Raw genomic sequence first — 72089 nt, forward strand, 5'->3', positions numbered from 1 at the left:
GAGAGAAAATAAGGGTTTAAAGCTTTGGAAAAATTCGGCACTTTCAAGCTTGGATTAAGGTATGAATTTTGTTCGGTTTTTGATGATTTTTATGTTTTTGAGATCGTTGCTTCGAGTACTATCCGACCCATGCTTGAATTTTTTTATTTTGATGAATATTTTGAGCTATGCCATTGATGAATAATTGTGTTTTGTGATGTTTGATAATGAATAATGAAAGATATGTTTTAGATTAATATGTTTTGTATTGGAATTTTTGGTGAATTTGAGTAATTAGGGTTAAATTGCAAAAATAATATTTTTTTAGAGACTAAAATGTGAAATAAATGAAATGTGTGGAATTGTATGAAGACAATGAACATTAGGCCCTAGATTAGTGTGGGCAAAATTTGTGTATTTTGTGTTTTGTGCAAAAAGGACTAAATTGCAAAAAGTGTAAAATGTTAGGGGCAAAATGGTAATTTTCCCATTTATGTATTTTTGGACTTAATTGAATGTTTTGATGAATTAAAAAGGTTAAATTTGATTATGTTAGATCAAGAAACGAAGAAAACGGATTTGGATCGGGGAAAAACGAAAGTAATCGAATAGTCGATCGTGTCCGCTGATATCCGAGGTAAGTCTATTAGCAATTAAAAGTTATTAAGTTAATATTTATACATGTATACTAATTGTATTTTGTGTTGAGCTATAATTAAAAGTATATTGATTAAATAAATTTTGAAGTATGGATGATAATTACATATATAGCATGTTCGAATATACAAGTATAATCTTGTATAAATTTATGGGTTGAAATACAGGTAAGAAATGTATAAGAGTATAGTTGATATTCGAATAAGCATGTATATATATATAATGCTAGAATATATATATAAGTTATTGAAATTAGTTAAAGTATGAATGTTGCATAGGTATAAATTCTTGATTTTAATCAAAGGAATGTATAATATATATATATGGTGCGAATATATATATGTAGGTATATATATGTATAAACTCTTGGATTTATTTAAAGTTATGTAACCCATGATTGTATGATAAATTTTGAATAGATATGTATATGTGAATTTTAATTTATATGTATATGCTATATTTGAATAAGCATGCTTACATATATGTATATGTTCTTGTAATGAATTTTAAGTATGAGTGTTATATATATATCTGCATAAATGAAGTTCGAATATGTACATATATATATAAATGTACATCTATTGTATATTTGATGAGCTAAAATTAAAAGTATATGTATTGAAAATTAGTTGAGTATGAATGATATATATATATGCATAAGTGTGAGATTCGACTATATAGTTATGTATATATATATGTACAGGTATAATTTCTTGTATTGAAATTAAGTATGGAATTACATATTGACATACATGGTTGAATGTATATGTATATATATGTTTAAGATTTGCATTGAATTAAAAGTATAAATTTTAAATACTTGTATGATTTGAACATGGACTACAAATTTTCTTGGGATAGAGTTGAGATTGTGAATTAGATATAAATGTTATGAACGTGTGTTGCTATTAAAAAAATATATGAGAAATCATTCTTGTATCTATGAAATTGGGATTTTCAGGCTAAGCGCCTAGCATGCTTAATGTCGGTGAATTTTTCAGACTTTAAGTCTAGCAGGCTACGTGCCGGTGATCTGAATCAGGTTATAAACCTAGCAGGCTACGTGCCGGTGATTTGAATCAGGTTATAAACCTAGCAGGCTACATGCCGGTGATCTGAATCATGCTATAAGTTTAGCAGGTTATGTGCCGTTGAATCTGTTTAAATTAAGTGATTGTATACATTGAATATATATGTATATGATTTGGTTATTTGTATTGGATTAATATATGAACATCTGTTGCTATGTTTTTGATGAGCATATAAAAGCTCGAATCTTTGTGTCTGGTGAGTATATATATCTATGCGTTCGGCATATGTGAATTAAGGTATATATATATGTGCATTCGGCACACGTGATTGATAAGTATAATTATTTGCTTTTGACATATGTATATGAAAGATCATAAGCATGCATTCAATGAAATGCAATGATAAGTACATTTGGAATTTATATTTGCGATTAATGATTATGTATATAACTTGATTTTTAGGTATATAATGATAATACAAATGATCGTTTATATGTATTTTGGATATGCTATAAACTTACTGAGCTATAGAAGCTTACTTTGATTGTTTTTGTTTATTTGTTTATAGATTTTGGAGACGCGTTACGAGCTCGGGGATCGTCAGCATAGTCTATCACACTATCGACTTCCTTTGGTATTTTGTTAACAGTTTGAACTTGATCTTATGGCATGTATAGGTTTGAGTATGATTTTGGTTAGATTTGGATTGTATAATATAATTAGCCATGTGAATATGGTTTAATTTCTATGTTTGTGATCAGTTTGGTTTTAAAAAAAAATGGTTACGTTTGTTCGGTAATGCCTCGTAACCCTAATTCGGCGACGGATATGGGTTAAGGGTGTTACATTATCCGACACTACCTAATTTCGATCGGGAATTATTACGACTCGTCACATCATCCGAAACAAGCTCGTATTAGAAACATTTGATTCTGAAACACCTGACATAATTATCTTAAGAAAAAAAACAAATTAAAATTAAGTTGAATATCATGAATCAAAAGGTGAACACTTTATAAAATTAAAATTAAGTTAAATATCATGAATCAAAAGCTCAACATTGTATAAAATTATAACACATGATGAATGAAAAGAAACTAAATTATAATTCAACAAGTTTAGTACAATACAAAAAACAATTCAAACACCACTAAAGTTTCACAAACTAGATACGTAAAATAACAAAAACAAATTAACTCAAACTCATTTTGTCCCTAAACCTAACTAATTTCTAGATGCTTGCCATTCATCGAACATTTGGTTGGCTAGTTCCATCCTCCAAGTAGCCCATGCATCCAATGGATGAATATTTACGATATTCGGTTCATCGTCATCTACCACATTACTAGGTAATCCTTCTCCCACCTCCGCTTCAATAGGATCAATACTCATATGGGTTCGAATAAAATTATGGAGCAAACAACATGCAATAATGACTCTATTGTGCACCCTTACAGGATAGAATTGTGGACTCCTAAGTATTCCCCATCTAGTTTTAATAACCCAAAGCATCTTTCAATAACATTACGTGCTGAGGCATGTTTCATATTAAAAAATTCTTGCGGAGTACTTGGCTGATAACCCTGACACCACTCATTCAAATGATAGCGTTGTCCTCTAAAAGGTGCAAGAAATCCCTCACAATTTGTGTATCCACCATCAAGTAGATAATAACAACCTATAAAAAATTTTAAAATGATTAATTCCCGAAAAAAAATTCATCTTAATGAATAATTCAAAGTCCTCTAACTATCCACTTTACCATAAGGAACTTTTAGCCCATGTCTTCTACTAATGGCATCTCGAAGAACCCGTCCATCAGCAACAGAACCTTTTCAACTAGGAAGAACATAAACAAATTGCATATCAGGTGTACAAACACCTAGCATATTTGTTGCTATGTCACCTTTTCGCGTTCGATATCTAGGTTTATCAACTGTTGGAACCCTAATCTTGATGTGGGTTCCATCAAGAGCACCTAAGCAATTCTATATCACATGATATAAAACCTTGAGTTAGAATACTAAATTTAAATCTAAATAAACTAAATTATGTACAAGCTATATATAAAGCTCAGTCCAATACCTTAAACCATTTCCACCTTGTGTCAGAAGAATTAGCTGTAATTGGCTCTGCCTTTTTAAATAACACATCTTGTAAGCGTATGACAGCATTTAAAACACTATGAAATGATCTGCTAACAATTTCCCCGGACCTATTAAAGTGATACTTGATAACTCGATTTTTTAATGATGGGAAATCATATGTAAAAACATTGTCACTTGCTCATCAACAAGCATGTTTCTTGACGACTTCAATCTCCCTAACGTTTGTAACATCTCACATAGTTTAAAAAAGGCAATTCTATTCATCCTAACTTGTTCAATACAGGTCTCGTCACTAGCATATACAAGCCTTTTCACATAATCCCGTTTTGCATAAAAATCTAAAATATATGACCTAATCCTTGGTCTATAAGTATGTAGGCTAAGGCTGGCACCCAATGTAAGTAAGAACCAAATCGCAATTCCACAAATTTGCAACCATATTTTCAATGCAATACCAATTCTTTTACGCCTCACACTTTGTGCAATTAAAGGCAGACGAGCCATTACTGCAAGATATTAAAATTAGAACACACTATCAAAGAATTGAAGTTGCAATAAAACACTATCAAATAAAAATAAACAATACAAATTTAGAATCTTTACGAAGCAAAAAATAGAACTTAAAATTATATTTAAATAAAGAAAGAAAATAGTCTATAGCAATTTGTGAGGTGAACACAATACAAATAGTCTATAGCAATTTGCATAAATTCTTCGTCTTCAGAATTAAAATTTGTAGGTATATGTATAATTGAGCTAAAATTAATTGTTGGTATATGTATAATTGAGCTAAAATTAAAATTTCATTTTAATAAATTGAATTAAAAATAAATTTATATTTATACAATTGCAAAAAAAAAAACTGTCATAATCACATTCTACATCAAATTAAAATTTAATGTAATTTTAGATTTATTTCAAATTTTGTTGTTTCCATATTTATTATTAATATTCATTACAGTTAATTAAAATATGTAGGTTTATGTATAATTCAGAACAAATTAATTGTTGGTATATGTAAAATTTGTAGGTATATGTAAAAATAAATTTATATTAATACAATTGCATAGCAAAAAATTAATTTTGAAATCATCAGATAAATCAAATTAAAGTTTAATGTAATTTTAGATTTATTTCAAATTTTGTTGTTTCCATATTTATTATTAATATTCATTACAGTTAATTAAAACAATATTTTGTTAATTAAAACGGAAGACTTTGTAATTATTAAAAGATGTTTAATAATTAAATATATAATTTAATTTTTTTCATTTTAATAAATTGGAATATTAAAAATAAAAAAATTAAAAATATATAATTTAATTATTTTAATTAAATATATAATTTAATTAGTTTTATGAATTTAAATATTTTTATTTTAACCAACGCTGCATTATTTAAAAAATTGGATAATTAAAAATAAAAATATCCAAACTGTACTTGAATTACAAAAGTAAACAAATGCATTATTTTAGTAAATTGAAAAACAAATGCATAAAACCGATCCATAACAATTAAATCAAATCTTGAATAATAATTGAAAAATAATAGTTAAAATAAAAAATAATAAAAATATACTGTTTTGCACTAACCATTACAATAGTCACTCAAAATTGATTTGCTAACTATTACAACTACCTAAACAAATAATCGAACAAGAAATGTAACAAACAAGCTGGTCACCACAGTTGTTGCGCATTTTCTCAGTAAAAATCAGCTCTTAAAATTGATCAATTCCAATTAAATAACAGCTAACAGTTTCACTTTCATGCTTATCAAACAGTTTACTATTGTTTACTAATGTAGATGTATAGCAATATCACATAATCTCGATTAAAACAGTATCCTAACTTGTTAAATATAATTCAATTATCCTTAAAAACCAGCACACTATCAAAAAATAGTATCACTTTCATGCTTATCAAACTAGCTCAAGGAACTCATTTAAAAGAAAATAGTGCTTCCATTGTAAACTCTTTGAAAAAACAGCACACTATAAAAAAATAGTATCACTTTGAAATGGCGATTCACAAGTTTAAACTCTTTGAAATTCTCCGGATCTAGACAGCCTAAAAGCACATACAACTAGGTGAGCAACTTAATAGTGCTTCCATTGTACAATGTTCTTTATAAGAGCCACATAATACCAGCCTCGATCAGTCATTAAGCTAACTTAGAAAGCAAAGATATAATTGCTCACTGCCTCAAGTCTGCAATTAAGCCTGGCATTCAATAGTTATGAAATCCGAAACAACTTGATTAGCAATCACATGATTCTAACAGCATGGTAAAACACTTCAGATGTTTTGACTTTTAGACATTTTCCTATGGTAATAATTCCATGTTTCTGTCAGTCATCCAACATCCAGCATTTGATTTCAAAATCTAAAGAAGAACAGAACTATATCCTACTATACTTTCAATTAATAATCCCCAAAACAAGCAGGAACTAGAACAAATCAAGAACAATGGCAAAACAATTGCAACAATTTCCAGTTTCATCTTCTAGTCACTAACAACAAGAAGCTAATATCTGAATCAGTACCACACGAACCAACGAAAACCCCATTAACCAACAGATATAAACACACAAAAATCCAGAATTTGGTACACCCAATAAGTCAAATTCCAAGAACAATCAATCAATACTGGTAAAAGATATGGAAAAAGGCAAAACCTTTAGATTTAGTGTATAATCCAGAACAATAGCAAAACAAATGTTTGGATTTTGGCAATTCAACCAAGATGCAAGTAGTGAGATTCATAAGATAACAGCCTCATTAATCCTTGGAGATTGTATAATTCTGTGTTTGACTAAATTATACGAAAAACCGATTTTGGACAGTGAAAATACCTCTGGAAATTAGTTTTTCGTTCTTGATAAAATGAAGAAAATAAAAGATACGATGAACAACAACCGATGGCAGAGTGAGTGGAAGGGAAAAGAATTACCTGTGCAAGGAAACGTGGGAGAATCGGAAGCTTGATGATGAGGGCAGAAAATGGAATACAAAAGATGAAAAGAGGCGGAATACCTAATCGGCGCTGAGGGGGCGTAATCCCTATTACGCGCAATGAGGGTAATAGGCCAGTAACCAATTCGGGGGGGGATACGTTTACAGCGAACCAAACAGCCGTTTCCTTATGGGCCTGCAGTATAGGGGGAATAGGCATGCATTCCGCCCAACTAAACGCGCTCTCAATGTTTACAAATTAGTTTGCATTTTCTCATAAAACAATTCCTTATAGGTCAGATTCAAGTTCTCTTAATAAGCTCTCATACATAAGATAAAGCCTCTAAGTATATATCAAAATCGGCTTGCCAATATAGAGCCTATATGAATATAAAGTAACTCCTTAGAAATAGCTATTACAACATAAACACTCAAAGCACAATCAATATAAGATATGTTCTCAAAATCAATAACACTATCTCGATCAAATCTCTACATTCCAATAGTTGAATTGATTCACTCAAATCCAATGCAATCTTCAAAATCCAAGAATTAGTTTTCGTAGATGGACTATAGTATCTTTAATAGAACAATACATTAATAAATTTAAAGATTTTCTTCATTAAATTGTCAACTTAAAATAAGACAAGTAATTTAACTACATTAATGACAGTTTATAGTGGGTACTATCAAATACCACTGAGCTTCCATCCACACATCTTACCTCAATAAGTATTATATTTTAATAAATCTAAAATATATATACATGATAGAAACTATAATATTTGAACGCAAGACACTAACCTTTACTATTTTAACTTTATTATAAAAGTCACATTTGGTTTTTACATAATTTTTTTCACCCACATCGCGGGGTTATTTTATCCAAATGACTCAAAAAAATATTTACATAAATGACCCTAGTTCAAAAACAATCACCTAAATAATCTAAAATGAACAATAAAATTGGGTTATAAGGACTAGATGGCCAACACCATTATTTTTTTGTGAAAAAAATAATTTTTAGGGTTTTGGACACTAAATGACCGACACTCATGTATTTTTTTCAGATCGTATCATACTAGTATATATTTATATCAGTATTTTAAAAAATTTTGGAATACTGGCACACTGATGGTCAACACCCCTTTATCTTATTAAAAAAACTATTTTGGGCATGTTAGGTGCCGGTCGACAAAGCCCACGCTAACCCAACAAAAGGGATGGGAATATTGCAACATTAACTCCTCTTCGTTTTCCCATCTTTTTTATTTTCCAAATTTGATTACAAATTTTATATTTTAAGATAATATTAGACTATTTATCATGTTGTTAATTATTATTGCATCATTCATATTATTATTAAATTTAAAAATTAATTTAAATTTAATATGCACAATTAAATTAGATTTTTTTTCATAAAATTATAACATGCTTGAATAATTTTCATCTTTTATAATAATTCAAATAAACATTGTTAAATTATTGTTTCTTTTATTTTAAAAAATAAGTGTAATATGTTTATAAATTTAGAAACAATTAAATAGGATTTAAAAAATTTAATTTTAAACAGACTTAAAATTTTTAAATTTAGAACAAACGTGTAATATATTTTTAAATTTGTAATCAAACTTGGAAAATAAAAAAGATGGAAAACGAGGAAGGGTAAATGTTGCAATATTCCCATCCCCTTTTGTTGGGTCAGCGTGGGCCTTTGTTGGCCAGCACCTGACATGCCCAAAATATCTTTTTTTAATCAGATAAAGGGGTGTCGACCATCAGTGTGCTAGCACCCCAATTTTTTTTAAATACTAATATAAATATATACCAGTATGATACGGTTTGAAAAAAATACATGGGTGTCGATCATCTAGTGTCTAAAACCCTAAAAATTATTTTTTTAACAGAAAAAATAGTGGTGTCGGCCATCTAGTCCCCATAACCAAATTTTACTGTTCATTTTAGGTCATTTAGATAATTTCTTTTGAACCAAGATCATTTACGTAAATAATTATATTTTTGGGTCATTTGGATAAAATAATCACATCGTGATATTGCATAATCTAGTTTTATGTAAAGTATATATGGACTATCACATTAGCTATTATGTCGTTGTTATTAAAATTTGAATGGTTCAATCAACTTTTCCATTAAAAAAATTGATTAAATTTTTAAAGTTGAGGACATGAAAAAAATTAACGCTAAAATATTTGAAGGATATTATCCTTCTAGTTAGTAGTACAATCATGATACTCAATCCATTTATTCAAATATCAAATTTTAGTATCGACATAAAATGTTTATAATGTAAAATTTTTTATAAAATATGCTTATATTTTTTTTCTTTTTATAAGAGAAAAGGAATGTAAAGTAGAGGGGACAAACGCTATCAAAAAGGTCAATACCATCCCATAATTGTAAATTATAAGAATGTAACGCCCCAAAATTCTGGATTTTTAAGTGAGTAAATTTGCTAGATAATTTAGTTTGGTTTAGTTGTGAGGTGTTGTGGTTATGTATGTGAGGTTTTAGGTTTGAGTCTCCGTGTATGCATTGTAAGATTCTTTTTATTTTGTCCCATGTGATAAAAGTTGGGTTTTATTCAACTTCTAAGAAAGTTGATAGTATTTTGAGATAATATCTTAATTTAGCTAATTTATCTTATTTCTTTTCTATTGAAATTAAAAAAAAAACAAAAGAAAAAACAAGTTAAATTAACCCACCCCTAAATCTGCTCCCACTTGCAACCGTCTCTTTTGTTTCTTCTTTTGGTGTTTAGTTTCTTTTTCTTTCCCTTGTGACATTCTGCTTCTTTTCTCTTCTTGTTTCCCTTGGATTTTATTTTCTTTCTTTGTTTTTTTATTCCATTGTTTACCTTTAAGTGATTGTGGGTTGTGTTGATTGATTCGTCGGTGGTGTTAGTAAATCAAATCAGGTGTAATTGTTCTCATTTATCGTTTTTCCTGCTATTGAAATTAATTTTGTTTTCAAGACAAGATTGGTTTTGATTGGGTGTTATTGTGATTCTTGTTGTAATTAAACATTTTCATGGTTCGTGGTTAGGCGAAGGAGAAGATAATCGTGCTCCACCAGCAGAGTAAATATCGTGTTAGGCGCTATTTTTGAGTGGTATATGCTCGAATTTTGATTTAGGAATTGAATTGTTACTTTAAGGAAAGTGGTTCTTTGTGTGGTAATTGGATGATTAATCGGTTTGATTGAATGAATGTTTTTAGAATTCTAGAGTTTCCGATTGAGAGGCTAGTCAGAATTAGCAATAGTGTGTGAAAACGACCCTAAAACTTGATAGAAGCTCATTAAATTATGAAATAGAGCCTGTTTTCGAAATTACCTAGTGCCACACAATCGTGTGTCATGCCGTGTGGTAGATCATGTGTGCCATACAGTCGTATGAAACTCAGCAAACCGTGTGGCCAAGCCATGTGGGACACACGAACGTGTGAAACTTTGCAGACCATGTGGACCATACGGGCTAGGTTTTGGGTTTGGCCAATTTTTGGGCTAGATTATGGGCCATTTGAAGGACTCAAAATTTTGGGTCCGTAAGTATCGTATGGGACCAGAAAAACGTAAGTTTTAGCACGTAACAATATATGGTTAAGCTTAGGAGGTATGTTAAGTAAGATATGTTACACTTAAATCATATGTTATGATCTATAAAAAAATATGTGCGTAGGCATGCCATGTGTTATATGATATATGTGTGTATGTTTTATGATCATGATAAGCATATGTTTGGGGGTGGGTTATGATATGATGGAGGAAATGTTATATGGCAGTTTATATTGCAATTATAGCAACAAGACCGCAAATTTATGTATGGCAACTCAGCTACAAATATATGAATGGCACATCGCCACATATTAGTGTGATTGGATGTATAGACTCTTGTAGTCCTATATGGTGTGATTGGTCAAACGAAGATGGTGTGTAGCGGATGGGGGTAGGACATGATATGATTATGATAAATTATGTTATGTTATGATTCAATATGAAATGATTCATTAAGATATGTTAAGATATGATCTGTATAAAATCTTATGTGATAAATGTTTATACTAAGATTATGGGCTAAATCACACACTAGGCTTAAAGCTCACTATTTTTTTACTTTGTTTCAAGTAATCATTCGAATTAGAATTGACGGCGACTCTGGAGCTTGGGTTTCATAATTTTGGTTTAAGCACTAAGGACTTATTATTGGTTTGTTATTATGGACATTATGGACATTCTTGGGTTTTTATTTGTTTTTAGGCATTTTAATTTTTGTTTAGTTTGTTAGGACCATTTGATATTTATAACGCAAAAGCTTTTATCTTTAAAGAACATTTAACATATGATAATTAAAAATGAAATGCGATTTAATAAACAAAACGCCATAAGGTTTTCCGTTGCAAGACTAATTGAAATTTCCTGAAGTGTTTTGGCTCTCAAATGTTTATGTAAATTGGTTTTGATTTTAGTAAAACCATAGAAGCTGTGGTTTCGAAAAAATCGCTATGTTTTCAAAGATTACCCAAATTGATTTTTTCCGTTACTTGAAATTGATTTTCATCAAAATTAATCACTTGTTTCTTTTGCTTGTACAATGTAACCTCCATAATCTGATCGTAACATCTAAGTCGAGTATGGGGTATTACATTTGGTGGCATCAGAGCCAGGTTGTAAAACTCGGCTGTGTATTTTTGGGTCCAAAATATTTTGAGAAATAAATATTTATTTTAAACTGGAATACTGTTGAAATAATTTTTAAAAATTTGGATGAGTGAAACTGAGACTCCGACGCTAATCCATGTAAGAACTCTACGCTTTAGTTATGCTTTAGAGATACTTTCCATGTGATACTTTAGTATAAGAAATGACTTTTGGAATTGTAGAGTAGTGAAACATTCTCTATATACACTGATAAATATTTCGATAAAAATTTAAAATTAAGGCTTAAAACATAAAATGATTTCATAAAATTTTGAAAATTATAGATAAGACAATGAGCACTCGTGGTTCTCATGGTTGTGGTACTCGTGGGCACGGCGGTCGCCGTCGGAGGGCTTGAGTTGAGCCTTCTTCAATGGGCAATATATCCCAATTAGATATGAGTGAGATCGTAAGAATTCCGAATACTGAGACTGAATTTGTAGCTCAGGCTACTGGGGACGACGCACTGTCCTAAGCAATGTTGAGAGTTTTAAAGAGGGTTGTTGGGGCCCATATTGGATCTGGATCTAGGAGCCGAGGGTTAGTAACCGAACGACTCCAGTCCAATAGAACTGAATTATTAGGGGCGTCACTGAAGTCGCCCCAACTATGGCTGAATATTGGTTAGATGCCATAGAAAGGATAATGAATGATCTAGACTGCACCCTTGAGTAGAAATTGAAGGGTGCAGTATCCTTGCTTCGCGACAAAGCATATCAGTGGTGGTTGACTGTGTAGAAGGGCACTCAGCCTGAGCAGCTAACATGGGATTACTTTCGGAGTGCCTTCTAAAATAAGTATGTGGAAGCAAGTTATGTTGAGGCCCATAGACGTAAGTTTGTGAGGCTAACTTAAGGGGATAGAACGATGGCCGAGTATGAGGCCGAGTTCTTGAGATTGAGTAGGTATGCTCGTGGGTTGGTGGCTACTAATTACGACAAGAGTGTTCGTTTTGAGAAGAGTCTGAAGTATGACCTTAGGGTTTTGATTGCTTCCTAGAGGGAGCGAATTTTGCAGCCTTAGTTAACAAGGAAAAGATTGTGGAAGAAGTTAAGCACTCTGAGTGCGAGAAAAGGGAGAGGGAGAATAATCAGAATAATAACAAGAGGGATGCGGGTTCTTCTAGTTTTTCTCAGCGGCCAGTGAAATGGGCCAGGTATGAGAGACCTTCGCAAGTAAAGCCAACTACTAGAGTTGAGCCTGTTCTCAAAGTTGAGTAGGAATAGGCGCCATCCGGACAAATGTTGGAAGAGGATTAGGGCTTGTTTTAGATGTGGGTCCACTGGGCACAAGATTAGTGAGTGTCCACTTATGGTTGAGCCGGGGCGAGTTCTGGTTAAGGGTTAGATTCACCTTAGAGGGTTGGTCAGCAGCCTGCTAGGGGTCGTGGTTAGATGAAAGAGTGTAATGGTGGTGGATGTGGTTAAAGAGCATTAGGCAAATGTGTGGGTCAGGCTGAAGCCAAGCAACTAGCCTTGGTTTACGCGGTGAGGTACCATGAGGGCAAAGATGTTACTGATGTGATTGTCGATATATTCGCTATACATTCTTTATCTTATGTTGCACTGATTGATTTTGGATCTACGCACACTTATGTATCTAGTAGTATAGTGTGTAATTTAGAGATTTTGGTTGAGGACACTAGTTGTGAACTCTCTATGATAAGTCCTTTGTGTCAATCTGTTCGAGTTAGTAAAGTATATAGGAGGTGTTCACTTGAGGTTCAAGGGTATCTGTTCCCTGCTAATTTGATGGAGTTGTCGTTTGAAGAATTCGATATAATTTTAGGTATGAATTGGTTGGTGGAGCATCGGGTTGGATTGGATTGTAAGTCTAAGAGAGTGACCTTTAAGGTTGGAGTTGATATCGAGGTTGTGATGGTTGGCGAGTGTTGAGGTTATCTTTTACATGTAATCTCTGCTCTAGTGGCTATAAAGTTAATTCGTAAGGGTTGTTATGCATATTTGGTTTATGTGCATGACTCGACTAGTGTGGGTTCGATTGTGTAAGAGATTCATACTATTAAGAATTTTTCAGATGTCTTTTCTGATAAGTTGTCGAGATTACCTTCAGATAGGGAGGTTGAGTTCAAAATTGAGTTATTACCGGGTATGGCTCCGGTGTCCATTGCTCCATACCGAATGGCACCTAAGGAGTTGAAGGAACTTAAGTTACAACTTTAGGAACTTTTAGATAGATGGTTTATTCGGCCTAGTGTGTCACTGTGGGGAGCACCGGTCCTCTTTGTTAAGAAAAAGGACCGTTCTATGAGAATGTGTATGGATTATTGTGAGTTGAACAAATTATGATAAAGAATAAGTACCTACGCCCAAGAATTGATAATCTATTTGATCAAATCCTTAGGGCATCTGTGATTTCAAAAATTGATCTTCACTCTGAGTATCATCAGTTGAAGGTAAAGGAAGCCAACATGCATAAGACTGCTTTTAGGACTCGTTACAATTATTACAAGTTCCTTATCATGCCCTTTGGTTTGACTAATGCTCAAGTGGCGTTCATGGATCTCATGAATCGAGTTTTTCAGCCATATCTGGATCAATTCATCATAGTGTTTATTGATGACATTTTGGTGTATTCTAAGGCTGAGGATGAGCATTATAAGCATCTTCGAACAGTTTTTTAGATTCTTCGTAAAAAGAAATTGTATGTTAAGTAAATGTGAGTTCTGGTTGGGTGAGTTTATGTTTTTGGGGCATGTAATTTCTATTGAGGGTATTTGGGTGGATCCTAAGAAGATAGAGGTTATTCTGGATTGGAAACAACCTAAAAATGTGACTGTGCTTCGGAGTTTACTAGGTTTGGCGGGATACTGTTGAAGATTTGTTGAGGGGTTCTCTTTGATAATAGGTCATTTAACCAAGTTGTTATGCAAGAATGTTCCATTTGTTTGGGCTATTAACCAGCAATCGATCTTTGAGAAGCTCAAATCGGTTTTGACTCAGACACCTATTTTGATTCAATCTGAACCTGGAAATGAGTTCATTGTTTATAGTGATGCGTTGCATATTGGATTGGGTTGTGTGTTGATGCAAGAAGGTAAAGTGGTTGCTTATGCATCTAGACAACTTAAGTAGCACGAGGGTAATTATCCAAGCCATGACCTCGAGCTTGCTGCTGTTGTTTTTGCACTTAAGATTTGGAGGCATTATTTGTATGGTGAGAGAGGCGTCATCTACATTGATCATCAGAATCTTAAGTACCTCCTCACTTAGAAGGATTTGGATCTTAAGCAGTGTCGTTGGATCAAGTTGCTTAAGGATTATGATTGTTTGATTGAGTATCATCCTGGTAAAGCCAATGTGGTGGCCGATGCTCTTAGTTGAAGATTTATGACTGATTTAAGGGCGATGTTTGCTCGCCTAAGCTTGTTCGATGATGGTAAGATTCTAGCCGAGTTACAGGTTAAGCCGTCTTGGTTGGATGAGATTAATAGTAAGCAGCTTTTGGGTGACTCTTTGGTTAGTTAGGTTCAGCAATTGAATAAGGGTAAGACTACATATTTCGGGATGATTCTTTTGGTCACTCTTAATTCTTACATTTTCCAATTAAGTCCTAAATAAATTAAAATCCATTTTTTTTTCAAATTAGACCTTAAAATCAAATTTCGTTTTAAGCTAGTTAATAAAATAAAAACATGATTAAAACACTCACATACTTAAATTACTCACTTACAACCCTATTTTTCGATATCTGACTCAACCCTTCGATTTAACGATCCAGTTCTATTAACCCGATTTTCGAGGTATGACAAAATTCATCAATTGTACTTTAATGACAACTTCCTATCCGAAATTAAGAATTGAAAGCAAAGTTTTTCTCTTCTTTCACTAGTTTGGACGAAACAAATAAGGAAAAATATGATAATTTTTTTATTCTCCACTAACTTATATTATATATATTTGATTAATATATTAATTAACTTAATTAATCTTATATATTTGATTAATATATTAATTAACTTAATTAATCTTACTTAATTTTACTAATTTTAAACATTAATTTACATTGCAATTATAACATATAAGCTAAGCGGAGATTATCATAATCATCCACTATCATATGAAAATAATGGTTTAATAACCATTTAAGTCCTTTGGTTAATTTTTATTTGAGTCATCAAGAAATTTCTAATTTAACTTTTATAATTTAGTCTTTGAACTTTAATTCACGTTTATCGGTTTAGTTTCTTAACCGTTCTTTATTATATTTTCATACTAACTTCGCAAATTCTCCTATTATAATCTTACGATCTCAATTTATGAAAATAAAATTTCGAAACCGTATTTTCTAATATTGACTAAAAATTGAGTTGTTATAATAATGATTTATCTTTCTTAACAGAAAATTCATGAATCAAGATTTCAACTTCCTACAAAGAATAGGGTGTTCATTTTTCAAATTTAGGAAATTGAAAGCATGATTTTTTTTTTGTAATCTACATATTTTTTGTGACTTTTACAAAAAAATTAAATCATAAAGAAAATAGAAAAAAAACTGAGAAAGAGTGTTGGCGAAATTTTGAGGTTTTCTGATTTGAGGCTTGTAGCGAATGGTGGAGCATGGCGGGATTTGTGGTGGTTGACGGTGGAGAACTGGATTTGCATAAGTTTTACAGCGTGTTTGGTTCGCCGTATTATATAAATTATTTTAAATTATATAAATTCATATAAGAAAATTTATTATCAATAATTTTATGAAATTATATCTTATTAAATTATATGTAATAATAATTATTTTAAATTATACAAATTCATATAAGATAATTTATTAGTTATAATTATTTTAAATTTTATTAAATAATATATTTTAATTAAAATATATTTAATATTAATCATTTCAAATTATCTTTTATATTATCATATATTATGATTTGTGTAAATTCATATAAGAATATTAATTATTAAGAATTTTATTAAATTATATATTTTAATTATAATATATTTAATATATTTAATAATAATTATGTTTAAATATGATTAAATTATTTATTTTTGATAATAAATAATCTTATTAAAATTTAAATAACAATAACAATAATTATTTACCAAAACAAATTTATGCTAAGGGTATTCTGGTCATTTTAGTTTTCTCCATTATGCTATTACACCTCTATTACATTCAACCAAACACAGTTTTACTATTACGCCTCTATTCCATTACATTCAACCAAACAGTTGATTTGCTATTACACCTCTAATCCAATACACCTCTAATCCAATACAGCGAACCAAACGTGATGTTAGATTTGTTTTTAATTCTATGAAACAACATAAAGAAGCAAAGAAATGTGAGATAAGTAGAGAAAGCAATTGATGAGAGTTCATAAGTAGAGTAAAAATTATATAATTTTTATTATTAATCATTTTATTATAATATAATAATAGAATATTTTATTTACAAAATATATCATGTCTTGTATAATTATTAAATAATTTGTATTTTTAATATTACATTATGATTATTGACATTTTATAATTAAAAATTATTATTTTTATAATTAAACTATTATTATTTAATTTAAAGGTAAAATTCATATTTTTATTATTTGATTTATTATTAAATATAATCCATTCAAATTTATATAAAAAATTCAATAAAATATCAGTTTTCATTTAAGGGTGATAAAGTCATTTTACACTTATTCCTTATGTATTCCTTTAAAGGATTCTATCCAACTGAACAAGGTCACGCTATTACTCATCTATTTGATTCAACCAACCAAATAGTGTAATACTTAATACATCTCTATTCCATTCCTAACGAATAACTATTACGTGCTGTTTGGTTGGACGTAATGCCATTATGTCCCGAATCAGTTCCGTCCCTAATACACCCAGGTCCGTAATAGGTATTCCCCCATTCCGCGCCGATTAGGGACTCCTTACCCGTTTCTTATTTTCGTTCCCTTTTTCTGCCCTCATCAATTTCTGCTTCTTCTTCCATCGGTATTGCAGAGTTAATTTTTGTCCTCATTTCTTCTGCTTTCATAACAAATCCACAAATATATCTCTTCAATCGAAATCTCCTCCCATTTCTTTACCGATTCTCTCTCTCGGTCTCTTTTGAATTTTTTTCCTGTCATTTTTTTAGCTTTGGGTAACCAAAGGCCAAAACACACACACACTAGAATCTCTTTTTTTTTTGTGGTTTTTGAAATCCACTACTTCATTGGAGACTGATTTTGAGGTATGAATCTTGAACTTATTCTTTGTCTGTCTTTGCCTTTTCATTTCTATTTTGGTTTCAGATCAATGTTTTTTTTTCTTATATTTCAGTGGATTTATTTCTCTACCATTTCTTTGTTGCGATTTTTGTAACCCCTGCTTCATCGGAGGCTGATTTCAGGTATGAATCTTTGCTTCAACATTGTCTTCGACTTCCTCTGATTTATGGTTGTGGTCTGAGTCCTTTATTCCATTGGGGAATTCTATTTGATTGCAGGGTGGCTTTGATTTCAAAGTTTTGTGGGAATATTATGGTTTTGATTTCAATGTTTTCTTTTTTGTGTTAGATTTTTACTGTTGTATGAAAATTGAAGAATATTGGTTTCTGGCTTTTTGTAGCCAGAACCATTGTTGTTACTGGAAGGCATTAATCACCATTGCTTGACCATAACCAAGATGATAGGTGACAATTTCATGTATTATGGTCTATGTTATGTTGATTAGGATTAGGTGGTGAGTGCCGGATATGGGTATACTCAGTTGTTTTGAAAATTTTTCATATATTTAGAGGATCCTATTTCTAATATCAATGTCCAAATATGTGCTGGATATGGTTACATTTTTTTTTTGGGGGAGGGGATGCAGAGTTGTGTGCTAATGTGAGTCTCAAGTATGATATCAATCTGGGTATTGAATGTGGTGGCAGCTGGTTAATATTAATTAGCCATGAATGTTATATATTGGTTCTTCTACCTCTAAAAAGCTTCTCCAGCTTTAGAATGACATTCAGGCGACTCCTCTGTTGCATAGGAAAAGAGTTGCAATTTAACTATGGTTTCTTGAGAGATATTAAGAAGTGTTGGCAGTTTGCATGCTCGAATTTGTTGCTTTATTTCTAGACAGTTGATGAACCTTGACACGATAAAAGGGAAAGTCAATGTACATTTTAATGGAAAAAATGCTGGCATTTTTTTTCTTTGAAATTAGGCAAGTATTTCTCAATTTTATGGCTGAGACCTGGAAGACTCCAAGAGTTTAATTATCTAGACTAGAGCTTTTTACTTTTGGTGCAGTGCAGTTGTACTGCCTAGGGTCTTGCAGTTGTACTGCCTAAGGTCTTTTTTCTCTGGCAGGTTTCTTTAGTTTCTAAAAAGAAAAAATTATCGAGGTAATATGCTTTGTACCCTTTTACTTCTACTTCTTGTTTTAAACACTTTCCTGCATGTGATCTTTGCTGAGACAGTTTATGCATGTCTATGGTCTTGCATTTTCTTTCTCCATCTTGCCGAAGTAGAGAGTTCCTTGTGTTGTTGCATGTAAATCTGGCTTTAGTGGTAATATATATTTCCATATTTCCTTTTATCTGACTTTGCAATTGCATGTAAATCTGTTGTTGAAGTTTTCAATTGAAAATGGTTTTTGTATTTTTCTTGAATGATCTGCTTATATTGTGCTCTGGATTTAAAAAAAAAGAAGCAAATTTACGTGTATTGAAGTTAGCTTTGAAAATTGTCCATGAAGCATGAAGTTTAGATTGTGATCTGTTTATATTGTGCTCTAGGTTATTCCCCTTATCATTATACTTATTGGATGTCATTACAACTTAGTGCACTGTCCCTTGCATCTTGTGACAAAATTTGCAAATTTTATGCTCTTGGGTTGTTTTTACATTTAAATCATATGGCATATTATATTTATGGTTTAGGGATACTGCCTTTGAGTCTTCTTTTTTTGGTTTGATATGGCCAGTTCTAGTTGCTGGAGTGCAAATCTGCGCCAGGCTCCATGCCTGATTGTTCTTGCTTATTCTTCATTGTAATGAAATTATAACTGAAACTTTAATTGAGGTACAAAGCTATTGGACTAGTTTGAATTATATCTAGTTTGTAAATGAAAAACTCGGATGTAAATCTGGCTTTAGTGGTAATATATATTTCCATATTTCCTTTTATCTAGCTTTGCAATTGCATGTAAATCTGTTGTTGAAGTTTTCAATTGAAAATGGTTTCTGTATTTTTCTTGAAAATGGTTTCTGTAGTTTTCAATTTGTGAGTGCTCACTCTTTAGCAAAGAAAGATGACATTCTAAACCACTTTCTTAAAAACAAATCTTTCTTACTTTAATATTCATAATAATTAAACAGCACCAAATGATGATTTTTACAATTTGGGTTTTTGCAGAATCCCGTGCAATCATAAGGTACTATGCAGAAAAATACAAATCACAAGGGACTGATCTACTGGGAAAGACAGTAGAGGAAAGCGGTCAAGTGGAAAATTGGCTAGAGGTTGAGGCACACAATTTCAACCCACCAATTTATGCGTGGACCCTACATCTGATGTTTGCTTCCAAGATGGGGTTCCCTCATGATGAAAATTTGATCAAGGAAAGCGAGGAAAAGCTAGGCAAAGTTCTGGATATTTATGAGGAGAGGCTGTCAAAGAACAAGTACTTGGCCGGTAATTTCTTCAGCCTTGCTGACCTGAGCCACCTGCCATTTACTTAGTACTTGGTGGGTCAAATGAGAAAGGAATACATGATAACCAGCAGGAAGTATGTGAGTGCTTGGTGGGATGATATTAGCAGCAGACCGTCCTGACAGAAGGTTCTCCAGCTCTATGCTCCTCATTTCTAAGAATTGAAAATGATGCAATCTGGGGATGGGATCTTTTCAATGATGTCTGCTTTGTTGTTTAGCAGTTTGGTTTGGTTTGGGGTCTAGTCTTTGTTTGTTTTAAGAGGCCAACTAGTTATCCTATATTAGTTATAGTTCAATAAAATGTTGGTAGGGGTAGGGGGTTACAGTTATCGTTGTGTTTGCCTATGTTTGATATTATGAATAAAGATGAAGAAATCATGGAGATATCAAAGAGAATCAAGTGCTCAATTGAATGTGCTTCAAAGGCAATTTTTTTCTTTTATTTTCTATGGTTTTATTACTTATTGATTTTCTTTTTGTTGGTTTAAATCTTCGAAATAATTGTCCAAAAGGTTTTCGTAGTGTTGGCATTGGCATTAATAAAAGTTTGAGCTTACTATGAGTATAATTTGAACCCAAATCACATTTGAGGTGATAAATACTTTATCCATCAAGTTAATACAGGGTTCAAGTTAATTATGATGTTTATTTATTGTTAATAATTTATAGAAACTTATGATTATAAGTAGTGTAAAAAAGGTAAATTATTTACTATGATATCAAACAAGTGAAGTGGCTTAAAAAAAATTAGAAATCTAATTTTCGTAAGTCAGGATCCTACCATTTATTTCCTCTTTAGAGAATTTGTTGCTCATTGAGCTTAGCTTTATCTAGTTTTATATTAAGAATTTTATTAAATTATATATTTTTATTAAATTATATTTAATAATAATTATTTTAAATTATATTTTATAGTATTATATATTATGATTTTAGTAAATTCATATAAGAATATTTAATATTAAGAATTTTATTAAATTATATATTTTTATTAAATTATATTTAATAATAATTATGTTAAAATTTGATTAAATTATTTATTATTTATATTAATAATCTTATTAAAATTTGATAACAATAACAATAATCACCTAACTAAAAAAATTCTGCTAAGGGGTATTCTAATAATTTTAGTTTTTTTCCTTATGCTATTACAATATCATTCCATTCAACCAAACACAAGAATACTATTATGCCTCTATTCCATCACATTCAACCAAACAATTAAATTACTATTACGCAACTATTCCATTACAGCTCTATTCCGTTACAGTGAACCAAACGTGCCCTTACATTCCTACTTTATTCAATTCCAGTGAATTAAATGTGTCGTTAGCAAGCCAATAATAATAACTTGTTTTGTATTTTTTTTCACAATAATTAGTTAAAAAATCCAATTCAAGAGGTAATAAAATATTTTTAATAATATATAGATAATAATAAAAAGTTTAAAATATACTATAATCCATTGTACTTTTCATATACTTGGAGTTTAGTCCTACTTTTATTTTAAAGAATTTAATTCTTTCCTTTTTAGATTTAAAATTGCAAATCCAATTGCTAATACTATTAAAATTCTTTTGTTAATTCAGATTTATTACAATGTCGACTCTTTGTCATATGTAAACTAAGTGAGTTTTTAATTTTAAAATGTCAAACTAACACATTTAACAAAAAAAATTTTAATGATGCTAACAATTGGAAATGAATTTTGAAAACTAAAAATTTATGGAATTGAATTCTTAAAAATAAAAGTAGAGGGACTAAATTCTAAATATACAAAGAGTATAGGGGCTTAAAGCATATTTTACCCCGATGAAAAATTCATCTAGTATTCTTTTGAATCATTTCTTAGTTTTTTTGTTTTGTCTTCTTTTAGATGCATGGTGAGATTAAAAACAATGGTGCGATTTGTATTTAGATTCAATCACAGTTGTAGTGGTGAGGTGAGGTAAGAAAATAAATATTAAGGATTTCAATTTAAATAATATATGTAAAATAAATAATTCTATTTCTTATTAAACAATAAAATATATATTAGATTTATATTTATGTTTATGTTAAATAATAAATTTATTAATAAATAGTTAAATTTTGATTAATTATAGTTGTATCTTTATATTATTCATATATCTACTTATAATTAATCCATATAAATTTCATAATAATCAAATTTATATATCTACTAAATTAATATAAAACTCAAAAAATATATTTTATATAATAAAGGCTTAATCCATAAATTGGTACCTAAACTATACCCTTTTCCTCATTTTGATACTTGAACTTTGTTTTAGTTACAAGTATTTCCTAAACTACTTTTTTCCTAAGTTGGTAACTTTATTAGTCAAACCATTAAGTCTATTTTTTTTTAAAAAAATTTAACCCAAAAATTAATACCTAAACCATGCTCTCTTTTTTTTTCTCATTTAGATACCTAAATATTTTTTGGTCACTAGTGGTACCTAAATTACCTTTTTTCCCCAAGTTGATACTTCTATTAGTTTAATAGTTGGTTAAACAATTAAGTCTATATAAAAATAAAAGATAAACAATTATAAATTAACACATGGCGAAAAAAAAGTCAAAAATATTATTTTCTCTTATTTATATATATTCTTTTTTCTTTCTTCAAAACAAGACCGATGGTTGAATAAATCAGGCTACTAACTCTCGGTTTGATTAGTTCATCTGGTTCGATCAAATAAATTACTAAAAAATTATGAAAATAAAAAATATTTAAAAAAGAGAAATTGTTTAACTAGTCTGTATCGGTTCAACCCCTATCTTTGAATCAATAACTCGTTCAGTTTGTAGTTCGACTAGTCGATTCGATCTAGTTCTAAAAACACTAGTTTTGATCGATGAAATAACTTTTTCGATCCTGTAAGGTCGAGCAAGCAGACAACAAAGTTCAAAAACATAAATAATCACCAACATCTCGACCTTGAAAGGTTGAATTTTGAGCATTGTTGGTATTACTAGACATTATAAAGGAAGAAGAAAGGGAAAAAATAAAGAGGAAAAAATGTAAAAGAAAAAAAAGGAAAATTAAAGAATTAAAATTAATTTTTATGTTTATATGGCATGATAGAATATTATTATTGACTAGAGTTTTTTTAACGGATATAACATTTTGATGTAAAATAGTAATAGAAGAATAATTTAGGTATCACTTGTGACCAAAAAATGTTTAGATATGGAAATGAGAAAAAAAAAACATAATTTAGGTACTAATTTGTGGGTGAAGCTTTTGTAACAGCCCGATTTATGGGTCTAGTCGGAACAGTGGTTTTGGGACCACAAATCCGAAGTTAAAAATTTTATTTTATTATTAATTTAATATCTAAAGTATGATATTATGATTGTGTAAAATTTCGTGAAGAAATTTTATCAATTGGGTGCTTAATTTGATAAAAAGGACTAAATCGCGTAAAGTGCGAAAGTTGCGTTCTATATGCTAAAGGTGTCTAATAGCTATAGAATTTTAAATTTAAGGTCCTTATGTGATAAATAACCCATTATTGAGATATTCGATGTTAGTGGAGTGGCATTTGGTGTAGTTATTAAGGTTATTAAAGGTTAAATAAGTAAAAAGGCATTATATGTTAAATTAAATAAAACAAATTGTGTCATCTTCTTCCACTATCCATCTTCACCGAAATTTCAACCTAAAATCAGCCATGGGAAATCTTGTTATTCGGCCAAACTTTGAAGACAAATTGGTGAGTGGTTTTTGCTCGGTTTTTAATAATTTCTACGTTTTTGAGATCGTTGCTTCGTAATTTAGCTAACCCGTACCTCTGTTTCTAAAACTGTTAAAGATTTTGTGAATTTCCATTGTTGAATACTTGAGCTCTTTGATAGTTTTTGATGAAATATGAATATTTGATGTTAGATTTTTCATCTTTTATAAAGTGATTTTTGATAAAAATGTTAATTAGGGATTAAATTGTGAAATGTGGAAATTTAGTGGTTAAAATGTGAAAAAAATTGAAAATATGGGCTGCTAGTGATATATGGAAAATTCGGCTAGCTTGGATTTGTGTTTAATTTCATGAAATTGTGATTTTATGTGATAAGGACTAAATTGTAAAAATATGAAATTATGGGGGAAAAGTGTAAATATGCTTTAAGGTAAATTTTGGATTAAATTGAATAGAGAGATAATTAAATAAGATGATTTTGATTATATTTAGATCGAGAAAAGCGAAATACGGATCTAGATTGGAGAAAAGATAAAGTATCGGACCAGTCGATCTGTTCCGTTGTTTTAGCAATCGAGGTAAGTTCATATAATCGAACTTCAGTGTATATTTATGTAATTAATGAATGATAGTATGAATGTATTCATATAATCGATTTAATTGTGGAGCTTAAATTAAATTTTTGAAATAAGTAAAAATGCAGAATCGAACACAATCGTTTCGTAACGAAAGACGAATTGGCGAAAAAGACCATGGTTGGACCATGGCATTACATGATTTCATATAAGACCATAGCTGGGCTATGGCACCGATATATGAGACTTTGTGTAAGACCATATCTGGGATATAGCATCGATATATATGATTACGTGTAAGACCATGTCTGGGACATTGGCATCGTTATGTGATTTCGTGTAAGACCATAGCTGGGCTATTGACATCGATATGTGATAACATGTAAGGCCATATCTGGGATATGGCATTGTATGTGTTATACGAGACTTCCGAGTATCTTTAACGATTCTAAATGGTTCATCACGCAAAGTTAAGACAAGAATGAAAGTTCAATTGAATTAAGCAACACAGGTACGTTTAGAACCTATGTGAGAGTTAAATGAAGGTAATTTAATGAGAATTATTAGTGTATAATTATTTTTTATGCCAAAATGTGTTTATTTGGCTATAATGAGGTATGAATTGAATGATATGTGTGATAAGAGCAATGATTGTGTTAATGATATGAATATGGCACATTGAGTGAGAATTACAATTATTTTAATGATAATTTACATGATTTTTTCGGCTATAGAAATGTGATGAATAATGGATCAAATAAAGCTATATATTGTTGCTTATGTATTTGTAAATAAGAATGAAGTGATAAGAAGTTTAAGAGGCATACGAGCTTTGAAATGAATAAACTCGTGGAAATCTTGTTTAATCATGTGCATGAATATGAGGTAGAATTGTGAAATCAAATGAGCTATATTATGACTTGATGCAATTGTTTGTAATGTGGTTATTTAGTAATATGAGTTATTATATTACGAGCTTACTAAGCTTTATAGCTTACTTGGTGTTTTTTTTATGTTTTACAGTGTTTGGGACATTCGCTCGGGTTGAAAGTCGACGGAGATTGCATCACACTATTCAGCTAATAATTTCGGTATTTATATACTTTGTGACTTGGTTATATAGCATGTATAGGCTATGGTTATTTTGGTTTACTATGGAAAGTGTATTTGGCCATATGGTTTGGCATGTTTTAAGTATGTATTTGGTTATTTTGAATAGGCTAGTTTTTAATGTGTTTGGTTTTGATGATATATATATATTTAGCCATGCAAAAATTGGCATGATTATAATGCTAATGGTTGTGTAAATTTGATCATGGTATAAGCACATTTTGATCATGCTAATGGTTTGGTTATATGTCTTGGTTGAGTAATGATATGAATGAATTATAAATAGCTCATTTAGTAAGCTTGGTACATGATTTAATTTGTATTTGTGATTGGTCTTGTGATTTGGGTTGGAACGGTTAAGTATGCACATATGGTATGCTTGTTTGAGTGAGTTTTTAGGTACGGTTCATGATGGAAACGGTATGAATTTTTGGAGGCTAATTTGATGACCAAATATAGGATTAAATGATTTGGTTGTGTATGTGAAATTTTGGCATGTTACATAGTATATGAAATTGGCATGTTTAAATTCGGTTATTTTACTTAGAAAATTACTAAAGTTAGTTGAGTAAGTAGTGTATGGATTGGTTATACTTACAATTGAGATTCGATCATTTAGGTAATGCTTGTAGGCATTTGTATAATTTTGCCCATTTTGCAGCATAGTATAGTTCAACTTAAGCTAGTTGTGCATGTACAAAGCTCATAACTAATATATTTGATATTAGTTAATATTATGAATTGATATGGCTAGTTGTGGCTTACATATGCACACGTGGGAAAGCTTATAGAATGGATTTATTGTTGTAAGCTAAGTATATGAAAGTGATATATGATTGATACTTATTTAGGTATCTAAATGCCTTATTATATAGTCATAAGGTTCGGCTAATAGAATTATAATGTATATGTATTATGATATGATGTTTTATAATAGTAAAATATGTTTGGTTAGTTGGTTAAGTGGTACACATGTATGATTGTTATAAATTGATGACCATATGGTTTGAATTTGGTAATTATGGAACTAGTTCAATTTGGTTTTTAGTGAGTTAGCCTGATGAAAAATTTGATTTGGTAATCGGATTGAAATTGGTTGAATTTTGAGATATGCTTTATTTCTGATACATGACTATTAAAGTACGATTGATTTGGATTGACTTTATGATTCATATGTTCGAATTTAGTATAAATGATTTGTGGACATCCGAGTTTAGTAATGTTATAATTGTATCTTGATAATTCGGTACATGAAAGAAAAATATGACTTTGATGTATGTTAGTTAATATTACTTATTGTATGTTTAGAAATGAATGGCTGCTCTGAGCTGTATTTTGGTCGGTAATGCCTCGTAACCCTAATCCGACGATAGATACGGGTTAGGGGTGTTACACTTTTTTTGAAAGAGATTTAACGATTTGACTAATGGTTTAACTAACAGAAGTACCAACTTGGGAAAAAAAGTAGTTTAAATGCCATTTGTGACAAAAAAAAAAGTTTAAGTATCAAGATGCAGATTGTGTATTAAGCCTATAATAAAATTAATAGTTTTTATATGACCTTTGTTTGATTTTATATTTATTTTTTGGTATCCTCCACATATGTTTTACAATCTATGTATGAGGCTCATAATTGCTCTTCCCAATAATGTCGTCTTCTAAGTTCGAACATGTGTCCTCTTCTTAAAAATGCAATATGTCTTACTATTGCATGTATCACTTATGGGTGATTATATATTTACCTATACTATTTATTAAGTGTTCTACTAAGTTGGTGCCACCCTCAACTGGATCACTAACTTAGTTAGGAAATTACGAAAATATCCTTCCGAATTAAAATAAGTTATACTATTTGAGGGTATTTTAATCTTTTCATTTTAACAAAAGTCAATTGAAATAAACATATATAGTGGGATTTGAACTTGCATCAATTAGATTAGTAAAACCTTAAATTTATTACTCAACCAAAGTTTTATTTTAATGTATTTTATACATTTTTATTTTAATATGCACAAGTTACTATCAACATTAGCTGTAAATATTAATAATATTGTTAATTGAGTTGGTGTCACAAGTCAACTCGACGCTAACTCACAATTGTTGACAAAGCCATGATAAATAATTGTAGTGCATTTAGTATTTGTGTGTTTAAATTTCGTTTCACTCATAATTTAATTTTTTATTTTAATATCTTATATATTTTAAGTGTTATTATGATTAATTAGTTTCAAAACATACATTTCATTATTTATTATAAATTATTTTTAAACACACATGTATTCTAAATCTGTGGTAGACCTGAACATGAGTTGGGCTGGACTGGGTTCAAAATTCTACTCCTGAAAAATGGGTTTAGTATTCTACCCAAGCTCAGTTCAGATAAAAATGTTAAACTTGAGCCCGACCTGACTCGCTCGTATTATTTTTGTAGATGATTTTATATAAAAAAAATTTAAAAAATATAATACATGAAATACATTAAAATATTAAAATAAATGTTTCCCAACAAATTGAAAATACATTAAAAAAAGTCATTATACTTAAATAATGCTAGGATAGTTGTAACTTAGCAAGCAAATGCCTTTAAAATAGTAGTAAAATTAACAATAAAGCAAGAGTTATATAATATCCAAATAATAGTAACAAAATAGTAGCAATATAATAGCGAAATGATAACAAAAAAAAATTTAGGTTGATTTGGGCCAAGCCAGGTCAGATCCGGGCAAAAAAATCTTACCTGAGGCTCTAACTATTTAGAAAACGGGCCTTATATTTTATCCAAACTCATTTTTCAGGCCTATATTTTTATTTTTACTCAAACCCTTCAACTTTTCTAGTGGACCTTCAAGTCTCGACAGGTGGGTCGACTCATGATCAGGTCTAATATGTGGTTTCCACATACATACTTGTGTGATAAGATTTTTAATTTTTTTAAAAAATGTATTGAATAGTAAAATATAATAAAATCATTTTATATTAAAGAATGATTAAAAATAAATTTATGACAAAAAGTTTACATATATTTATTAGATCATTATAAAAAAAATAAATTTTACTTTATTATATAGCAATTAAATGTATAATAGACTTATTTTCATAATTATTAAATTTATATTTATTATAAAATATATGTATTGTTATTATTATTTTTTAAAATTAATACTTTATTAATAGAAAAAACATTAAAAAGAATGAAATAGGATTATGATGAAATTGAATAGGCATACAAGTGGTTCGGTTGAATGGAATGAAATGAGTATTGTAATAGTGCCTATACATTTGGTTAAAAGGAATAGCAAAAAAAAAATCTCGAATGAATGACTAATATGTTTTTTAATATTTTAATATATTTTTCACATCAATTTAATATTAAAAAATAATATTTTATATTAAATTATATTAAAAAAATTATTTTCTCCATCTTCTCTATCTTCATTGGTCCCGTCTTTTTCCCCAAATTCATCTTCATCTTCCTTTTCAACATTTTTCTAAAATCCAACAAACCACCGACATTGCTACAGCCTTCCAGCTTCCGTCACCAATATAAATTTTATAAAGAGCTGATTTGATCTCCTCTTCCATAATTTCGGGGGTTATTTTATTTACTAATATTGTTAAAAAGCACCATAATCTAATAATCATCTAAATATCACGTGATATGAATAGTCTCTACTTTTAACCTTATGAAACACGTCTTAAGTAAGCATAACAAAGGTATGATTATTAATATAATGATGTGGCAACATTGGGTTCAAGTCGGGTGTCGCTTACAAAATTAACAAGGTATCAAGTTCATAACATCACCGATCAAAAAACAAGAGCTGCCCCATGTCTACAAAAAGTTCCGATGATTTCTGGCTGACTCCCTTCCCAGTCCCGAGAACGAGATCTGAGAGATGGTAAAGAAAGTGTATGAGTCGGGTTTTCCCTTTTTTAAACAAAATAACTAAAGTCTAATACTTATTTATTTGTAATTAAGCAACAAGTAATCACACACACATTAAACATATCAACGATTTAATATAACTGGTCTCGCATTACAAATTCTGTCAACTCTTTACTTTACATTTAAAGGAATAATCACTGCAACATCCAATCTCCATTCAACCCATCCGAACTTCCGTAAAGCCAAATTAACATCACCGGCCATTCGGCCAAAATTAGCTCAACTCCATGAATTTTCTATGGCCAAGAAGTTTTGAGAGCTTACCGTGAGTTAACAATAATATTTACAATTCTTTTAAACATGCAGCAATGGCTTCCCACGCCAAGACTTAGCCTCTCCTCTTCTCACATTCGAATACCAAAAAAAATTCAAGTACAACTCTCCCTCTTCTTTTTCTTTTCTTTTTTTTTGTCTTTCCCTTCCTACCGTGCAGCCCTCCAGTGAAAACCAAGTGAAAACAAAACAAGTTGTTTATGTGAAGAAAAATAAGGTTGTCATATCAAGGTTTCATGCTTTCTTTAAAGGCAATGAAATCTGTAAATTGGCATTATTGCATTTCTAGAGCCAAAACAAGGCATCAAAGCCATTAAAATATGAACCTAGTTTCTCAATAACATGCCGACAGAGAAATTTATATGCAGAGAGTCAACTTCATCAACTGATAACCCTATACAGGGAGTCATGAACTGAAAGTACAAGGAACTCAACTTTTACATTCAACTCTTGCTGTTAAATTGCTCCAAAATTACAATCATCCACCAAGTAAAAACTAAAGAAGTTCCTACTTAATCACCATATATTACCAAGAATAAAAAAATACGAATGTTGTCAGCAAAAAACTCAAACACCACCCAATATATATACCAAAACCACTAAAAATTTTCATTTTTTTTCTCATACACCCAAACCACAAAAAGATTGAAACTTGAGAAAACTTCACTAACAAACCTTATGGAACAACTGAACTTCCCAAAACTTAGAAGTTCTTCAATAAAAAGAAATAGCCCAAATGAACATTCAAAAGCTCACCACTCTTTGTGTTAGAATTGAGTGATCCGAATCCTTATTAAAATAAAATACAATGGTAAAAAAAAATAAACGTAAAATTCATATAGAACTACACTTCTTTTATTTTATTTTAGAATAAGGTTTTTCAACCTTATTACACTTCATTTATTTGATATTGATTAGAATAAGATGTTTCAACCTTACTACACTCCTTCTATTAAAATATGGTTTTATAAACCTATAAATAGACATAGCCTACTCCTCTTGTAATTATTCGAACCTGCCTGTGGTTTTTTTCTTGAAAGGGTTTCCACGTAAAAATCTGTGTGTTCTTTATTTTTCTTTCTTTTTTTTTACGATACATATTTTGTCACAAATTAGTATCAGAGCTTTCGGGTTGTTCATCTCAATCACGGTAATGACGTCTTTGAAGTATGAAATTTCGCTATTGGATCATAACATCGAATTTATGTTGTGGCAGATAAATATGCAGGCAATTCTTGCACAGTTGGACTTAGAGGATGCCCTACTAGAGATAGATAAGATGTCTTCGACATTGACGGAGGAAAAGAATAGGCGTAAAGATCGAAAGGCGTTAACACGGTTACATCTGCATTTGTCTAACAAAATTTTGCAGGATGTGATAAAGGAGAAGACCGCCGCTGCATTTTGGAAGAGGCTGGAACAAATATGTACATCGAAAACTCTAACTAGCAAGCTGCATATGAAGTAGCATCTTTATGCTCATCGTTTGGAGGAAGGTGCGTCTATGCACGAACACTTAACAGTGTTTAAAGAAATCCTCTCAAACTTGGAGGCTGTGGAGGCTTAGTATGATAAGGAAGATCTAGGGTTGATTCTACTTTATTCGTTGCCCCTTTCTTATTCAACATTTAGAGACATGATTTTATATAGCCACGAGTCTCTCACAGTTGATAAGCTTTATGATTCTTTGACCTCGTATGATAAGATGAAGCATGTTGTGGTTAAATCTGACTCTTAGAAAAAGGGTCTTATTGTTCGTGGGAGATAATATCAAAATGCTAATGATGATCGTGGAAGGACATAGGAACAAAATCCTCGCGGTAAATCTAAGGGTAGATCGAAGTCTTCAAACAGAGGTAAAACTTGTACCTTTTGCAAGAAGAAAGGACACATTAAATCTGTGTGCTATAAACTGCAGAATAAGATCAAAAGTGAGGTGGTGAATCAAAAGGGAAAACAACCAGAAAACTTTGGTGAAACTGATGTTGTAGAAGACTACAGCGATGATAAATTTCTAGTCGCTTCTGTCAACAATTCTAAAGTGAGTGAGGAGTGGATCCTTGATTCAGGCTGTACCTTCCACATGAGTCCAAACAGGATTTGTTTATAACTTACAAAACAGTGTCTAAAGGTGTTGCTTTAATGGGAAATAATATTTCGTGTAAAATTGCAGGTGTTGGAACGATTAAAGTTAAGATATTTGACAGAGTTGCCAGAACACTTAGTGACGTATGACATATTCTAGAATTGAAGAGAAATTTAATTCCGTTGAGTATTCTTGATTCAAAATGGTACATATACACAGCAGAAAGTGGGGTTTTGAAGATTTCTAAAGGTTTCCTTATTGTGATGAAAGGGTAGAGAAAAACTACCAAGTTATATGTTTTGTAAGGTTCTATTGTTACTGGTTATGCAATTGTTGCTTCTTCTTTCTTGTCAGATGATGGTGTTACTAGACTTTGGCATATGCGCTTAAGGCATATGAGTGAGAATGTCATGAAAAAATTGAGCAAAAGAGGGTTTCTTGATGGACAAGAAATTTGCAAACTGGAGTTTTATGAGCATTGTGTTTTTGGGAAGCAAAAGAGAGTTTGATTTACCAGAAGAATCCATAACACGAAAGGAACGTTGGAGTATATTCATTCTGATCTGTGGAGGCCATCCAGAGTGCCTTCGAGAGGTGGAGCTAATTATATGCTAACACTTATTGATGATTTTTCCAACAAATTTTGGGCATTTTTCCTGAAGTAAAAAAGTAATGTGTTTTTTACATTTAAGTTTTGGAAAACTATGATTGAAAAATAAACGGGAAATCAAATAAAACACCTTTGCATAGACAATGGCTTAGAGTTTTGTTTTGACGAGTTTAATAAACTATGCAAGTCAGAAGGGACCGTGAGACACTTGACAATTCATCATACTCCACGACAAAACGGTGTTGTAGAACGAATAAACTGAACGATCCTGGAGAAAGTTCGATGTATGTTGTCGAATGCTAACTTACTGAAGTCGTTTTAAGTCGAAGCAGCCTCTACTGCATGTTTTTTATCAACCGATCTCCATCTATTGCCATTGAGAAAAAGACTCCACAAGAGGTATGGTCTGATAATCCTGCTGATTATTCTGATTTAAAGATCTTTGGGTGTTTTGTGCATGCTCATGTTGATAATGGAAAATTGGAATCGAGATTCATTAAATGTGTTTTTCTTGGTTATAAAATTGGTGTAAAAGGGTATAAGTTATGGTGTCTTGAAAATAGAAAAGTTGTGATTAGCAGAGATATTATATTTTATGAAACTACTATGCTACCTAACTTATCTCTTAAAAACTCTTCCAATAAAGAACATCAAAAGCAGGTGGAGCATCAGATTAATTTAGAATCTACAACTGAGTCGACTCTTCAAGTCAGTACAAAAATTTAGAATAGAGTTGCTTTTTCACCATAATACTCTATCGCCAAAAATTGAATTAGAAGAGAGATTAAACTTCCAAAGAAGTATGTCGAGGCTGATCTAGTTGCTTATACTTTAAATGTGGCTAAATATATAGATGCAAACTAAGAGCCATCTAATTATTCTGAGGCGGTTAACTGTATAGACTCAAAAAAGTAGATGTTTGCTATGCAATAGGAGATGGAATCATTCTACAAAAATAGAACATGAGATTTTGTGAAGCTTCCTAAAGGCAAAAATGTTGTTCGTTGTAAATGGGTGTTTAAAAATTAGAAAGAAGGGACTTCAGGAGTTGAAGAACCTAGATATAAAGCAAGGCTTGTTGCAAAGGGTTACAGTCAAATTCTAAGAGTGGACTTCATAGATGTGTTCTCTCTAGTTGTGAAGTATAGTTTGATTCGAGCTTTGCTTGGTATTGTGGCGATGCATGACTTAGAGCGTGAGCAATTAGATGTAAAAATTACATTTTTGCATAGAGAACTTGACGAGGATATTTACATGCAACAACCAGAGGGCTTTACAGTCTCAGAAAAAAATGACTATGTTTCCTTGTGAAAAAAGTTTCTTTACGGTTTGAATTAGTCACCAAGACAGTGGTGCAAGAAGTTTGATTACGTTATGACTTCTCATGATTTCAAAAGAAGTAGCTTTGACAGTTGTGTTTACTTTAAGAAAAACAGTGATGATTCTTTTGTGTATGTACTCCTTTATGTTGATGACATGTTGATAGCAACGAAAGATAAATGAGAGATGAGAAAGGTCAAAGCCCAAATAAGTGAAGAATTTAAGATGAAAGATTTGGGACCAGCAAAGAAGATACTTGGTATGGAGATTCTCAGAGATAGAAAACCAAGTAAATTGTACCTAAGTCAAAAGGGGTACATTAAAAAAGTTCTTTGCAGGTTCAATATGCAGAGTGCTAAACCTATTAGTACTCCTTTAGCAACCCATTTTAGACTTTCATCGGCTTTGTCTTCACTATCAGATGATGAGATTGAGTACATGTCATATGTTCCATATTCTAGTGTAGTGGGATCCCTCATGTATGCTATGGTTTGTTCACATCCATATTTATCATATGCAATCAGTGCAATTAGTAGATACATGACGAATCCCGGTAAAGAATATTGGAAAGCACTTCAGTGGGTTTTAAGATACTTACGAAGTACTACTGATGTTTGCTTAAAGTTTGGAAGAACTAGAGATGGAGTCATTGAGTATGTTGATGCTGATTTTGCTAGAGACCTTGATAGAAGAAGATCTCTCACAGGTTATGTCTTTACAACCGGAGGTTGTGCAATCAGTTGGAAAGCCACTTTGCAAACTACAGTCGTTTTGTCTACCACTGAAGCTGAGTACATGGTGATTACTAAGGCTTGTAAAGAAGCCATTTGGTTGAAAAGACTCTTTAGTGAACTTAATGAAGACCTTCAAATCAATACAGTATTTTGTGACAGTCAGAGTGCCATCTTTCTTACAAAAGACCAAATGTTTCATGAGAGAACAAAACACATTAATGTTCGGTATCATTTTGTTCGTGATATTATTACTCGTGGTGATATTGTTGTAAGCAAAATTAGTACTCATCAAAATCCTACATATATGATAATTGCAGATATGATGATTAAGTCACTTCCCATAACCAAGTTTGAGCATTACTTCTACTTGGTTGGTGTTCATTATTGAAGTTAAACCCTTAAGGGTTTTATGGAAGAGGTAGAGAACTTGTTCATTGAGAGTTTGCGATGAAGAACTTGTTCATTGAGAATTCGTGTCAAGGTGGAGATTGTTAGAATTGAGTGACCTGAATCATTATTAAAATTAAATACAGTAGTAAAATAAAATAAAAGTAAAATCCATATAGAACTAACTTCTTTTATTTTATTTTAGAATAAGGTTTTTCAACCTTATTATACTTTATCTATTTGATATTGATTAGAATAAGGTGTTTCAACCTTACTACACCCCTTCTATTAGAATATGATTTTACAAGCTTATAAATAGACATAATCTACTCCTCTTGTAATTATTCGAATTCGACATAGTGAATTATCTTCTCCTTTATCCGCCTTTTTTGTCTCAAAAGGATTTTCATGTAAAAATCTATGTGTTCTTTATTTTTCTTTCTCTTTTCTTACAACACATTTTCATTATCGACGTTCTAATTTTTTCACACTTTTGAAAGCAAACAAAGAATCAAAATCAACCCACTGAGAGGAAAACTTAATAAATAGTGATGAGAAAAAAAAAAAGGAAGAAAACTAAACTCTTCTTAAAATTAGGGTAACGAAAAGAGGCAAAGAGGAAAACGAAAGGAACAACGGAAGAGAGAAAGAGTTTAGTTGGAGAAAAGTGCTAGTGGCTGAAGGCGAAAGAAGCAAGGGAAGCTGGGATTAAGAGTGGCTGAGTGAGAGCTTTTCTGAGGCGAGAAAGTGAGGAGGGTAAAATGAAATTGTTGGGCACCAATTCAGTGGGGATGACACCCCCTATTCCTTGCATAAGCCCGTATTCCACTGAACCAAACAATAGTTTGGTGGTAGGCCCGCAGAATTGGGCTGTAATGGAATGGTAATGCCAGCCAATCTAACAGTCATTATTAACCTATCTACCGAAAAAAATGGAAAAACGATGAAAATAAAACAATGTCATCCCCAACCCTTGAGTAAATACTGTACCCAATCACAAAGGTTAAAGTGGGAAAACTGCTACAAGCTCCAGTGGAGTATTCAAGTAACGGTGCGGTGAAAAGTTTGTATTGTACTGCACAAATTCAATATCATCTACTCGGAACAGTGTTCCCAATTTTTCTATATATTATTTCTGGGAACCCATTTTTTATTTTTTTCCCCAGTTCCTGATTTTGAGGTTTGAATCATTTACCCGTTTTCATTTTGTTTTGTTTGTTTTTTCTTTTGGCTTATGATGTTTTTGCCTCAGTTAAGTTTCTCGGTTTTCTAGATTCATATTCATAATTGAATTTCTGAAGATTAGGTTTTTCATGTAACAATGAGATGCTGGAATTTTGGGTTTCTCCTTTACCCGGTTACCCATTTTCTTTTTCTTTGGCTCTTTGGTTTTTCATATAATATTGAAATCTTGAAAATAGAGTGTGGAATGCGGAGAATTAAATGATTAAATTGATCGGAAAGTGTGAGGAGGCGATTTTCAGATCATGATTTGGTGTTAGCATAGATATATTTATTTGTTTGTATTTTTGTTTGCGATTAAAGAACAGAGGCTGCAATGGTGAGGCAGAGCAATTCTTTTGACAATTATAAACAAATTCTTGGAAAACGAATTGTACTTTAAGTAATGGGCATGTTATGAGAAAACTCAAGCAGGGAAAATATACTGTTTGTGTTAACATTGTAGGATCATGTTTCATTATCTTCTTAATCTTGGAGAAATTTAGAGAATTTTATGTTCTATGTTAGTCAGACTCGGGTGAGTGTTGGATATAGATATGGTGAGCGACGGATACAGGTGAGTCGAAGACATGGATATACTCCATTTATTTTAAAGGTTTTCACATATATTTGGAGGGTCATATCTCTATAGCCCTGTCCAAATATGTCTTGAACACGCGTGTCTGTATAAGAAATGGATATACTCAATTCCTTTTAATGTTTTTAAATATGAGTCACATGAACATGAATGTGCACACTTGGACTGATAGAGGCAATAATCTTTGTTTTGATAACGAAAGAACTTTACTGATTTAAAAGAATTAATACACTAACTCCCCAAATGCTCTATACTTTTTGACAAACTGTGTCAAGTGTCAACTAGCCTTTGCATTTTGAGCATATACATTACAGTTAGGAAATTTTTCTGTTCCTATTCTCTGATTTTCCTTTCCAAGGACTCTCTGCATCAACCTTTCGGTTTACTCAACTGCTGTTTATGTGTGATTTGGTACACTTGTCTGTATGTATTATGCTTTCTATGTGCCTTATGGCCTAACCACCTATGTTTCTCTCTTTTGATGCTGGAATCCTGTCAATCAGAGTTGATCCTGCCGTAACACAAGGATGACAAGTACAGCTTGTTTTATCATTGTGAGCCGAAATGACATCCCAATATATGAAGCTGAAGTGGGATCTGCCGCTAAAGTATGATGTTTATTCTCATCTGTCTACATATATATTTCCTATAATGATTCTTGATTTATATCTTTTTTTCACAGTGAAAGTGGCCAAGAATTGTTTTGTTTTACTTTCTTGGGCATTTAGACTTTTCTTTTCTGGATACATGATTCATACTTATATTTTGAAGAAAGAACACTTTGATCAAAGTTGTTAGTTTCAAATTTGTTACTCAGAAGTATTTCATTACATCATGCTGTTATTTTTGTGGCATATTGTCACTGAGTTGTCACCGTCTAGTTTTCTATATTTTTATTTGTTTCATTTTTTCTTTTCTTTCGTTTTGAATATGATCAGGTCTGTTTGGATTTCACAAGTGTAAAATGCTTTTACCTTATAGTAATACTCATTTGTTAGGTTGTAATTTTTTTGGCCTTGCGTGAGAAGCTGTTGTTGCTTTTTTCTACTTTTCTGACAACATCGCTCTATGCAGAGAGAAGATGCTGCTCAGCTGCATCAATTCGTATTACATGCAGCTCTGGATATTGTTCAAGACCTTGCATGGACCACCAGTGCAATGTTAGTTATATTTTCCGCTTAGCATATATTGGATAACTTTCCATGGTTTTGCTATGTTTTTTCGTTTTTATTGCCCACTATCTCAATAAATTTTATTTGCGTTTCTCTCACAGGTTCTTGAAAGCAATTGACAGGTTCAATGATTTGGTGGTATCGGTATATGTAACAGCTGGTCATATCCTTTATATCTATGGAACTGACTTACATGTGCATAACATATAGGGCCTGCTTGGTAGAGTGGAAAAATAGAGGGATTGAAAGAGGACGGTGTATCTATGGAAAGAAAGTCAATTTTGAGTATGTTTGGTGGGAAAGAAAAGTGAAGGGAATGAAAATAGGAAAGACAATCATTTTCCTTCCCTGGAAAAAGAACAAACCATTCCATTGGAATGATAATAGAAGAGAAAATGTGAGAGATGCACATTAAGTGTATAAAATTATGCATTTTTAAAAAAAATCATTTTCTTTTCTCTAATTTTTCTACTCTACCAAGCATTGAATGGAAAGAAAGTTACTTTTTCTCTTCATTTTTTCATCTTTCCTAACAAGCAAACTAATGGAAAGAACAAATATATTTCCTATCTTTTGAATTTTCATTTTTTTCAATTTTCTGTCCTCTTACCAAGCAAAGTCATAATGAATAAAACTAATATGTTGACCATACATCCAATATCCAATATTTTGGCAATTCTCATGAATAAAAATAAGGGAAAATAAGTTGCCGCTGAAATGAACAGCCTCATATAACTATTGGTCATTGTAGATTGTTGAGTTTAGAGCACAGTGTTTAACTAGGCTCTTAAAATACCCTCTAGTTGTGTTTCTGGACCGTTCTGATGTTCAGCTTCTATTGACGCTATTAACATCATGGCTGTGATTTTATTTGTTGTTCTATGAGGTTGCTTTGTCATTCATTGAGCGCATGTTGCTCAGTCACCATTGTTGAGCTCTGTAAACTTTGACAACTGACTATGTATACATGAATCATTCAGGGAGAATGTCCTCTTATCATATGGTTCAATGGGTTTTGTTTTCATTGTTGTGGTTTCTATCTATGTTAATTCAACTTCAGTTTCTTGACGTACCCATATCTGGGATCCGTGACTGACACATTTTTGGACATGAGTATGGGGATGTAACCCATGAAATACATAGAAGCATTGAAATTTTAAACATATCCTTGATGGACACAAACCATATCTGACACTAAACTCAAGTTTGAGTAACATGTGTTTCTATTTGCTGTTGTTGGACTTGACTTGCTGCAGCAGTATGTTAGCATGACTTGTTATCTTCATTTGATTAAACAAGAAAATCAGTATGTTCTCATCTTCTTTTGTCATCTTTATTACCATGCCTTCTGTTCTCAACCATGTGTTTTAGTATAGCATTTCCGTTACGTATATGTTTTGGTTCGATTGTTGCTAGTTTCTTTAATATTTCCTTCACATAATCATACATACACGATTCATGCTACTTCATGACTCTCGTAATGAAGATGGAATAAAGAGCTTTTTCCAGGAGGTTCATGAGCTATATATAAAGGTAATTACTTCTCCCACCTCTGTTAACCCTTTTCATGGAAAAATTTAGCAACACTTTTCATTTTGACGGATAAATTCCTATAGGTCTTTATGTTGAATTTTTTTATCTGGTATTTGTTTGTTTTCTGCTGCTGTGCTTTAGTTGTTCAGGCGCGCTAGTTTGTGAGATAAAAATCTCAATTTTCATTCTTTATAAACGTCCTTTAATTGCACGATTCAAACATGCACTACAAGATTTCAAAAGCTGCTTTAGATTTACTTGGATGATTAAGTTTCTTAAAAGTTGTATATATTCTGCATAGTCAACTGCTACGTTACCTGAATATTTCTTTTCCTTTATTAACTTTTTTCTGTAAATTCTTTGTTTCTTTTTACCGACATATATTTGGACATGAATACAGGTATAAATATAATGCTCCAAATATGTGAAATTTTAGAAAGAAAAAAAGTTGATTGTGGTCGTGTCATAAGTACGCATACCCATATCCAACACATCTGGATTTGGATACGAGATGTATAAAAGAACTAGTAAAAAATTAAGCATATTACATGTCTAACGCACTCAAGTTTGGGTAATATAGCTTTTCGATAGTAATTTTTGTTGTAAAATCCTCTTTTCTTTAATTCTTTTGACTGATTTTCATACTCTTGAAATCCTTCTTAATCCAATCTAAACACTGTGCTTTATTTTTGTTTAGAGACTTATCATCTAAGCTATCCGGATTTTTTATTTTTTATTGTTGGGGGTGGATATCATTTTAAATGTTGACTATACTTGTGTTGTATACATACGCGACCCCAGAAAACATAGCTTTTCGATTGTAATTTTTGCTGTAAAATCTTCTTATCTTAGTCTTTTGACTGAATTTTTCGTACTTGGTAACGTGCAGATCCTTCTAAATCCACTCTACCTGCCTGGTTCCCGCATTACATCGTCGCATTTCGACACCAAAGTTCGTGCCCTTGCAAGAAAATATCTATAGACTCTCCATAGTTGAAGATTTCATATGTCTGTTTCATGTTCTCTCATGTATGCTGAAGAGTTAACCCTTTTTTATGATATCGGTTTGTGTGTTCTTTACATTATTAGTGGCTCTGTCGGAATTTCATGGGTCCAGTTGCCTGTAGGAACGACAGAGACAAAGAACATCTGAGATTATGTTTTCTTTATTGGATGTTTTTAAATAGAATTTGGGAAGGAAGAGTTTTATTGTTTAGATCTGATTTATAAATAAGGGATGTCTAATGTGGTTATCATATAGTAAAGAGTTTTACACCATATTCCATTTCTATATAAAAGTTTTCACCTAGGTTTGGTTATTTTATACATTTAGGGTCTTAAAATTGATTTTCACTACCAGTTTAATCTGAATTCATATTTTACCCTGTCGCAATATTTAATTTCATTGTTACCATAATTATTTTTTACTATCACCAACCAACATAGTGGCGGCAAAATAAAACAAAAATATATATAATATTTATATCTTATAATAAAAATCAAATCAAATAATTTTAAATGATAATTAGAATTATTAAAATTATATTAAATTAATATTGATTAATAAGATATATTGAAATAATTTCATATTAAATAACAATAAAATTTTGTGAAAACTGTGAATGGTTAAAAATGAATAATGAAATTTACCTTAAATTTGGAGGTTTAGTGAATATAAATGAGGTGTTTTTGGATGAGTGGTGAGATTAGTTTTGGTGAAACTAAAAGTAGCGATGGTAGAAAAAGTAGTTGTAACGCAAGGTATGAATAAAAAATGATTATTAAGGATATTAGATTAAAAAATTATTTAAATTAGTTTTACATTCTACATCTTTTCAAAGAAAAAATCTTAACCGCTCAACTTTTCAAACAAAATCTTTGTTTTGTCAATTGCACACTGATTTTCGGGTTGTTTGTTTGTCGTACCTCTTTCAATAATATTCTTTGATTTTTCTTTTGTTTTTAATGTCAGCTCACATTATTATGGTTTTTGTCTACACTTTTGTGGTTTTTATTTTGTCCAATTTACTCTTTTTTTAAAGCAACAATGATTTTAGTTTTTATTTTAGTTTTTAGTTTCTAATTTTCCAAGGTAAGGATGCGTCCTATCTATTAGAATCGTTTTCAAAGGGTCTTATCATGATAGAGCACAATGACGGTGTTTGTAAAATTGGAAACCAAGATGATATAAGGAGGATAGACCATTTGATATTTGGCCCTTTATGCATCACTGATGTGATGGGTTTTTTGGTTGATTGGAGTTCTTCATTAGGTTGATCTAATGATGGCGAGACTAAGATACAATTTTCAACAATTTGATCAAGGTGATGCATCTCTAATTTGTTTATAAATTCTTGTAATATTGCGGTTATTATCAATTTGTCTTTCTCCTCTTTTGAGACTATTCTGCAAACATAGAATAACATTTGTGAATTAGTTCGTAATATCTTATTTATCGTTTGTACTATGTATTATGTCTTTATATTCTTATTGTTCATTGATCCTATTAATGATAATATTCTCCTAAAAAAATATTTATTATTTATGTAAATAATATTTTACATTAATTCAAGTGTATAGATTATTATTTTACAAGTACTTTTAATAATATTTAACATAAAAAATTTAAAATTTGAAATGATTGTATAAATACTTTAATTAATTAATTAATAAAAAGATAGGAAGTTTATGGCATATATTAGACAAAATGTTACCATTATTAAATATTTAATGCAACAATAATTTTATCATGAAGTAAGTTCATTGAATGATTTGCTAAAAAGATGTTTAATAGAAAATGGAGAATATATCAATTGTAATGGGTTTTTCTTTCACAATTAGAATTTGATATACTTCCATTAAAATGACTATTAAAAGTTGACAGGTTAATTATATTTTTAAAAATTTTAAATAATTATCCTTTGGTCTGTTATGTCTTCAAATGGCGTAGAATCATTGTCATATTAATAATTAAAATTTGTTTCTCGAATAAAATAAATGACATGGTTACCTTTATGGTTTTAGAAAACCATTCATCTTTAGATATATAAAAAAAAATACAAAATTGTTGTAAGATAATCCAAATTCTTCTTGGGAAAGTCGTAAAAAGATCTAACCATACTGTATGCATTGAAGAGAAGCAAGTGAAGAGCAATAGAAACACCAGCTCTGAGAAATTAAAAGCAGCAAATATGACATTCTAACTTTTATCCTATTGGTTTTATGTTAAAAATCATATCATTAAGTCAAATAATATTTTTGTCAATTATCAACCACATTTAACATATATATATTCTTTTTACATTAAATTGATGTCTAAACATTAAAAACGAAATTGATTAAAACCGTCGGAAACCGACCAGTTTGATTGATGGGTTGTTTTTTATCATTGGCCTTCCCAGATAACACAAAAAACCCAGTACGTATTTGCATATAGTTATGATACATGCATGGATTTGGATAAATGCTCTTTGCTGCAAGCCTATAACTACCATTTCAACCCTATTTTTATGGCTCCCCTCCTAACATATACAGATCTATACAAAAACATGTTTATATGATCTATACTAACATCTAATCCTTTCTTTACCTCTTCCTAGAATTCGATGCAAGATTGGAAAATAGCAGTGTAGATCCAACAATCGTGGAAGTAAATGGAGTGAAAAATGAAGATCAGCATATCTGCTATGAGCCTCCAGTCAAGAAGCAGTTGCTGCTCCCAGAGCTGCCCATTGTACAAGGTATATCGCGAACTTGAAACTTCAAGCTACGACTTCCGATATACTCGAGAATTTCCAGACACTCGAGTAAATCTGAGTCGCTAACCAACAGTACCCATTCTTCTTCATCATCTAAGTACTTTAGCTGGAATGTCCCAATTTGAATTTTGAACCTTTTCGCAACTTCTTCATATAGTTGGAAGCACCCAGCAGATGGCTTGAACTTGAAGCGGACAGTGTCATCTTTATAAGTAGCTTTCACGGTAATTTTCGAGCTGCTATCAACTGAAATTGTCTTTGGTTTTGTATCCTCTGCGTCCTCAAAACTCTGAGAGCTTGATGAACTTCTATGCAACATCGATCCAGAGCCATTTAAGGAGTCTGTCATGCTTGAAGAAATAGGTTGGTGGTTATGTTCAACAATCCCGTCATCATCCTCCATTCGGGTATCAATTTCATCAGCAGAAGCAGCAGCAGCAGCAGCCAAGGAGCTTGAGCTCCCAGAGACGAAGTGGCAGTCAGAATCTTCTACTTTCAGATTTCCATTGTTAAAACCCCACCTCTGACCTCCTTCTACATAAGAGTCAGTGGTTGCATTTTCAGGACAAGTCCAAGTTGCAGTGCCAAAGCTAGCTGCCTGGAACGATCTTGAATCTGGACCAACTGACTTAAAGTCCAAGGTACTTTGAATGAGCACACTCCTTATGGCATCTCGGTTGTTTCCGCCAACAGAACACTCATCTTCCTCCAACTTAACCACTGAATTTTCCCCGTCAGGGCAAGAAGCTAGTGGTGCCGATGATTTCTCTTGATCGACAGGATTGGGTACTCGGGTGGGAAGGTTTCTATTGGAGAATACTAATGTTTTCCGGGTATCAGCTTCTTGGATTACATTACCTGCTGCAACAAATGCTCCTGTGGCTGGATCAAACTTCAATCCTCCTTCGACCCCTTGCACTGAGTCAAGAACAGTTTGTATTTTTCGTAATGATCGATTCACCTTGTTAATCTTTCGCGAGGGCCATCTTGATATCCCGTGTTGTCTGCATATCCTTTTCAGTGTAGTAGGGCAAACTACAAGGAACAGGAAATCATAGGTCAATCATGGATTAAAATTGATCATAACTAGTTCTGGAAAAAAATCTTCCAACACTTGTATATGTTCCAATGTTCTTCTGCCTATTAATTTTTCTTTATATACCCATTTCAGACTCATACTAAAACATAGATATAAGGATATGACCTTCCAAACATACTCATTTTGGACACCCAAGTCCGAGAAAGATGGGTATGCTTATTATTAGTACTAATAACAATTTGCTAGAGTATATAGACTTGGACTTTGAGAAACTATTTCCAGTTGCATAGGTTTGTAATACATAAGAGACAATTATGCATTATATCCTTGGATTGAGCCAAAAAAAATTTCAGGCATAATTTGATTTGAAGAATCTCAGACCCATAAAAAGAAAGAGCTCGAACCTTTCAGATATTATCTTAAGAATCTGGAGATTACTCAAGAAATATTAAGAACTTAGAAAGACAATACTACATGAATCATTCAAGAACATAGCTTCATACAGAAAACCTTTTAGGAAACTTTACATATTTAAAGAGGTTTAGAATTTCAATGTTTACGAGAATCTAGGTTACTTGGATTCAGTCCAACACAGGTATGTTTATTTCTTTCTAAACTTTCCTATATATTTTGAGGGTCTCTTTAGAGGATCATATTCTCATATCCATGTCCGAATATGCATTGGATATGAATATCAAACAGGAGTATTGCAAGAAACATGAAGATTCAGAGCATTGCATGACCTTATTCAGTATACTCAACGACCCGACATGGAGAAATGTTACAGAAACCAAACCCGAACCAACAATATAATAATTTTGTGATGCACATAAACAAGTAATCCCAAGGCGTACCACCAATGCTTTTTGCAGCATCCTTCAGACTCCCAGAGAAATACTGCTGAAGAACACTTAAGCTCACATTTTTTTCTGCTGTATTTCTCTTCTTCTCTACGTGCCTCCGCAGTCTGGTCATTGCCTATAAAAAGATGTACTACGATATTAGCTAACCACATTTGTTTTTCCACACTAGCCATTAAGACATCAAAAATTAGCACTACTAAATAAAGTTGTGTATTCAAACAATTATATAGTTATTTGTTCAACTATTTTGTCATCCAATGGATAATGTCTCAGACAACAAATGGTTCAAGTATTTCACTCATTTTGTCCCGATAATATGTCTATTTCAGATTTCAATGATTAATAGTTGTATTTGATTCTTTCAAGAAGAGTTTAAAAGAGTTGATAAACTCAAGATGCACAAGTATGTATTTAGCATGTTCATACATGAACAAGGCGAGCGTGAGAGCTTGAATATTACGAGTGGATGACAGAAGAATCTGGCGTCTACATTCATCATGCTTCAGTATAAGATATTTTATATAAATCAATATATATCAGAAAAAAGGGGTCATAGATCATGAAATTCCTCTGTGTCGGTGCAACGCTCAAATCAAACATACAGACTTCTTTATATACAAATCAACAAAAGAACCATTCATGTGTTTCGTAAGTCGAGCACTAAAATCATACATCAAAACGAAAGAATGTTTGACACAATACCTGTTCAGGAGGGCCATCCTTTTCCTTCCCATCACTTGTTGCATTAGATGCATTCAATGGAACTCTATCATGTGAGTTCCTTTCACTATCAGCAGACAATACTGTTTCCGAGCTCCTAGACATAGACGTCAGGGGGAAATTTGGGACTGTTCCACTCTGAAACTCAACATTTGAACCTTCCCCACTAATTTCTACATCTGAAACTGTTCTCAAACTCCGACAGATTCGTTGCATGGTACCCGAGAGATTATTCAGCAAGAGTTGCTGTTCAGAACTCCCTTTCATGGTAACCGGAAGAAAAAACTCCAGTATATAATCGTCATCACCAGTGTAAGTGCTCCTCAGCCGGATTGCAACAGCAGCATTCAGGTTAAACTTACGCGCATGATGGACAAGAGGATAATCATTTATGTCATATGTTTTCACATCGGCAGAGAAGAAAGGATGATTCGATTGAAGTGCTTTTCCGGCTATACCTTGACCTTCTTCAAGATAATGTTCGATGCATGCATGTACAAAATCTTGCATCCCTTTGTCATTAACATAACAAGCAGTATCTTCAATGCATAAGACACACTTACCATCGTGGCCGGTATCACCCTCTCGAACACGTAATTTTGTAGTTTCATCCGCAGCTTCCTCGGTGTAATTACAAGGAATCCATGTTAAAGCCAAAGGCAATCTATGTGCATGACATACTGCACGTAAAACATCTGCTATTTCACCTAAAGCCGCTCTCTGATTCCTTGAGAGACACTGTGGAAAATGAAATGAAAGGAGAGGGATTATAGAAAAGGGGCAGTATATATATCAAGAGTTCAACATAAAAGACCGTTTCAGTAACAGCTGAAATGAAATACATAAGTTTTAATCTACCTGAGGAAGAAGTCGAGGAGGAGCAGTAGTCCTTAAATTCACAGCCTGCAGATAATACAGATGAAGACAAATTTCATGATATTACCCATAATATTTGCAGTTGAGAACCTTAAAATTCATACATGATTTACTTTACAAGCATATATGCTACATTTATAGTTGTCAGTGTAGATGGGGTATCTTTCAAGTTTGTTTTTCTGTTTTCCTAATACGAAGATCTAATACTATGTAAATAACATTTAATAGCAAAATCTTTCGGCATACAATAGTAGCTTGGCACCCAAGGGCTTAAATTCTCCTTCTTGAATATTAAATGTCAGCTATAAATTTATCTTACATTTAACAATGTTAAACCAAACATGCTTTCGGCAAGTAAAAATCCAATTACACTTTGATTTCAGTGTGGATTTGCATCATATTGAAGTTCTAAATAGGAAAAAAAAACTCTACAGCATGTCATAGTTCAGGGTTCTTCATGTAGCATTAGTACAGCTAGCAATATTATAAATGAGTAGATACTGTTATTACATCAGATATTACAGGTATTTACCTGGAAATTCGTGTCTCCATGTTGTGCTCGTATCCGTATATTTTACTTTCTATTACAGCTTAGTGAATGCAAAATATTAGCTACTTAATAGCAACTCAACCAGCACCTTCAAGGCACAAGTTAGAGAGTATCTCTTACAAGCAACAAAAAAAGCTAGGTTCTTTGAAAAGCTATGTTATTCGGACTTGGGAATAGGTATCGTATATTGATTATTGGAATTTGCATTTCAACAAATTCTCATATTCTATGTTTTGGATTCTTCATTCCTGAAACCTGTGTCCGACATATATTTAGACATGAGTATGAAGTTAGAGCCTCCAAATATATTGAAGAGCTTAGTAAAAATATGAGCCTAAGCACGATAGGCACATTCCTGGATCCAACACTCATCCCCGAGTCTAAATAATGTAGCTTAAATCATAAAATAAACAAGTTTAAATGAGCAGGTATCCAACTTTAGCATTAAAATCCCAAATCCACATCAAGCAAGACAAGCTAAGCTCTTCTCCATCATTAACTACAGCTTCTGGACCAGAAGCTTCCAAGTTGCCATTCATGCCCATTATAGTATATAAGAAAATGCTATGAACTTCCATAATCAAAGATTCCAGCAGAAATGCATCATTTTTCAGCAGTGAAAGATGTATTTGACATAAGTCATGAGCGCATGAATGTCATTGAATAAACCAAAAATATCACTGATTAAGAGGTGTCAAACGGAAGAAACAACTATAGCAGATTATTAGTTGGTAATTTTAACATCCGTGATAATCTTCTTTATGACATATATTGGAAAGGAGTTTAAGTAAGCTAGTAATGTAGCTAAGTTAGTGATATAGATATGTTTTGAGGTTACAAAGAACAGGATGCAGACATTCAGACCCCAAAATGCAAACTGAACAAATTACAAAAACAGAGAGATACTAACCTGGAGTGCAACGCTGACATTTTCTATTTCTGAATCGAAATTGTGCTTCTCTTTCATAGTGACAAGTTCCAACACAGCACAACAAGACATCTCAGAAGGTTCGAAAATTGGCAAGGCAATAGAACCACGGACTTTGTGGTTGATCGCATGTGCAAATCGCAAGTACTCAACCTTACTGTAATGGATTACATTAGAAGTCCACTCGGGAACTCTGGAGATAAAAACACGACCAGGAAGCCCAGGGAAAGAACCTGGTTTCAGTTCTGCAGGGAAGGCATATGTCCTTGAGACTTCACGGTAACCAGAAAGCATCTGGTCTAGCAAGTATGGCTGATTTGAAGTGGTCAACATATACTGGTCTCCATGCTTAATTGGAACCCAAACTTGTGCCAAAATACCCCCTCCAGATGACTCCTTAAACAAGGACAGTGCTCTAAGCATCCTCTCATCAAGTGATCGTTTGATCGACCTAGAAACCAACGAATTAGCCAAAACCAAAGAATTACTTTGTCGAGTGCCACCATTATTTTGTCTCCCACCTAGTTCACCATCTGCAGAATCCAATGAATTACCGAAGTGTGCATCTGTTTGCTGATACACCATTCTGTCAGCAAAATTATAAGAACTATCCATGCCACTTAATGCATCACCAGCTTCAGCAAAGGCACCAGAACTTGGTCCGGTAATATGTAACGTGTCAAAAGAGGTATAAGGCAAGGGTGGATAGGAGGACAAGCCAAAGGATGCAAACGTCTGATCAATAGCTGCAGGGCTATTACACCACCCAGCATAAGAATCGAAGTTCATGAGCTCGGAAAAGCTGAAAGGATCCTCAGAAACCAAATTCTGGGCAGTACCATCAAACTGTTCACCACCCTCCATCTGAGCTCTTGGAGGAACCCAATAACCATGTCCCTTTTCTTTAGATGAAAAGGGGAGCTCCATTTTTTTCATAAAATAAAAAACCCTTAACCAACCTAACTTCAAATTATAAATAAGCAAATGCTAGAGATCTATGAAAAATCTTCCACTTAGTCTAACACTTGCATTCCAGAAATCTTCCCTACTATTCTTCCAAAAACCCAGGAATTTCCCCAACAACTTCATCTATTTTTCCACCCTTTTAAACACCAAGAACTCTAATTTTCCAAAAACAAAAGTTACCCAAAGCCAAACTGTTCCCAACCTGAACAACCCACAAAGGTAAATCAAACTTCATCACTATGCTATATATGTATAAACCAACAAAACACATATCTTAAGCTAATTTAACAAATTAGAGTTTCTAAATATAGTAATGGAAAGCTCAAGAAGAACTGACCTGATTGAGTAAAACAGAAGATGACAACTGAAGTTTCAGTGTCTCCAAAGCCGCCGCAAATCACTGCAAGAAAAGTACACTGCTTTCAATTAACACTTGCTCACAAAACCCACCTCAGATTCATCCAATTATACACTATATGTATATTCCTAGTAAAAACCCAAAAAATATGAAATGAAAATTTAGGTGAAATGGACCAAATATCAAATTCAAGACTATGAAAAGTGTTCCCAATCGAAAGAAAATACTTTTACTAAAATATGATGTAACAAAGTAACATAAGAAATTCCCGGAATTGGCAAATATTATTATTAAATTCAAATGAAATTAAACTGAAATGAAATGAAATTCCAAAGACTAAAAAGAAAATCTAGTTTTAATTATCCCAACCTATAATATCTGAAGCTCCTTGAATCTGTGTAAATATATATAAAAGAAAACCAGAAATTTAGAGGGAGGGAATTACTAAAAAAAGGAAAGCTTGGGGGGGGCTGAAGGATAAATTTGGTTCTGTTCTATTAGAAAACTTACTAAAAAGGGAAAGTGTGTTTGGTTTGGTCTTTTTGAAGAAATTAAGACATTTCTTAAGGTTTTTTAGAATCTCTGTGATGACTGCAAATCTCGTCTTTGTTTCAATCTTTTGGTTTTGGTGGTTGTTTTTAGATCCAAGAACATGAATAAGTAATTTAAAAAAATAGATTTTAAAAAAAAAAAATTAAAAACTACACTTTGGTTGTTGGTACATCAAGACAATGATATTTGGCATTGTTTTCCTTCAAATTTTCACTTTTCCTAAGAAAATATAAATTAGTATGTTTGACTCAACTTCATTATATACAATAAACAACTCAAGCCTTCACTTATTAAATGTTTAGGTTTATTCATAAATTTTAACAAACTTTGGAAATTATTAAATTTTAAAATATTTGTCCTTTTAAACATTATTTATTGATCAAGAATTCTCGTCTCGTCTTTAGATTAAATCACACAAAAACTATTTACTATTGGTGCGTTTGGTAGTTAATTGCTTAGAATTATAATTATAATTATGAATGCATATTGAAACAAGTTATAATTTTTTTAAAAATATATAATATTTTTAGAAATTACTTGCTCACAAAATTATTATTTTCATAAAGAAACACCATCCTCTCAAAAAAAAATTGAAGGAGGATATTTTTCCTTTATGATAAAACTTTAATAATTTAATTAGGCTATATTAACTTTTTTAACTCTCCAACTTTATAGAAGAGGTTATTTTAGCTATTCATTTAATTTTTATTTCTTTCAACTTGTATTTTTTTTATCAAAACTCCTTAAAATAGATGGAAAAGTGAAACCTTTGTGAGCTTTGCTGACATGGCATATACACGGATGATATGTCAATTCTTTATTATTTTTTTAAAAATTTAAAACATAATTTTGTTATAATTTTTAATTTAAAAAATTGTTCTAATATCTTCTTTTGAATTTTTAAAATTTTAAAAAATTAATTAAATGTTGATATGTCATTTACGTGACAATCCACGTCAATAAAGTTAAAAAAACGTTAATTTTTCCATCTATATTAGGGTGATGATAAAAAAAATATAAATTAAAAAAATTAAAAATTAAATAAAGGACTAAAATAATATTTTTTTCTAAAATTAAAAAGTGAAATAATTTTTCAAAATATTACATTAGGTTGTTATCCTAATCACAATCCAAAAAGAAATAAATGGTAGTGTAGGAAAAGAGTGAGTTGTATTGTATAACTTAAGAAAGTGAGAATCTTGAAAATGAGGACCATTAATCAACAAATTATTTGTTCTTGTGAGGGAGGGACCATGTAATGATAATGATAGCATTTTCCTACTAACGGAAAAGGTTACATCTTATGAGTTTTTGAGAAGAGAGGGTACTTCTCTGTCCCACTTGCTTAGTCTGATTTAGACCATGCAATTTCTTACTTATCATCAGATGCTCTTTTACACCCATAAATAAAAAGCTAAAAATATCCACATCATGTACCATATTATAGGATTTGAACTCATGTCCATTGGGTGAACAAAACCCTTACTCAATCAAAACTCTATATATTTTAATTTTATCCATCAATTGTTGTTGATTGAGATGGTGTCATAAATTGATTTATAATTGATCATAACACCATGATCAATAATTGTGTTTATTTAATAATCCTAATCTAATGTATTCATGTATTTAAATTTTATTATACTTGCCTACATATTTCCTATGCTATTATAATTAATTAGTTTCAATTCATATGTTTCATTACTTATTAGATACTATTTTTAAACACATGTCCATATTTTAAATTCGTAATTACACAAAATGCTTATTTTATGAATAAATTTTTATTTAAGCTTAATTATATTTAATGTAAACTTTTAAATAATAATATATGATTGATGTAAGCCTAGCTCACGTTTCGTACAAGAAATAAGTAGAGTTTTGAAAATTATGTATCAAACCACACGTTGTAATTTTTTTATTATTAAAAGTATCTAGTCCCTTCATTTCTTGGTTTATTCTATTTCTTTTGTGAAAAAAAAGTATTTTTCTTTATTTCATAATAAAAATTATAAAAGCTCCTTTATCTAATATAAAAAATAAAAAATAACTATCTATACTATTTACCCTATACTTATATTTAATTTAATTTATGAGTTGGTATCAATTTTATTCGGGTCATCAACTCAACTATAAAATTATAAAATATTTTTTAAAATTATAATTATAATTAAAATTATTGTAATCATACTTTTAAATCATTTTTAAATACAAAATTTAAAATTCGAAAATCAAACATGTATTCAATAGCATTAAAGTACAAGTTCATCATTAGTCCGCTATATTCATTATTTAATAAATTTTAAAATATTTTCTTTCATCCACATAATAGGTGTGACAAAATCTAGTATTATTATTTAAATGTGTGATTAAGTTAGTGTTACGAGTCAACTCAACCAAGAAAATTATTAAAATAATCCTTACATATTTTAAATAAATTCTATTGGTACGAGAGTACTTTTGTTTTTTGTTTTTATATATTTAAATGATTTACTAAGTTGCTCTCAACATTGATCGAGTCACCAACTTAGTACAAAAGTAGAGAAATATGTTTTCTTTTAAATTATAATTAATACTATTATATAACACTTTTATCTTTTCGTATTTTTTTATCATCTTTAAATAAAATAAATTACAAATTAAAAGATCAAATAGATATTCAATAGCATTAAAATACAAATTCATTACCACTCCACCTATATTCATTATTGTATAAATTTTGCCCACATCGTAAGTGTGACCAATTTTAGTATTATTTTTGAAGTGTATGACTGAGTTAGTTTCACGAGTCAACTAAAAACCAACTCAATAAAAAATTTATTTAAATCATCTTTACATATTTAAATAAATTATATTATTGCGAGAGTATTTCTGTCTTTTCTTAATTTTTTTAAAAAATCAATATAAAATTTGCAACTATCGAGATTTTGTTGAAGCAAGATTTTTTAATAAAAATCATTTTAAACAAAACTTGACAAAAAACAAAAATTCTATTTCAAATGATATCTAAAAAAAATATTATTGAACTAATACTTAGAAAATATTTTAAGGCCATGTTATTTAAACAAACTTTCAAAAATGTTAAAACTGCTCCAGACAAAAAAGTATCGATATTTTTTTGTCAAGTATCGATAAATTTAATTGAGTATCGATAGATTCACAAGTTTATCGATACATTTTTCGGTATCAATACGAAAATGACATTCCATTTTTTAAGGTATTTACCAAGTATCGATACAGTATTGATACCTTTTGCTTGGTATCGATAAATTTATTCAAGTATCAATAATGGTATACTTTTATCGATACCTTTTTCGATATCGATATAGAATTGACATTCTGACATCCAAAGTATTTATCAAGTATCGATACGGTATCGATACATCCTATTTGGTATCGATATTGATGGCTCCAAATGTCACTAAATTAGACATTAAATACTAATAGTATTGGTAATCGTACAAAAAGTATCAATACCTCTTGTTGCAAGTGACATTAATGACTGGTATTTTCATCTCGAACGGCTCTATTCAATATTTTAACAACCACGACGGTTCGAAATCAATTTGGGAGTATAAATACCATCTTCCAAAGGCTCAACAACAACAAAAGAGATTATCCAAGCAAAAAATTTCAATCAATCAACCTTTGTACTTAAAGTTTTCATACTATTCTTGTGCACACTTGTGGGCATTTATTGTTATTTATTCAGCTCAAGTGTTTTCTTATTTCATTTTTGCTCAATTGGTAAACAATCCAATCTTGTAAGGATTAATTCTTAGTTTGCTTATTTGTATCACTCTTAAAGAGGGTTTTATCTTAAGGTTTAGGTAGAAACCTTAAGGGAGTTGTAAGGTTAAATCTTGTCCTCAAAGGTTAGTCAAATTAGTGAATTTAGAAAAATTATTAGTAGTAGAAAACTAAGGTAGTGGAGTAGGCAATTGAGGCCGAACCACTCTAAATCGTTGTGTTTAATTGTTATATTTTTCTTTGAAACTTCCACAATTTTTTAAATGCCAATTCACCCCCTTTTGGTGATTTCAGATTGATTAATCAAGCTAACATATTTGAACTCATACCATTGACATTTATAAAATATTTTCTTTACCACTTCAACCAAATCTTTATTTTAACCTTTTATACTGTAACACTCATAACCCGATCTGGTCGTCGGACCTGAGTTATGAAATGCTACAGTCAAAACACATAACCTAAGGGTTTGCATAATATCATCAGGTCGTAGAAGCAACATGCTTTTGTAAATAAACAAGCTTCACAGCCAAGGGGTCATGCATGAAATGGATATCATACTTTAGTAAGTTTTGCATAAAACATATGTTTGCAAACATACACGGATTTGCACATTTTAGTGGTTCGCGTGTAACAAAACAACCACTATAGGGGTTCACATGTAAATAAGGCACGCATAAAAATAAATCGCATTATACTCATGCATGGATAACATCAATTTTTATTTATGAAATAGTCAAATACTTTAAAAAATGGTTCGCAAATTAATATACCGGAATTTAAACATAATAAAACATCTTGACTTTAATTATCATTGTCATAATCACAAAATTAGAAATATAGTAAAAATTCCTAAAACCCATAACAGTAATCCCATCACCTTTATCCCAGGTTCACCAATATTTGCTCAGGATTACACCACGCCACATCATCTGTAACACCTCTAACCCGTATCTGTCGCCAAACTAGGGTTACAGAGCATTACCGATTAACCTCAAAACATTTAACGTCATAATATTAAATAGTTTAACCTTATTAATACCAACCAATCACATCTGAGTTAGGCCATGCGGCCGTGTAACTCTCTGACTTGTGACACACGGCCGTGTGCTAGGCCGTGTAACACATTGAGTTAAAACATACGGCCATGCCTTAGACCGTGTGTGGCACACGGTCAAGTGACACGGGCGTGTCCCAGGCCGTGTGCACCTAAATGAACCTTAAATGCCAAGTTTACCATTTCAAGCTTACTTGGACCCTAAGTAATCCATTTACCAGCCATTAAACCTACTCAAATTAACATTATACAAGCTTAAAACATGCTAAATCAACTATCTGAAGTGCCTAACCAATGTACCCTCATTGGTACCACAAGTATACACAATTATACAACAATATGAATTATCAACCTAAACATGTCAATTCACACAACTTAACACCCAACCAATATGCCTATCCTATGCACCTCAAATCACAACATTTCAATATAACACATACTATAAACTTGTACTAAAAACATCTTCCTTCATTCACATATATCATTATAAGTTAACTACTTGTACTTAAGATCATACTTTAAAGATTTACATATCAAAACAATAGCAATGAGAAACAAGTCTACTACATGCCATATAATCCAAAAAAAACGTTCTAAAAATTACCGAAAATAGGTGGATTATGTGACTTGAGTGTTGATCCGATAGTCCAACTTTCAAGAGTATCTATAAGAACAGAAATTAACACAAGTAAGCTTATTGAAGCTTAATAAGTTCGTTGTATAGAAACAATAAATCTTACCGAAGTAAACATAACAATTCAATCAAGAACAATTTAACAACAAATGTTTCCTGTCATCCGCAATATTAAATCGGTGAATTTCATAATTCAATTCAAAGCTCAAACCATAATCTCCGGAAAACACATATAAACATAACGGGTTAATTCAAGGTGTCAAATACACATAATGTCTTTCATAATCATTAAGTATGTTATAATACCATGATTTACGACCTGATGAATGACTTACAAATACGAGTACATAGATAATCCAACTGAAACACGTCAATCACTCATAAGAGTTGTCCAACTGAAAACACGCCAGATCACGATAATATAACACGAGAGTTCACAACAAATGCTAAACTTTGGTATACTCGGAAGAATATATATTACACCATATCAACCTCCACTCCAACCCCTCCATAACACGTCGTCATTCAATCATACTCTATCTCGCGTTCATCCGGTGCAAGTATCGAATTTCAATAACAATTTTTCAACAACACTATAACATCAATTAAGCAATTAAAATCAACTAATTCACATTATTTCATATTACAATTCATATAAATATCAAATTATAAACCGAACGAACTTACCTGGACTAAGTTGTAATAGTTGCAGAAGTTCAATGACTGTTCTACTATTTTCTCATTTCCTCGTAAATCAACAGGGTCTTGATCTAAAATATAAAATTCCCAATTATTAACTTACATTTCCTATTCCAATTTACTTTACATTTTATACCCTTTTATTTATTGAATTTACACAATTTCCCTTAACTTTAACAATTTTTGCAATTTAGTCCATTAACCCGAAAATAATCAAATTGAACATTTTCTAGGAATCAGATTACAGCCGAATATTTTAGGCCCTTAAACAGTCCCTATTAAACATCAAATTCACCATTAAACCTTGAAATTTTAACATTTTAATAATTTAATCATTAAATCAAAATCTAACAAAAATCACTTCACAAAACAACCAAATGCCACAATCAAAGCTTCAAACTCTTAGTTATCATTAAAAAAATTCAAGATTCATCAATAGCAACTTCTACAATTTTTAACAGATTCAAAAATAAAGGTATAGGCTAGCTGGACCTAGTTGCAACGATATCAAAAACATAAAACTTACAAGAAACGGGTAGAGAAATCACTCACATGCAAGGGATTAAACTTGGATGATTCTCTAAGCTTAAGAAACCATGAGTATTCGGTTATGAAGAAGAGAAATGAAGAAGAAAGTATCTTTTACTTCATTTAATTTTTATTTTTATTTTATAAAATTTACCATTTTCCCATTAAAACATGTATTATTTTATAATTTTCATCCATAATGTTGTCCAATGTTAATTATAAGAACTAATTGCTACATAGGTCCCTCCTAATTTAGTAATTAAGCTATTTAATCATTTAAATGTAATAATCACTAAGTTTTTCACTGTTTTCAATTTAGTCCTTTTTTCTAAATTAAATACTTAAATTATAAAACTTCCTAACCAAATTTTAGTATAACTCTAATGAATCCATAAATATTCTATAAATAATATTTACAAGTCAACATGACGAAAATTTGTGGTCCCGAAACCACTATTTCGTCACCATTACAAAACGGGTTGTTACATTAGCGACCTCACCAATGATATCTACGACATACTTACCTAAGAAGAAGTAAGAAATGAGTTATTTATTGCGAACTCGGTGAATAATTAGAAACTATTAGGTTATGCTTAAAAATAGAGTGTGAAAATTGTTGAGTATGACTCATATTTTAGTCAAATTTGAGAAATAATCTTTCAGTTAAACTCTGCTTATTTGTTTCAATCAAACTCTGATTAGTCTAAATTATTTTATTATTATTTGACCTATGAATTTAGCCTATAAATAGGCTCTTTTACAACCTTAGGAAATACACCCATTAGAGATTAGAACTCATAACACCTTTAGAAAATTTTGTGTTTACGTTTTTGATGTTCTTTGTTTTTGGGTTTCCGGGATTTAGTTTTTATCTCCATCTTTTATACTCTTTGTTTTTTTTTCCATTATAATAAAATTATCTTTGCCCGTGGTTTTTTATCCTCTTTGGAGGATTTTTTCCACGTTAAATTTGTGTGTTCAATTTCTCAATTTATTTCGCTATTTTTTTACTTGTTGCTTAATCGGGTCGATCCCAACAAGTGGTATCAGAGCTAGTTTAATTTTTATAGATCATCTCATTCAGAGATGGCAGTAATAAGGTTTGAAATTGAGAAGTTTGATGGTGAGACAAATTTTAATCTGTGGAAAGTTCGGATGATGGCAATTCTAATTCAAACTGGCTTCAAAAAGGTTGTTACCGGGAAAAAACCTGAGAATCTAAATCAAACAGAATGGGAAGAGCTTGATGAAAAGGCATTGTCTGCAATCCAGTTGTGCCTCACGAATACGGTATTGCAGGAGGTATTGATGGAGAAGACCTCATCCGCATTGTGGAAAAGGTTAGAAACTTTTTATGCGACTAAGTCTCTGGCTAACCGTTTAGTGTTGAAACAATGTCTATTTACATTTTGCATGAACGAATGTGAGCTTCTTAGAGATCACATCAGTCAATTCATTACTATTTTAAATGATTTAAAGAACGTTGAGGTTCATATTGACTATAAAGATCAAGCTATGCTATTATTGTGCTCTTTACCCCATTCATACAAGTCTTTAAAGGAGACCTTGATTTATGGCAGAGACAAACTCTCGTTCGAAGATGTGAAGGGTCATTTGTTGAGTAGAGACAAACTCAAAAATGAGTTTGGTTTGGATAACAAGGCAGATAGGCAAGCTTCCATTTTGGTAGCATCAAAGAAACGAGACAACATGTGTCGCTATTGTAAAAAGTTAGGCCACGTCAAAGCAGATTGTTATAAACTGCGAAATAAAAGAGCTGCTGAGAGTAACGAGGAAGATATAGCTGGTGCTAATTTGGCCGATGAAAGCGATGATGATTTCTTATTAGTGTCAACGAGTGATAACTCCAAGCTCACGTCCGAGTGGATTCTAGATTCGGGATGTTCTTTCCACATGTGTCTCAATAGAGAATGGTTCTCTACATACAGTTCGGTTGAAGGTGGAGTTGTGCGCATGGGAAATGATTCATCTAGTAAGGTAATTGGTATTGGTACTATTAAAATTAGGATACACGATAGGATGATTAGGACACTCTCAGATGTCAGGTATGTACCTGATTTACGAAAGAATCTCATCTCATTGAGTATTTTAGACTTGAAAGGATGCAGAATCAACATCGAGTCGAGCGATATTAAAGTATCTCTTGGAGCTCTCGTTTTGTTAAAAGGTAAAAGAATAGACAGTCTTTATATTTTGGAAGGTTCTACAGTGACTGGTGAAATCGAACATCCCTCGTCCGTTACGGAGTCAAATTTAACTCGTTTGGAGCGGAGGCAACCTGGTCATAGAAGGGGAAAAGGTATGACCGTTTCGTTGAAGAGAGGTTCTTTTTTGGATGCAAGTTTTGAAAAGTTAGGGCACTGTGTTCGTGAAAATCAGACTCGAGTTAATTTTAATTCGGCAGTGTACAAGTCGAAGGCTAGAAGTTATCCAATTTCTAAGCACAGATTCGACTCAATTAATTCTCTGCATAGTTCAAGATAGGCCTGTGGCGGGCTTTGGCAAAGATGACATTGTAGAAATATGAGTCAAGGTGGAGATTTGTTGAGTATGACTCCTATTCCAGTCAAATTTGAGAAATAATATTTCAGTTAAACTTTGTTTATTTGTTTCAATCAAACTCTGATTAGTCTTGATTATTTTATTATTATTTGACCTATAAATTTAGCCTATAAATAGGCTCTTTTACAACCTTAGAAAATACACCCATTAGAGATTAGAACTCATAACACAATTGGAGAATTTTGTGTTCACGTTTTGAGGGTTATTTGTTTTTGGGTTTTTGGCATTTAGTTTTTATCTCCATCTTTTATACTCTTCGTTCTTTTTCCATTATAATAAAATTATCTTTGCCCGTGGTTTTTTTATCCTCTTTGGAGGGGATTTCCACGTTAAATTTGTGTGTTCAATTTCTCAATTTATTTCACTATTTTTTTTCTTGTTGCTTAATCGTGTCGATCCCAACAAAAATAGTAGAAATCTTTAGTTTGGAAATGTTTTTCGTGTTGGGTTCACGGGTGAGGTTGCGAAACGCAGTTTGCATCAGGGAAACATATTTTGGGAAAGCAATTATAACAACAATGCTTATTAATATTTTCTTAAAAAAACATGTTTTAAACAAAGAAGCTCGCTTTAAAATCGTGAGGCCAATACTTTTAAATCATTTAAACACCCATGACTAGGTTCACCTTAGGTCGTGAAACTAGCTCGCGCATTGTTTTTAGGAAACTTTTAACAAGGTTTGCCTTAGGTCACAAGAGCAGTTCACACATATTATAACAGAGTCGGCCTTAGGTCGCACCACTGGTTCAATTTGCAAAAGACTTCATCTCGTTGGATATGTTTATACCCAACCTAGCTCGCAGGGAGCACACAGAATGAGACTAGTCACAGAAAGCTCATATCCAGAGATAAACTCACTGAAGATCAACACTTTGTCTCGTTGAGTATGTTCATACCCAACCTAGCTCGCAAGGGAGCACACAGAATGAGTGTAATATCCCTAAACTGGGTCTAGTAGTTTTGGGTATATTTTTCGGCTTCCGAGCGTGAATTTAGGAATTTATTGGGTTAATAGTAATTTTTAATTTAATTTAGGAGGTCAATTTCATCTAAAATTAATTAAACAATAATCCGAAAAAATAAAAAATTTTTGGAAAATTAATTTTAAAGTAATTAAATAATTATTAGTGAGAATATTTAATTTGGGTCGAAAAAGAATTTTAAAATAATTTTTATTGGGGGTTAATTTGAGTTAAATTTAAATATTAATTAAACTGGATTTAATTGTAAAATAAGGGAAATTTTGGAGTATTTATTTGGAAAATAAACATTTAAATTCAAAATTTTGTAGGGAAAGGATCAATTGATAAAGTAAGGAAAATATGAGAGTGACCATTGGGCAAATTTCCCAATTTTTAAATTTATGGTGGGTTGTTTCAGTTTGAAACAAAATGCATCTATCTTACTTTTCACACCATTTACATCAGATTAGAATGCTATAAAATTTGTTTTCTTTGCATAGTTTTAAAGATCTATCATCAGAGAATAGATTCAACAAATTTTCTTCTCAAAATACTCTCTCTTTTCACCTGAAATTATTTACAAAAGTAACCAAAAATATTCTGAAATTTCTCAAGATTCTTGAATCAAGATTTTCAATCAAAGGATTTTGAACGAATCAAAGGTAATTATTATTTCTAATCTTATTGTTATGATGATTAGAAGCATATTTACATGATTTGAGTGATAATTATATGATTTTTTTATCAATGTCATCTTCTTCAATAGCTTAAGGTGCTTTAATGGTGGATCTTAAATTTTGAGAGGAAACCCACAAACCAATTGATCTTCCAACTCAAAATGGATCTATTAGAAGGTTTTTTTATTATCTTTTTTTATCAAGATTAAACATGTTTTGTAAGGTAATTTAAAGAAATTCGAATTTCATCGTTTTCATGAACTGATTTTTTGGATTTTTTGAAATTGATTTAAATGTGAAATTGATGCTTAGTATATGTTTATTTGGTCTAGTATTGATGTTTGGAAGTAATCAAAAGGGCTGGAGTGATCGATTTTGTAAGGAATCAGTTTTCGACTTGATGATACAAATCCGGTAAGGTAACTTTGAGTGAGAATTTCGTGTAGCCTAATTAATGAAAATTCGTGTTTATTTTATTTTTTGAAAGGTGGTAATATTTATTTATCTCTGTTGTAGCTCTGAACCTTGAAGAGGATCAAGCTAATCGAAATTGAAGCTTGGATTTGCTTGGTTGATCACTTGGTTGAGTTAGTTGTGTGGTGAGTGTTATTAAAGGGCGATTTGATAAGTTGACCCTCACTTATGCTTAATTGGATGATTAATTACTGACTGCAAATATTTAATTGAGTTTTGGGTGGTTAATTTTGCAAGATTATTGATATATGTTTAAGTTATGAATTTTTTGTTAAGTGTTGGTAAGTGAGCATCTAGTGATTTTATGTGCTTGATTTGATCGATTATAATGGTGAACTAAGCAAGTATGCTAGAGTTTTTGGTCCATGATATGTTGATATTTCAATTGATAAATGAACATTGATAATAGGTAATTGGTATGCTAGATTTAATTTGATGTTAAAATGGCTATGTTACATGATTCGCATATGTATTTTAGCACTTTAAATTGAGCATATTATTGACTGAAATTATGTTATGATTGATTATATTGACATTAAAGCGTGGTGGATCCATTGGATATAGTTGGCATGCCATAGGATTTGTGAGTACTCACCATATTGATATGTTATTTGTGAGCAATGAGGCTTTAGGTGGACTGATTTGAAGTAGATAAGGGAGTGTTTAACTTGCGTCTACACTCAACGAGACTGACTTGAGGCAATATAAGGGAGCATGTGGCCTCGGCCCACTCAATCCGGGACTGGTTCTGATTCTGATTGGGAGTAAGGAGATCCGTTTATCTGATGTATGATCACCCGATTAAGCCATGATTGTATATGCCAATATAAATGTATGAAATGTTAAATGCTAAATTGATGATTATATGCCATGATTAATTATGATTTTTGATACATGGTTGAGCATATGACATTGAACTATTAAGGATTGATATTATGACTGAAAATCTGTATTTGATTGGTTTCGATTTAAGCATGATTTGGGTGCTAATTTACTCGTCGTTTTATTAACATTCACTGAGCTTTTTAAGCTCACACCCTCACATTCGTATAGATAACTGACGGGATTGAGGAGCTGAGGAGTTGGGAGAGAGAGTCCCAAGAGATTAAGGCTCGATAGAGATTTAGTTACACGTTTTAGAGATGTTAATCAGGCATTGTGGAACTTCCGGGACTTAGTTTAATTTTGGTTGTAATTGGACTTGGACATTTTTAATTTTGGATGGTTTTATAATATCATATATGCATGTTTGAGTTTGATTATTGAATAGTTTACGGTGTATTGTTGTTTGATAACCCAGTAATTGATAACACGATGTGTAAGGCATGATGTTTACACTAACCATTGTTTAAATGAAGCTTCCATGAAGTGGTTTACTAGTAACTAAGATATACCACTTGTTTGGATTAACCGGTGGGTGATATGCATGAAATTGAATGTTTAAATTCTATTTAATTAAGGCTTAATATAAATTCAATTGAAGGTGTATGAATATGTATGATATTTAATTGTAACTAAATCGAGTTTAATTGGCCACTAAAATACTCAAAATTGGGTTTAAAATTGAATTTTTTGCACACAAAAAAAAACCCGCAGTGGACTGTTGGGGGTTTGAATTTTGGTCTTTTTAAATTGGTTCTCTAGTCCATTTAAATTACAATTTAGTCCTGTAACTTGATAAGTTTAATTAGAGCCTTAAATGGTAAGGAAACTTGATAAAATTTTAGGATTAGACTTGTAATTGATAAAATTTGTTAGAAACGCACTCAATTTAATATTCGGGCATAATACTAATAGTTTGAAATCATTACAATTTAGTTCTTAATGATAAAACTTGAATTAGACATAGAAAATAAACTTGGATTAACTTGAAATTTTTAAGGCTTACATAAATTGACTAAAAGAGGGTTGGTAAATGTTTAGATCTAAATTCAGGTTATTTTAACTGTAGGTGGTAACATGACAAAAATGCCATAGGTTAAGTTACTTATAAAAAGTTTAAAATTGGTTCACAAATTGCTTCCGGATTAATAAATAACTAATAAATAGAAAAGATTGAGGTGTTATAAGGTCGGGGTGTGTCTTGGGAGGTGATTAGCCGGAGAGTCACTTCGGTGGCTAATGTAATGCTTCGAATTTGGGCTGGTCCGTCCCGATTGGGTTTGGGGTGTCACAATGAGACATATAGGAAGCTCATGCTTGTAAAGGAGCACATAGAAAGCTCATGGAGCCAGGCTAATATACAACTTCTTATCATAGAGAGCCGGCATAGGGAGCTTGGCTGATACACAACTTATAAAACGGTTTCTTTAAAACATTCTGAAAACTTTAACTCTCTTAGAAGCTTACACAAACTGAACTTAAATTCATATTTTCAAAATTGTGTTTGAAAATAGAGTTTTGTAGCTTAAAACAAATTTTTTTTGGAAAACTTACTTTTGGGTTTCAAAAATAGGGTTCTTTTTAGAAACCATAGCCATTAGCACACATGAGAGAAATACTTTTGAAAACCCATGGTAGTTCACATAACCTGACAATTATTAGTCACTCACACTTTTGAAAACTTAATAAGAACATACTCACATGGAATCCCTGATCACTCATCGAAAAAAATGGAAAAACTTAAACAAGTTTAGCTTTGCCTTTATCCTTACTGGTAGATGGTTTGGCTAATTCTGTAACACCCCAAATCCAGTCTAAACGTTATGACCGAATCTGGCGATGTCACATTGTAACACCCCTTACTCGTATTCGACGCCGTAATAGGGTACGAGGCATTACCAGAATACATACACTTATAAACATGTTAAACCGAGTTATAAAATTTCATTCAAATTTAAACTCTTCAATTTTTTAACATGCTTTTATAAATCTTCACGTTGTAACTTCAAAATACTATATTTGTAACAAATAGGGCTTCTGAGACCCAATACATACTCATGCAATTCAATACTTCATTTCCATTTCATTTAATTCACGATTCTCATTTTCACTATTCAATTCAATTTCTCAATCCAATATACATTTCAATACCACAATAATTCATTTAATTCAAATCATATCATTTGTAATTTCCATTTAATTCACGTACAATTCAATTGCATTAAGTTCAATACTAATACATATTTATCGTTTAACTTAACATCCCCTTTTTGCATCATTTTACACTTCAAGCATGAACCTAGTATTTCATTTCCTTTCCACTCTCGTTTCCTATGCATATCACACAAGATATAAACATTACACTAAACCGTAGTCGCAAGCTAGCCTTTTTGAAGACTAACCACATGATAAACCATTTTACTAAAGATTACAAACTTTAAACCTTACCACCCTTTTATGATCACAAGCATATTTTCATCTAGACATTTAACATCTCAATGCATAATTTTATAAATTTAATGTGGCGTAATCCAGCCACAACTTGGCCAAAGCCTAAGTATACACACCAAACATGCTAGCCAAATAAACATATAGTATAAGCATTATAAGCATGGATAAGCACCACATTTATTTATGTTTCAAACTTATCAACATGAGTTAATTCATAAACCATTTTTGACATTGCTACATACCAAATCATATACCAAGTATGCCACATACACATACTATGAAACATTATTTTCTCACATGAACTTTAACTATAACTAATAATGCACAATTATAAATATCATTTCTTTTTAATCATTTATCGATTATAATCGAGCATATGACCAATTATACACAAATCATTCATATTTTATTTCAATTTTCCTCCTCCTCCTCTCCATTCTAGATCCTTAATGTGCATAACACACTTAAACAACATTAACTACAATTTTACTATTCACTCACATGTATATTCAAAGTTGTCTATTCGAGTCAGAGTCACTAAATTATTTTTACTTGGCGCTACAAAACTCCAAATTAAGATATGTAAATTTTCCCCGAAACTAGATTCACATGTCCTCTTGGTATAAAATTTTCAAAATTTTTGGTTTAGCCAAATAGTACATTTTATTCTTTAAAGTTTCCCCTATTTCACTACTTGATAGTTCTGACCTATCTTCACTAAAAATTAATTATCTAATTGTACAGAATTCAGATATTGTTTCTGTTTGTTTCTCTTGAAAATATATTCACTAAGGATTCTAAAAATATAATCCCATAATTATTTTTGTACAATTTTTTACAATTTTCCAAATTCAGAATAGGGGATTCAGAACTCATTCTGAATCTGTCTAACTTAACTTCAAATATCTCAAAATATATAACTCTTTTGCTTGCTCTGTTGCTTTTATGTAAAAATAGACTCATTCAGCTTCAATTTCATATATTATTCAGTCTCTAATTGAATCTCCACCATTTTTGGTGATTTTTCAATCTCACACAACTATTGTTTTCTAAACTGTTTTATTGCTAAATGTACTCTTTCATAATTTCACTTTTTCACTTTCAATCACAATTCAATTCAAAATTCACTTTTCCATTTCTAGGTTGATATTCAGTTGAATTACACACATATATTCATTATTCAATTACACTTAGTCAATTTCCCGATGAACACTTCGGAATAATAATAGATACTCGATGGATTCAACACATAGCAACCACCTTATTAATCAATGATGTCCGATGGAATCAGCACATAGCAACTACCTTACTAATCAATGATGTTCAGTTCACATAGTAGCTTGCACATAGTACTACACATGTGACCATTACCATTTGATCCACGTAGTAGCCTGCACATAGTACTACACACGTGATCGAAACTATCCGGTACGCATAGTAGCCTGCACATAGTACTACACATGCGACCTATCATTCCAGTACACGTAGTAGCCTGCACATAGTACTACACACGTGACAATCACTTTCACTTTTACATAGTGGCCTACACACAATCCGTGCCACACATGTGATCATTTCTGTCACTTCATTCATATCCCTTTTTATTCTAAAGGTTCATTTGGGAATTTTTCACTTTTTCTCACTTTTCTTTTTATCAATCAATTTCAATTTCTTGTATTTATTCATTTATAACAATACATTTAACTTATATAACCTTCACACTATTCATTCTAGTCCAAAAATCATACTTTTGTAAAATTATGTTTTTGCCCCTAAAGTTTTACAAAATTATGATTTTGCCCCTAGGCTCGTAAAATAATTTTTTTTCAATTTCCCTGCATTTTAGGCCTAGATGAACCATTTTCATAACTATAGTAGTCCACAATACTCACTTATTCACACACTTGTGACATATTTATAACTTTTACAAATTAATCCTTTTAGGCATTTTCATCGAAAATTACTTAGTACAAATCGTTTATCACACTCAAAACATTCATATTCTTCCATAAAATATCAAAATACATGCATATCATTCATGAGTAAATTTTTAAACACAAACCCTAGTTCAAAACAATGGTAAAAATAGGTAAATATTGTTACGAGGATTTCAAAAATGTAAAAATCATTAAAAACAGGGATACAACGAACTTACAATCGAGCTTGGAAGCTTGAAAAACCCTAGACATGGTTTCTCCATGAAATTTTCAGCCTAGGGGTTGAAGATGGACAAAAATTGGCTACGAACTGAACTTAGAACAAAGACTTTGATAATAGAATATTCAGTGAAGAATTTCACAGAATTAAGGGTCATATTTATAGCCCTAAGAGTCTTGGAAATCTTAGGATACCCTACTTGACTTAGGAAAGTTGTTATTTGTACGTAAAGTGTTCTTAGATACACTATATTTTTATTTCCTAATTTGAGTCTGATTGTATCTTTGACTGTTAAACCTAGTTTGCAATAAGATTGGCGAACCCCCGCTCGCCAACACATTAGCGAACTTGCCTCACAGTGAAACTAGTGAACGCCTTACCAATTCATGTGCCGTACATTGTTGCTGGCAAAACACCCCTTACTAAAACATCTCTTGGCGAACACCCAGTTCACCCAATTTTTAGGAATCCCCGTTCATTGAAATTCTAGTGAACCTTCACTTAACACAATCAAAACTTCTCGCCCCGATCTCGGGATGTGCCAAAACCTCATGGTAGTTGGCGATTGAAATGTTGCATGATTAGTTTTTGGGTTAGGGACTAAATTGTAAAAACTAGACTAAATTGAATAAACTATGAAGCCTAGAATTGAGGCGTCTAGGTGAACATTTAGATAGGTGAGACCGAGAGAAGAGCCTATCGAGAACCAGTTCGATTGTCGCGATTTAGAATGGTAAGATCAAGAGATAAACTAGACTAAATCGTTTAATTGGGTAAAATGGTGAGTGAGAGGTAAAATTGATCTAATTAGGAGTTTGAACCCTTTATACACCTAATCCAAGAATTAACTAACAAAATGGAAGTCAACTGACCACTTTAGCCTTTTGAATTATTTTTGTAGACTTTTGATTGTTTTGCAATTTAATCATTTTATGATGGGTGTCGATTCCACCAATATAAACCTACGCCTAATTTTCAATTTAAGCAGTATAGGGAGTAGGGTCGATCCTTCAGAGACTGGGTTTACTGCAAATTATTTCTCTCTTGACCAGATTTGTGTCTAGGCAGTTGTCATGCCCAAGAAATTTGGGGGGAGGATAAAATTGAAAACCTGGAACCTGAAATAAATAGGAAAAAAATGCGTGAAAAGTAAAGGCTGAAAATAAAATAATAAAAACAGTTAAATAGATCTGAAGAAAAATTAATTAAACTAAGCTCAGCATTAGGCACGGGTTTTTCCTCGTCTTTGAACCGGTCCTCGAAATTAGATGAACTTCTCTTTTCCAATAAACTAGTTATAGCTACCAAGGACGCCTCAGACACCAACTCTTCCTTGTGTAAATTAGTTATGGAACGTCCAATAACTAACCCTTACCGATCGAACAACCAACGAAACGTTCGTGATTTAGAACTCCTGCAGCTTTGCGTTTTAGAAGAGCCTAGCTCGAACCAATGTCCTCTACCGCGTGGGACATTTAAATCCGGTTACTACTTCCCTTGACGGAACCAAATAGCAATCTCCACTTGGCACGCCAATGTGTTCACAGAAATCCGATTAGACAATCGATCCTTTCGGAATTCCAACTATACGTCTAACCACACTTAATCAAACGATGTCTTTTTTGAATTAGTGTTGATCTGACTTTGTGAGTTGACAAAATCATACTTTTAATCCGGAGAAATAATAAAACTGGAATTTAGGAGTTAAATTGCTCGGGTTCGTAACTCACGGGTTTTGAAGAGGCTAATTTCGACCTAAAGCTGAAAATGGATTTAGTTAACTAAGGTTTGGGGTATATTGGAGTTGGGCATATATTAGATAAAGTAAAATGGGTGAAAAGGATGGGTGGCCTGGTTAAATATTGGGGCTAGAAATTTAGTAATATATTAAAATGGATGGTTAGCTACTGGAAATGAAAAGGGAATTTGAAAAAGGAATTGCAAATGGCTTAAGTTGGTGGCTAACTAGGAATTAATAAATTGAAGAAAAAGAAACTAAAAACAACAAAATGCTACGTGAGAAATGAAGAAAAGATTGCATTCAAAGATGAAAGCTTGATTTATAACTTGATTCAAGACTTGATGAATGAATGAACATAGTAGCCCCTATTTATACTAGTGGCTTTGCCAAATTAAGAGCCACTAACCATAGAAAATCAAGGAAATAAAATATTCCATGATACAAAAAATCCCTACATAATCTCCCACTAAGTCAACATAGAATTTCAGCTAATTGCATCTTGGAAAAATTCTTGTTTGGCCCGCCTTCTTTGCTCATTATTTCAATCTAGCCCAATTGTTTCCTTTTTCTTCTATTTAGCCCCAAATTGCACACCTGCACAAAATTCAATATAAACATGGAAAAATCAGTGGTGCACTCTCATAAATTAACCATTTTAATTACATAAAATATGTAATTTTAGCATTTAATCAAATCCCCCTACTTAGTTCATGCTAGTCTTCGAGCATTATGCATGTATCTGTAAAAGGAAAAATTCCCCCCATAATAGGACTTGACCCCCATGGTTTGCACAATTTAACAATTTAATCCTAGCACATTAACATCTCAAATAGGCTAGCCTAAGAAGTAAGTAAATATATTTCAGAATTTATTAGAGCTTGATAGACCTACCCCTAATTTATTTTTATTTATAATAATAATAATTTTTTGTGTACTTAGGACATTTTCGAATTTTTTTACGCGAGACAAGATGACAACTAGACCTGTCCATGGGTCGGGCCCAGAAAAAATTTTCAGCCCGCCTCTTAGGCCCGAGTCCAGCCCAGCCCGAAATATGGGCCTAAAATTTTGCCCAGGCCCGGCCCGGGAAAAATATCATAAGCCCGAGCCCGGCCCGGCCCATTTTTAAAATAAACATTAAAAAATTATTTTAAAAATAAAAAAAATAAAAAAAAATTATTTTAAAAGTATTTTAAAATTAAAAAATAAAAATAAAAAATATATTTATTATATTCGGGCCAGGTCGGGCTGGGCCCGGGCCAAAAAAGTGGTGCCCGAGGCCAAAAATAAAAATAAAAAATATATTTATTATTTTGGCCTATATTTTTACCCAAACCCTCTTATATTTCGGGCGGGCCGTCGGGCCGGGCCGGGCCGCCCGGCCCATGGACAGGTCTAATGACAACCCAAGCACCATGTTCCAGTTACTCGATTCAGATGTCTCTAAGCGGGTTATTTCGACCTACTCGTGATAGCTTGTTAGCGGAGTGAGTGAAAAGAAATTAGACAGTCACACGAACCTTTTTACGCGAGATGTGATGACAACCCAAGCACCATGTTTCGGTTACTCAGCCCGATGTACAACCTCAATTTTTCACTCTTAACATTCGTATCAGAGGAGTATTTATTCATTTCTTCTTTTTTTCTCTTTTTTTTAAGAAGAGAAGGCAGAAAATTGACATGTGGTATAAGGTAGATAGTTAAGCAAACTCATAATTCCTAAAAAAAAAATTCTTACCCACTAAGTCTAGGCTATTGTAAAGTTTATATATAAAGAACTAAATAGCTATATAGGTCAAACCATAAGTGTACCATCCCAATTTATCAAAAGAAAAATTTTACCTTTCACAAAAAACATGCAAAAACAGCGACAACGAATAAGCAAAATAGAACCAATATATGTTCCCTTCCCCCTACTTATTTTACATTGTCCCTAATGTAATTTGAATTGAATTAAATGATAAAATAAAGGTAAGTAGGGAAAGGAAAAAGAAACTCCCCATGTATTTCAACGTCGTGGAGGGTTGCCTCGTAGGTGTGTCCACGGTGTTAAATGGTGGGTAGGTGGATTGGGCCTTGGTTGAAATTAAAAGAATTTTGTGGGCTAACATGGGGGATTTAATTTTGTCTTGGAATGTCTCCCTGCAAAATAAAAATAAAAATAAATAATAAGAAAAAAAATTAAAATTAAAATGGGTATTTTTTTATTTCTTGAATTTATTAGCTAAGCTATAAACTCAAGAAATAAATTATTAAAAACCAAGATTACGAGATTTGGTAAAGCAGTCGTGATAAATGCACCAAGTAAGTTCCCAGGAAAGAGAGGTGAGTCACAATGCACATTCTTAAGTACCAAGTCTTTCTTTAGATAGAACTGATCCTCGACATGTATTTTCATTTTCCATTTTACCAAAAATTTTATTTGCATAAAGGGAAAATTTTGGGTTGCCTCCCAACAGCGCTTTGTTTAACGTCGTTAGCTCGACGACCTATTATTCAAATTCTAGGCTCCTCAAGAACAATTGTAAGTGTTGCCAGTCCCCGGCAACGGCGCCAAAACTGATGGGTGTCGATTCCACCAATATAAACCTATGCCTAATTTGCAATTTAAGCAGTATAGGGAGTAGGGTCGATCCCTCAGTGACTGAGTTTACTGCAAATTGTTTCTCTCTTGACCAGATTCGTGTCTGGGCAGTTGTCGTGCCCAAGAAATTTGGGGGATGATAAAATTGAAAACTTGGAACCTGAAATAAATAGGAAAAAAATGCGTGAAAAGTAAAGGCTGAAAATAAAATAATAAAAACAGTTAAATAATTCTGAAGAAAAATTAATTAAACTAAGCTCAGCTTTAGGCACAAGTTTTTCCTCGTCTTTGAACCGATCCTCGAAATTAGATGAACTTCTCTTTTCCAATAAGCTAGTTATAGCTACCAAGGACGCCTCGGACACCAACTCTTCCTTGTGTAAATTAGTTATGGAACGTCCAATAACTAACCCTTACCGATCGAACAACCAGCGAAACGTTCGTGATTTAGAACTCCGGCAGCTTTGCATTCTAGAAGAGCCTAGCTCGAACCAATATCCTCAACTGCGTGGGAAATTTAAATTTGGTTACTACTTCCCTTGATCGAACCAAACAACAATCTCCACTTTGCACGCCAATGTGTTTACAGAAAACCGATTAGACAATCGATTCTTTCGGAATTCCAACTGTATGTCTAACCACACTAAATCAAACGACGTCTTTTTTGACTTAGTGTTGATCTGACTTTGTGAGTTGACAAAATCATACTCTTAATCCGGAGAAATAATAAGTATTGGAATTTAGGAGTTAAATTGCTTGGGTTCGTAACTCACGGGTTTTGACGAGGCTAATTCCAACCTAAAGCTGAAAATGGATTTAGTTAACTAAGGTTTGGGGCATATTGGAGTTGGGCATAAATTAAATAAAGTAAAATGGGTGAAAAGGATGGGTGGCCTGATTAAATATGGGGGCTAGAAAT

At 31.8% G+C, this 72089-nt stretch overlaps 2 protein-coding genes and 3 long non-coding RNA genes across 6 annotated transcripts; 3 read left to right on the plus strand and 2 right to left on the minus strand.

The window, feature by feature from the left end:
- Positions 1-2707: 2707 nt before the first annotated feature.
- On the minus strand, positions 2708-6996 carry LOC107910286 (uncharacterized). The gene is made up of 4 exons (XR_005910615.1): positions 6728-6996; positions 3753-4281; positions 3430-3655; positions 2708-3345 (listed from the first exon to the last, which is right to left on the minus strand). It is a non-coding gene; the product is annotated as an uncharacterized lncRNA (long non-coding RNA).
- A 10157-nt stretch (positions 6997-17153) lies between these two features.
- LOC121214875 (uncharacterized) lies at positions 17154-20551 on the plus strand. Its single transcript, XR_005910616.1, has 3 exons — positions 17154-17652; positions 17742-17811; positions 19811-20551. It is a non-coding gene; the product is annotated as an uncharacterized lncRNA (long non-coding RNA).
- Positions 20552-23744: 3193 nt separating this feature from the next.
- On the plus strand, positions 23745-25799 carry LOC107908339 (uncharacterized). Its single transcript, XR_001686988.2, has 3 exons — positions 23745-23834; positions 24309-24394; positions 25415-25799. It is a non-coding gene; the product is annotated as an uncharacterized lncRNA (long non-coding RNA).
- Positions 25800-35429: 9630 nt separating this feature from the next.
- On the plus strand, positions 35430-40597 carry LOC107910287 (trafficking protein particle complex subunit 2). 2 transcript variants are annotated; one of them, XM_016838091.2, is made up of 6 exons: positions 35430-36037; positions 37180-37284; positions 37751-37836; positions 37950-38011; positions 39296-39381; positions 40271-40597. In XM_016838091.2, the coding sequence occupies exons 2-6, from the start codon at positions 37204-37206 to the stop codon at positions 40361-40363; spliced, it is 408 nt and encodes a 135-aa protein (XP_016693580.1). In that variant the 5' UTR covers positions 35430-36037; positions 37180-37203; the 3' UTR covers positions 40364-40597. The 2 variants fall into 2 exon arrangements, with proteins under 2 accessions (XP_016693580.1, XP_016693581.1); XM_016838092.2 differs by having other exon boundaries at positions 35430-35908.
- Positions 40598-42715: 2118 nt separating this feature from the next.
- Positions 42716-50252, minus strand: LOC107910288 (protein NLP8). Its single transcript, XM_016838093.2, has 7 exons — positions 49809-50252; positions 49419-49481; positions 48098-49283; positions 46620-46664; positions 45744-46499; positions 45033-45156; positions 42716-44174 (listed from the first exon to the last, which is right to left on the minus strand). Exons 3-7 carry the CDS (start codon positions 49049-49051, stop codon positions 43066-43068), a joined length of 2988 nt encoding a protein of 995 aa, XP_016693582.1. The 5' UTR covers positions 49052-49283; positions 49419-49481; positions 49809-50252; the 3' UTR covers positions 42716-43065.
- Positions 50253-72089: the final 21837 nt, after the last annotated feature.

This window comes from Gossypium hirsutum, chromosome D02, assembly GCF_007990345.1.
Source record: "Gossypium hirsutum isolate 1008001.06 chromosome D02, Gossypium_hirsutum_v2.1, whole genome shotgun sequence".
In the NCBI taxonomy this organism is placed as follows: domain Eukaryota; kingdom Viridiplantae; phylum Streptophyta; class Magnoliopsida; order Malvales; family Malvaceae; genus Gossypium; species Gossypium hirsutum.

What these genes read in the sequence shown, in the direction of transcription:
- LOC107910288 (XM_016838093.2), bottom strand. Translation starts at nt 49,051, where the DNA reads ATGAAAAAAATGGAGCTCCCCTTTTCATCTAAAGAAAAGGGACATGGT. An exon ending in AGGATGGCCCTCCTGAACAG is followed by an intron (nt 45,157 to 45,743) that starts GTATTGTGTCAA and finishes ATCTTTTTATAG; the next exon opens with GCAATGACCAGACTGCGGAG. An exon ending in TGCTGCAAAAAGCATTGGTG is followed by an intron (nt 44,175 to 45,032) that starts GTACGCCTTGGG and finishes TGTTCCTTGTAG; the next exon opens with TTTGCCCTACTACACTGAAA.
- LOC107910287 (XM_016838091.2), top strand. Translation starts at nt 37,204, where the DNA reads ATGACAAGTACAGCTTGTTTTATCATTGTGAGCCGAAATGACATCCCA. An exon ending in GCATGGACCACCAGTGCAAT is followed by an intron (nt 37,837 to 37,949) that starts GTTAGTTATATT and finishes TTTCTCTCACAG; the next exon opens with GTTCTTGAAAGCAATTGACA. An exon ending in TTCATGAGCTATATATAAAG is followed by an intron (nt 39,382 to 40,270) that starts GTAATTACTTCT and finishes GGTAACGTGCAG; the next exon opens with ATCCTTCTAAATCCACTCTA.